Here is a 65,849-nt window from a genome sequence, read left to right as displayed (position 1 = left end):
AATTCAGAGCTTTGTCTGCCTCTGCCTCCTGAACACTGGGATGAAAGACATTCACCACCACACTCAGAAAAAGGTTCAGACTTAGAAAACTGTCTCTCTTGTGTTTCAAGGCAGGGTCTCGTCACTGCCACCTGAGGCTCAGTGGTAGTTTGGCTGGTCGGTGAGCTTAGACAAATCCACTTTTCTCCATATCCCTCACACGGAAATTACATCATGCCAGGCCGTCCACATGGAAGCGGAGGGCGGAGCTCAGGTCCCTGTAATGTATGGCAAGCCCTTTCTTGACTGAGACCTCTCCCCTAGACACCCTCTGCTCCTTAAAAAATGTGTCTACACATGTGTGTGCATATGCCATAGTGTATATGAGGAGCCCAGAGGACAAATGAAAGGCGTTAGGCCTCTCCCAATACCAGGTAGCTCCCAGGGATTAAGGTCAGGTCATTGGTTTGGTGGCAAACAAGGTGACCTTCTGAGCATCTTAGTGGCTGCCTCCCTCTCCTGTTTCCTTTAACACTGAGTCTCACCTTGCACCGCAGGCTGGTCTTGAAATCCCCACAATCTTCCTGCCTCAGCCTCTTTTTTGTTTGGTTTTGTTTTTGAGACAGGGTTTCTCTGTGTAACCTTGACTGTCCTAGACTCACTCTGTAGACCAGGCCAGCCTCAAACTCACAGAGATCCACCTGCCTCTGCCTCCCGAATGCTGGAATTAAAGGCATGCACTGCTGCACCCAGCTCTGCCTCACCCTCTTGAGTTTAAAAGTGTGTACCAACACTCCTGGTTTCTTTTCTTTTTAGATAGCCTTAGTAGCCAGTGCTGCCTCTGAGTATATGATGCCGATATTATTTATGTATGTGCACACTGTGTGCCCCTTCCCATGCATACACAGGGGGCCCCAGCATGCCTATGGAGGTTTGGGGGGACAAATCTGGGAGCATTGGATCTCTCCTTCCACTATGTGGGCCCCAAGGATTGAATTCAGGTTGTTAAGGCTAGCAGCAAGTTTACCTGCTGAGCCATTAAAATGATTCCTTCTGGAGCCCGGGGCTGCAGCACTCGCCTGTAATCCCAGCACTCAGGAGGCAGAGGCAGGTGGATCACTGTGAGTACAAGGCCAACCTATTTTACAAAGTGAGTCCAGGACAGCCAAGGCTATACAGAGAAACCCTGCCTTGAAAAACCAAACCAAACCAAACCAAACCAAACAAAACCTCCCCCCTCCCCCCAAAAAAAGGCACATGCCCTTAATCCCAGCACCAGGTAGACAGAGGCAGGCTGATCACTGTGAGTTGGAAGTCAGCCTGGTCTACAGAGCAAGTTCCAGGACAGCTATAGCTGTTACACAGAGAAACCCTGTCTCGAAAAAGAACAACAACAAACAACAAAAAAACTGAAAAAAAAAAAAAGAAGAAAGAAGAAAGAAAAACTGTAAAACAAAAGACAAAAACAAAGCTGGTGTGACTTACATCAGTGCATCTAAAACTCTTCCATCCTCTTGTTGTATCACACACCAACATCATTTTGTTGTTTTGCTTTTTTCTTCCTTTTTTTTTTTTTTTTTTTTTGCTGCTAGAGATTGAATGTACTGTTTCATACATGCTAAGCATGCACAGAGACTACTTTTTATTTTTTATTTTTTTGGCTTTTTGAGACAGGGTTTCTCTGTGTAGCCTTGGCTGTCCTGGACTCACTTTGTAGACCAGCCTGGCCTCGAACTCACAGCGATCCGCCCGCCTCTGCCTTCCGAGTGCTGGGATTAAAGGCGTGCGCCACCACACCCGGCTTGAGACCACATTTTTAAAAGTTTTGTTTTTGTTGTTGTTCTGGGGTGTGTGTGTGTACGTGCGCGAGTGCCTGGGTGAGTTTATATGTACTATAAGCCCACAGAGCCTGGAAGAGGGCATCGGATTCCCTGGATCTGGAATTTCAGGCAGCACTGAGCTGCCACAGAGGCACTGGAAACTAAACTGGGGTGCTCTGCAAATGCATGCAGTAAGTGCTCTAAACCGCTGAGCCATCATTTCTCCTGCGCCCTGACCCATAGTTTAACATTTAATTAGAAATTTAAGTGGGTATACATTGAAGAAACAGTGTAATTGTCTAACTAATTATTTCTTTTTTTTTTTTTCTGGTGGTGCTGGGGGGTCCAACCCAAAGGCCTGATGTGTGTTAAAAGGTGCTCTAAACTGTATACTCCCAAACCCAGCCTTTTTTTTTTTTTTTTTTTTAGACAGTGTCTATGTAGCCCTGGCTATCCTAGAACTCACTCTGTAGACCAGGCTGGCCTCAACTCAGAGATCTGCCTGCGTTTTAAAGTCATGTGCCACCACTGTCTGGCAAGATAAAGTCTAATTTTCCCAGGGTCCTGATCCAGTGGTACACACTTATGGCAGGCAGATCTTTGTGCATTCAAAACCAGCCTGGTCCACAAAGCAAGTCCAGGACAGCCAACACTACACGGAGAGACTGTATCTCAAAAAACTGAAAACAAAACCAGAAACCTGAACTAGAGAGATGGCTCAGAGCTTAAGAGCACTGGCTGCCCTTCCAAAGGTCCTGAGTTCAATTCCCAGCAACCGCATGGTGACTCACAACCTGATGCCCTCTTCTGGCCTGCAGATGTAGACCACTATATAAATAATAAATAAATCTTAAAAAAAAAACAAAAAACAAAAACAAACCAGAAACCTAAGTTTCCCAGGCTGGCCTCAAACTTCAAGAGCCCAGCTCTCTAAGTATCTGGGCTAGTATACATGGCTCCAGCCCTTTTATTTTCTTAAATTTTATTTACTTCTCTCCCTCTCTCTCTCTCTCTCTCTCTCTCTCTCTCTCTCTCTCTCTCTCTCTCTCGTTATTTCTTCGTTCAAGACGTTTCTTTGTGTGACCTTGGCTGTCCTGGAGCTCATTCCATAAGCCAGGCTGGTCTTCAAACTCAGAAATCTGTTTGCCTCTGCCTCTCGTATGCTGGGATATCTTTTTATTATAGTATATTTAATTTTAATTTATGTGCATTGGTGTGAGGGTGTCAGATCTTGGAGTTACAGACAGTTGTGAGCTGCTATGTGGTTGCTGGGAATTGAACCCAGGTCCTTTGGAAGAGCAGACAGTGCTCTTAACCACTGAGCCATCTCTCCAGCCCCCCAAATGCTGGAATTTAAGACATGCACTACCACTGCCTGGTTTTATTTTATTTTTTTCCTTTTTTTTTTTGAGACAGTATTTATATTTTGAGATAGTATGTGCATTTTTTCTGTGTATATGTCTGTGTACCAATCATTCCTTGTGCCAGAGCAGGCCGGAGAGAGGGTGGATGGATCACTTGGAACTGGAGTTACAGCTGGTTGTGAACCACTACATAGGTACAAGGAACTAAAATCTTGTCTTCTAGGGCTGGAGAGACGGCTCAGAGGTTAAGAGCACCATCTGCTCTTCTGAAGGTCCCGAGTTCAATTCCCAGCAACCACATGGTGGCTTACAACCATCTGTAATGAGATGTCTTCTTGTGGTGGGCAGGCACATGTGTGGGTAGAATACTGTATAAATAATAAATATATCTTTTTTAAAAATTTTATGTTCTAGAAAAGCAGCCAGTGGCCCTAACCACTGAACCATCTCTCCAGCCCTTTAAAAAAATATATTTAATTTTGCTTTTAGTTCTATGGAGGGAAGGGTGGCATGTGTACCCGACTGCAGAGACCTGTGCAAGCTGGAGGTCTGGGGTCTGTCTAGAGCTAGAGTTACAGGCAATTGTGAGATGCGCACAGAATCAGAATTTGGTTCCCAGCACCCACAGTGCTCCACATAGGTTCTGTAAGGTAGCTCAGGCTAGCCTCAAACTCTGGGTCTTCCTGCCCCAGCAATTCACCTTTCAATCTTGTTTCATCGGGCCTTAAATCACTCTTCTTCTTTTTGTTTTTCTAAGTTATTTTTATTTTCTGTGTTCTGTGAGCCACTTGTGTGCCTGTGCCCATAGAGGGCAGAAGATGATGGGGTATTGGATCCCTAGAAGATGGAGTATTGGGTGCCTTGGATCTGGAGTTAGATGGTTGGGAGCCACCATGTGGCTGCTGGGACTCAAACTCATGTCTCTGGAGGAGCAACAAGGGCTCTTAACCACTGAACCATCTCTCCAGCTCCTGTATCACTCTTCTTCTGTCTCTTCTTCTGTCTCTTCTTCTTCCTCTTCTTCTTCTTCCTCCTCTTCTTCACTTTGGGTTTTCAAGGCAGGGTTTCTCTGTGTAGCCCTGGCTGTCCTGGACTCCCTTTGTAGGCCAGGCTGGCCTCGAACTCACAGCTATCTGCCTGCCTCTGCCTCCCGAGTGCTGGGATTAAAGGCGTGCACCCACCTCTTCTCTTTCTTTCTTTCTTTTCTTTTTTTTTTTTTTTTTCCTGTGAAACACAGTGTATTTCTCACTATGTAGCCTTGGCTGGCCTGGAACTCACTACTTAGATCACCTTAACCTTGGCCTAGTAGAAATTTGCCTGCATCTGCCTCCCAGTGCTGGCAGCTGGGATTAAAGACAGGAACCATGAAGCCCAGTCTCTCTGGCCTGTTCCCAATGCCTCCAAAAATGTCAAGGCTGAAAGGCACCTCACTGCTCTAAATGCACACACAGCCCATCTGATGTTAGTGCTCTGGGGACAGCTTAACCAACCTGTGTTTTCCCAGGGCCCGGTGTAAATCACAAACACGATACTTACTCACTGGCCACTGGGAGTCCCTACCGCTGCTGGCCACCTTCTGGCCATAAGACAGCTGAGCTGATAAGACATCACCTGGAGCCACAGTGAGTCAGTCAGCTCTGGGGAGCAGATGTTCAGTCGGCCTCATGGCCTCCCAACGATGGGTTGGCGGGAGAGCGAATGTGTTTGTGTACTCTTTTCTTCAGTTTCTCTCTTTCTAGTTTCTGAGGCAAGGTCTCTTGTATTTCAAGCTAACCTTGAGCCCTTGACCTTCCTGCCTCCACCCAAGGCGTGGGACTACAAGTATCTACCACCCAGGCTGACTATTGAAGCCTGGGGTTTGCTAGAGAAAGCACTACCCACTGAGCTACGTCCGCACCCCCTCTGAAGACTCTCGGTTTAGCTTAGCATGCGTGGATGTGGTATTATTCCTCCATATAGGTATACATTGTTTAAAGTCAAATATACAGGAAGGTGCACGTTGTGAGTTCCGGTACCTGTGAAAGGCTATGAGAGGCTCAGGTGAAAAAAACATGAGCCTGAAGATGATTATTCCCCAGTCCCATTTTCCCATGGTTCCATGTAGGGGTGGATAGAGCCGAAAGGGATGCTGATGGGTACCTCTCCAAGGCCCAGGAAACTAAGGTGACAGTTAATGTAGGGTGATGAGAAAGGGTTGACAAGCCTCAGTGACGGATGAGGAAAAGTGAGGCTTTCCGGATGGTTTCAACAAAGTCAGGCACGGCAAGACCATCTTACTGTATTTTGTTTTAGGTTTTTGGTTCGTGGTTTGTTTTGTTTCTGAGAGACGGTTTCATGGAACACAGGCTGGTCTCGAACTCTCTATAGAGTGAGAAATGATCTGGAATTTCTGATCCTCCTGCCTCTGCTTTCCATGTGCTGGCATCACAGAGATGCAGGATGAAGTCCGGAACACGGCTCATATCGAAGCCTAAGTCGTTCAGATTCCAGAGCCTGCCTTCTGAATTTTGCTAACCAGAAACCTCCCCTGCTCCCACACCCACTTGGACACAGCATAAATGAGCACGTCCTGGTTTGCTCAACCTCAAATGTGTGGCTTTAGGTGGGCCTCCCTGGGGGCTCCCTTTGATCATCTAAAATCAGACGTCAAAGCTGTACGACAGTGTGTGCCCGTTACCTAAGATGCTTAGCAGAAAGACAGATTGAGGACGAGACTTCCAGGCCAGCCTGGGAAACGTGGTGAGACCTCATCTCAAAGAGAAACACATAAATAAATGAAATCAGAGGTTAGGGTCGGTGATTTCAAAGACCGCTGTAGGCAGAAGACTCTGTGCTTAGCCCAACATCCTGCTGGTAGGTGTTGCAGGCTTCTATTATGAGAAGGCACAGCTGTTTGTTTGTTTGTTTGTTTTGGTTTTGGTTTTGTTTTTCCAGACAGAGTTTTGCTGGGTAGCCCTGGCTGTCCTGGACTCACTTTGTAGACCAGGCTGGCCTCGAACTCACAGCGATCCGCCTGCCTCTGCCTCCCGAGTGCTGGGATTACAGGTGTGCGCCACCACGCCCAGCTTTTTACAGCTTCTATTCTTGATACACCTCTGTCCATCAAGAGGAGAGGAGCTGGAGAGATGGCTCAGGTGACAATAGTGCTTGTCACTCTCTCACTGGACTTGAGCTCCGTTTCTAGAGGTCAAGTTCAGTGGCTCAATCTGCTGTCACTTCAGTTCTAGGGATCTCAAATGCCTCCGTGGGCACCTGCACACATGTGAATACACGCACACATGGAGGGACGGACAAATATAAATAAAGATAAAGGCCGAGTGTGGTGGCGCACGCCTTTAATCCCAGCACTCGGGAGGCAGAGGCAGGCGGATCGCTGTGAGTTTGAGGCCAGCTTGGTCTACAAAGTGAGTCCAGGATGGCCAAGGCTACACAGAGAAACCTTGTCTCGAAAAACCAAAAAAAAAAAAAAAAAAAAAAAAAAAAAAGGAGAAATAAAGATAAAACATTTTTAAAGGAGGGGGGTGATGAGAGAAGCATTAACACTGACATATAGATCATAAGAAAGACACACAGTGCCTGACCCAACAATTGTGGCCTGAGTAAAACACTGTAGGAGCCTGAGAGGCTTGGAGCATGATGTGACCTGTGAGTGAAAACTCTCGCAGGTGGAGTTCGAGTTTAGCAAGTGGATATAAGAGAGTCACAAACACAGGGGAGGTAAAATGGCGCCTCCAAGGAAGGGGCCTGCCACCAAGCCTGACAATCTGAGTCCATCCCCCGAGACGCACACTGTGGAAGGAGAGAACCTTTTCCTGAAAATTGTCCTCTTACCTCCATACCCTAACTGGGACAGAGTCATAAACACAAAGGTATGGTCTACGGAAAATAATGGTGGGTCTTTGGAAAAGGCAAAATAGCTCAGAGTACAATGTGCAGGTAGGGGTGTGTGTGTGTGTGTGTGTGTGTGTGTGTGTGTGTGTGTGTGTGTGTGTGTGTGTGCGCGCGCGCACAATAGGTTAAATGACTGAGAAATAGAGTAGGTCTTTCTTGACATCAAACTGGGCCAAATAAATAAATAATAGTGTATGGCTTTATTAATCCTAGCACTCAGAGGCAGGCAGATCTCTGCAAGTTCAAGTTTGAGGCCAGCCTGGTCTACATAGTGATTTTTCAGGCCTCAAGGCCATCCAAGGGCTACAACATAGTAAGACTTTATCTAAAAGGAGAGAAAAAATGTTTTTAAATCGTCTCCTCATGGTAAACCATGCTTTGAGACTAGTGCTTTCTACGCAGTTCTGAGGAACAGCATCAGGGAAGGCGGTACCCAGGGAGTCCAGAGGCTTCAGAGGGAGCCCCCCACCCCCATTCCCACCCCCACCCCACGCTGACTTGGTTAGAGTGGCTGTGCTTGCTGTATCAATGGGGGGGTTCCGCTTGACTTCATTTGACAAAAAGTTTCCACCACTAAAAGAAGAAACAGCCAACAGGGCCGCCGGAGGGTGCCTTTCTGCCAGTAAGAAGCAAAAAAAAAAAACCGTGTTAGAAGAAACCCTCTGAAGGAGGCTGTGGTGTGAGTGGGGGTGCTGGGCTCGGGCAGAGGCTGAAGGTTGACTCTGAGGAACAGGGACCCCTCAGCTTCACTAGCTAGGCAGGGGCGTTGTAACTAGACGGGACACGCACTGTCCGTCCGTGGTGACGAAGGATGGAAGGAAGACCTAGGTTCCCCCCCCTCCCCCCAGGGGCTTGGCAAAGCGTGTAGTGTGATATCTCCCAGGTACTCCCCCAAAGTAGAAGAGTATAGCATGGCTGAGGAGGCAGGAAGTGGGTAAAATAGACTAACAAAGGCGCCTGTGGCGGTTTGCCCATCCCAGGTGGGAGGGTGGGGACTAGCCTTGGGGCTCGGGGCCTGTGGGCTTCTTTGTCGCTTGAGGGCTCAGAAGGAATCCAGTCAGGAGCTAGAATCCCACATTTCAGCTCTCCGGCGGCGTACCTCAGGGGCCAATGGAGGGCCCCGAGCTGACTGTCTCAGGTACTTTTTGTAAATTCCAGGGCAGTATTCCGGGATGTCTGATGTTGGGGAGGCCAGGGCGGGGGGCGGGGGGGGGGGCGGGCGGGAGGGGAACCGGCCTGGAAGGGGCTCCTTCAGGCCTCTCTCTACATTCCTTTAGGGATCATGGGCTGTGGCTGCAGCTCGAACCCTGAGGATGACTGGATCGAGAACATTGATGTGTGTGAAAACTGCCATTACCCCATAGTCCCGCTGGACAGCAAGACTACAGTAAGAGGAAGATGGCATTGGGATGGGAGGAGCTAGGACTGGTGAAGGGTTGGGGTGTGAGGGAAGGCTGTGTACCTGGGGGGGGGGGGTGGAATATTAATATATCACTAAAGGCCCTGGAAATAACAGCACATCCATGCTCCCCGGAGTACAGCAGGGCCCAGAGATGAACAGACTTTTCTAAGGTCAAGTCCACACAAGGCTGGTGGATTCAGAGATGTGGTCCAGCCAGGCTGGAGCCATGGAGAGAGTGCCGAAGGGAGGGGAGCCAGGATCAGATCCAGTCCTTTTCTTCTGATCCCCAGCGTCATTTCCTACCCCACAGCTGCCCATGCGGAATGGCTCTGAAATTCGGGACCCGCTGGTCACCTATGAGGGCTCTCTCCCTCCAGCCTCTCCACTGCAAGGTGTGAATCGTGAGGCCTGTGCATGCTTGGCTGTTGGTGTCCACACCCTCTCCGCCTACCATCCACCTTGTCTGCAGCCTGTGCATCTAGAGCCTCATCGTCCCTGTCAGCCCCAGGCTGGCTCTTCTTGACTCTTGCTATCTTTACAGACAACCTGGTTATCGCCCTGCACAGCTATGAGCCCTCCCACGACGGAGACCTCGGCTTTGAGAAGGGTGAACAGCTCCGGATCCTGGAACAGTTGAGGAACCCTCTAACCCACCTTGCCTGCCCCGTGCGTGCGTGCGTGCGTGCGTGCGTGCGTGCGTGCGTGTGTGTGTGTCAATCCTCAGCCCTCCTGCACTCCTGACAGGGGTGTGTGTGTGTGTGTGTGTGTGTGTGTGTGTGAATCCTCAGCCCTCCTGTGTGTGTGTGTGTGTGTGTGTGTGTGTGTGTGCACTCCTGACAGGGGTGTGTGTGTGTGTGTGTGTGTGTGTGTGTGTGAATCCTCAGCCCTCCTGTGTGTGTGTGTGTGTGTGTGTGTGTGTGCACTCCTGACAGGGGTGTGTGTGTGTGTGTGTGTGTGTGTGTGTGTGTGTGAATCCTCAGCCCTCCTACACTCCTGAAAGGCTCTGGCCTCAGGTGAAGGGCTTTGGAATCAGGTGGAAAGCTCTGGAGTATTTGAACCAGGGGATGCAATGGCGTGGCCTAACTGGGGACTCTGAGGGGTGTCCAGCGGCTATGGAGGCCGTACTAATGCTTTCTGCGGCACAGGAGCGGTGAGTGGTGGAAGGCTCAGTCCCTGACCACCGGCCAAGAAGGCTTCATACCCTTCAACTTCGTGGCCAAAGCAAACAGCCTGGAGCCTGAACCGTGAGCAGGGGACCTCTGTGGCTTTGGGCGAGCACATCCGGGGATCTCAGAGTAGGGCATGGTCCTGGGAGTGGGGAATGTTTGACCACGATGGAGGAAGAATTAGCCAAAGGTGGCCCAAAGGAGGCAGGAACAGGCAGACCTCTGAGTTCAGAGGCCACCCTGGTCATAGAGCGAGTTGGAGTTCCCGGACAGCCAGGGCAACCCAGGGGCGGAGGAAAAAAAGACTCGACCAACAGCCGATAGTCTTGCGTCTGCTTCGCGTAGCTGGTTCTTCAAGAATCTGAGCCGCAAGGACGCAGAGCGGCAGCTTTTGGCTCCGGGGAACACCCACGGATCCTTCCTGATTCGGGAAAGCGAAAGCACAGCAGGTAAACAGGGCCTAGTGGGCGGGGCCTCGGCGTGTGGGCGGGGCTGCGAAGTGAGTGCTGGCGCCTCCCAGTGAGGAGGGGCGGGGGTTGGGGAGCTGTAGAAAGTGGGTGCCCTGGCCTCCTGGTTTACTCAAGGCATTCCCTCTCTTTTGCCTTTTTCTCTTCAACTTGTCCTCTTCTCTTCCCTCCTCCCCTCTCCAATCTTCCCTCAGGATCCTTCTCACTGTCGGTCAGAGACTTCGACCAGAACCAGGGAGAAGTGGTGAAACATTATAAGATCCGTAACCTAGACAACGGTGGCTTCTACATCTCCCCTCGTATCACTTTTCCCGGACTACACGAACTGGTCCGCCATTACACCAGTGAGCTCCAGCAGAACGCTTTCACTGTGTCCATTCTAGAAGCTGTCTCCCCCTCAGTCGGCCTTAGGGACCCCCTTGCGTGGAATGCGGAGAGAGGTAGTGGCCGGAGGTTAGCACCCAAGGTCTCCCGTAATGATTGCCTTATCCCCCCCTTTGTCCTTGCAGAAGCGTCTGATGGGTTATGCACGAAGCTGAGCCGCCCTTGCCAGACCCAGAAACCCCAGAAACCTTGGTGGGAGGATGAATGGGAGGTTCCCAGGGAGACGCTGAAGTTGGTTGAGCGCCTGGGAGCTGGCCAGTTCGGGGAAGTGTGGATGGGTGAGTGTGGTCCTCAGGACCGATGGGAGAGAGGGGAGATGTCTCTGAGTTTGTGAGCATCCTTTCACCCGGCTTATTCAGGGCAGGCTGCGTAGGTCAGGATCATGACCTCTGCAGCTGGTCCACCCGCACCCCACCGACAGGGTACTACAACGGGCACACGAAGGTGGCAGTGAAGAGCCTGAAGCAAGGGAGCATGTCCCCAGATGCCTTCCTGGCTGAAGCTAACCTCATGAAGCAGCTGCAGCACCCGCGGCTGGTCCGGCTCTACGCCGTGGTCACTCAGGAGCCCATCTACATCATCACGGAGTACATGGAGAACGGTGGGTGGCCCTGCTGTGTCTGCGGGATCGAGACTGCTATCCGTTGTGCCCCTGGTAGGAATGTGCTTTTTCCTCCCGCCTACTACTGAGGGTTTCCAAGGACGCTTCCCTGGGCCCCTACGGAACACAGGCTTTGGATGAGCACGCATTCTGAGAGTCCCCGATCTGCAAGGTTTTTTTTTTTTTTTAAGATTTATTTATTTATGTATATAAGCACTCTATTACATGTATGCCTGCATGACAGAAGAGAGCATCAGATAGAAGAGGGCACCAGATCTCATTATAGATGGTTGTGAGGCACCATGTGGTTGCTGGGATTTGAACTCAGGACCTTTGGAAGAGCAGGCAGTGCTCTTAAACTCTGAGCCATCTCTCCAGCGCTCTGCAAGGGTTTTTTTTTTTTTTTTGGTTTTGTTGTGTTTGCCTTCTTCCAGTGTTCACCTAGTCGGGCGTGGTGGCACACGCCTCTAATCCCAGCACTCGAGAGGCAGAGACAGGAGGATTGCTGTGAGTTTGAGGCCAGCCTGGTCTACAAAGTGAGTCCAGGACAGCCAAGGCTACACAGAGAAACCCTGTCTCAAAAAAAAAAAAAAAAAACCAAACACACAAAAAGCCAATGCCCACCAAGATCTCAGAATGCTTGATCCAAGAAATAGAAGAGAGTGTGGGATACCCTGGAACTTGAGTTACAGACACTTTGTTTTTGTTTTTCGAGACAGGGTTTCTCTATGCAGCCTTGGCTGTCCTGGACTCACTTTGTAGACCAGGCTGGCCTTGAACTCACAGCGATCCGCCTGCCTCTGCCTCCCAAGTGCTGGGATTAAAGGCGTGCGCCACCACGCCCGGCTTCCATTATATTTATAAAGGACCCGAGAGGCTACTGCCTGGATAGAGTTGTGGCTTTGTAACTGTATAGCACTGGGCTCATCACATCACTTATTTCTGCTCCAAGCAGCTCTTTTTGATCTGTACAATAGTGGTTTTAGGACCACCAGGAGTTCGATCTCTGCCATCCACATGGAAAAGGTAAAGAGCTGACTCCTACAATTGTCCTCTGGTCTCCATACATGTACAATGGCACATGCATGCAACACCCCCTTTGAATAAATACAGGTAATTTAAAAAGAGTGGCACTCAGATTGTATCATCCATCACTGCTTCCCTCAGATTTGATGGGGCCCTGAATGTTGACCTCCCAGAATTCTAGGCCAACCTGGTGCCCTACCCTCGCATCTACTTCCCTCTGGCCACATATACCCCCTGTCATCTCAGCTGAGAAAGCCTACCATGAGCAGCTTTCTGTAGCCGAGATCACCAGCGCCTGCTTTGAGCCAGCCAACCAGATGGTGAAATGTGACCCTCGCCATGGTAAATACATGGCTTGCTGCCTGCTGTACCGAGGTGATATGGTTCCCAAAGATATCAATGCTGCCATTGCTACCATGAAGACCAAGCATACCATCCAGTTTGTGGACTGGTGCCCCACTGGCTTCAAGGTTGGCATTAATTACCAGCACCCCCCTCTGTGGTGCCTGGTGGAGACCTGACCAAGGTCCAGAGAGCTGTGTGCATGCTGAGCAACACCACGGCCATTGCTGAGGCCTGGGCTCGCCTAGATCACAAGTTTGATCTGATGTATGCCAGGTGTGCCTTTGTGCACTGGTATGTGGGTGAGGGCATGGAGGAGGGAGAGTTCTCTGAGGCCTGTGAGGACATGGCTGCCCTAGAGAAGGATTATGAGGAGGTTGGCGTGGATTCTGCTGAAGAGGGGGAGGAGGAAGGAGAGGAATACTAATCTATTTTTTTAAAAGGATTTATTTATTTTTTATTTATACAGTATCCTGCCCGCATGCGTGCCTGCATACCAGAAGAGGGCACCAGATCTCATTGAAGATGGTTTTGAGCCACCTTGTGGTTGCTGGGAATTGAACTCAGGACCTTTGGATGAACAGACAATGCTCTTAAGCTTTGAGCCATCTCTCCAGCCCCCAGGAATACTAATCTATTCTTAGAGCCCCCGTATCATGTCAAACTCCCAGGACTTCAGCTTCAACGTGAAGCTGACAGGCATTGATGCTAGTAGTTGTGCTATTTCATCCTATGATCGTGTTTTCCCCATGTGTGCCTGTAAGGGTTTTCCCATTATATCTCAAAGCAAAAGCTTTACAGGGGGCAGCGGGGGTGGGGGGGTGGGGGGAAGGTGGGGGGTGGAGCAGGGGGCTGGGTGGGGGGATAGTGGAACTGATGAGAGAGCAACTTCCCCATATGGTCTCTGTGAGGTTGGAAGAGAACAGTACCTGTCCTGCCTTGGTTTTCTGTGGTTCCGGTTGTTTGGAGCGTGAAATCTGTTCATCTTTCAGGAAGGGAAAGAAACTATTCATTGGCTAATGAGTTATGGAAATGGGAAGTAGGCTTCTTTTTCCTTTTCTTCTTCTTCCTCCTCCTCCTCTTCCTCCTTCCCCTTCTTCTTCTCCTTGAAACAGGGTTTCTATTCTGGACTTGCTGCATAGACCAGGTTGGCCTCAAACTCACAGAGATCCGCCTGCCTCTGCCTCCCCCAGTGCTGGGATTACAGGTGTGTGCCAGTGCTCCCAGTGGCTTGTTTTATATTTATTTATTTTTGTTTTGTCTTGCTTTTGTGGGTTTTTTGTTTTGTTTTTGTTTTTGTTTTTCGAGACAGGGTTTCTCTGTGTAGTCTTCGCTGTCCTGGAACTCACATTGTAGACCAGGCTGTCCTCAACCTCAGCTCCCCGCCTGCCTTTGCCTTCCAAGTGCTAGGATTAAGGGTGTACACCACTAATGCCAGTCAGTAGTTTCCTTTTTTATATGTGTGTGTGTGTGTGTGTGTGTGTGTGTGTGTGTGTGTGTGTGTGTGTATTCAGGTACCTAAGGAGGCCTGAAGAGAGCATAACAGACCCTGGCACTGTAGTTACAAGTGGTAACAGTAGCTACCTGAAATGGGTTCTGGGAACTCGACTTGTATCCTCTATAAAAACAAGTGCTCTTAAGACCATGAACCAACTCTCCAGGGCCAAGATTGTCATTCTTGGTTTTTGTTTTTTTTTTATGTTTTTTTGAGACAGGGTTTCTCTGTGTAGCCTTGGCTGTCCTGGACTCATTTTGTAGACCAGGCTGGCCTCGAACTCACAGCGATCCACCTGCCTCTGCCTCCCAAGTGCTGGGATTAAAGGTGTGCACCATCACTGCCTGACCACATGGTTTTATTTTTATTAATACACTTTTTGGTCAGTTTGCCTTTTTATTTTTATTTATTTATTTATTTATTTGGCATTGAGCTCGGTTCATTTTTAGCCTTGAAGTTTGTCAAAAACAGCTTGTGGGATTTTTTGTTTTCTTTTCTTTTGTTTTTGAGACAGGGTTTCTCTGTGTAGCCCTGACTGGCTATCCTGGTCTGGAACTCAGAAAATACCTGCCTCTGCCTCCCAAGTGCTAGGATCAAAATCATGTGCCACAGACTGGAGAGATGGCTCAGAGGTTAAGAGCACTAATGGGTCTTCCCAGAGGTCCTGAGTTCACTTCCCAGAAACCACATGGTGACTCACAGTGATCTGTCATGAGAGCTGGGGCCCTCTTCTGGTATGCAGGCGTACATGGAGGCAGAACACTGTAATAAATAAGTAAATAAGCAGACAGACAGATAGATAGATAAAATCGTGTGCCACAACTGCCCTGCTAATGGTGAAGGTATTACGATAACCCGGTAGAAAGAATCTAGAAGAATGATCCAGCTGGACTGGAAAAGAAAAAGAGAAACTTGGGCAGGAAAACTAGATGACTCAGCAGTTAAGAGCAGCGACTGCTTCTCCAAAGGACGCGGGTTCAATTCCCAGCACCCACATGGCAGCTCACAACTGTCCGTAACTCCAAGATCTGACACCCTCACACAGACATACATGCAGACAAAACCCCAATGCACATACAATTAAAAATAAATAAATAGGCCGGGTGGCGGTGGCGCACGCCTTTAGTCCCAGCACTTGGGAGGCAGAGGCAGGTGGATCGCTGTGAGTTTGAGGCCAGCCTGGTCTACAAAGCGAGTCCAGGACAGCCAAGGCTAACACAGAGAAACCCTGTCTCGAAAGACCAAAATAAATAAATAAAGAAGTAAAGAAAGAAAGAACCTGGGCGGCGGTGGCAGGCAGATTACTGAGTTCGAGGCCAGCCTGGTCTACAAAGTGAGTCCAGAACAGCCAGAGCTACACAGAGAAACCCTGTCTCGAAAAGCAAACAAACAAACAAAAAAATAAAATAAAAGAGAGAGAGAGAGAGAAACTTTTTAGGAGATAGATGAAGAGAAAAGACTTTGAAAGGAGAGTCGAGCTATCTATGGGACGACTCTAAGAACTGTGTGTGACAGAGTGAAAAAGACAGGTCTGTGGGGAGAAGATGCACCCTCACCCTCAAGCACACGTACGTTTTTCTCAATCCTCATTCTTCCTTGCTACTGCCAGGCACTGCTTCCAGGTTCCGATGGGGCAGAAGGGTCTAGGAGCAGTTTAGGCCAACAATTCTCGCTTTTACACACAGGGAGCCTAGTAGATTTCCTGAAGACACCCTCGGGCATCAAGTTGAACGTCAACAAACTTTTGGACATGGCAGCCCAGGTAAGGAGGAGACTGTTAAAGGGCCGGGTAAGGCCAAGGGTCAGGGTGGTAAAGACTCATGACCTGCCCCTGGCCTGCAGATTGCCGAGGGCATGGCATTCATCGAAGACCAGAATTACATCCATCGTGACTTGCGGGCTGCCAACATCCTGGTGTCTGACACGCTGAGCTGCAAGATTGCAGACTTTGGCCTGGCGCGCCTCATTGAGGACAATGAGTATACAGCCAGGGAGGGTAGGTGTGGGCTAGAGAGGAGGTTCGGGGCCTGCCCTGCAGCCAGCACACACCAGTAAACTGACTTCGCTTCCCTCTAGGGGCCAAATTTCCCATTAAGTGGACGGCTCCAGAAGCCATTAACTATGGGACCTTCACCATCAAGTCCGATGTGTGGTCTTTTGGGATCCTGCTGACAGAGATTGTCACCCACGGTCGCATCCCTTACCCAGGTGAGGACCAAGGGAAGTGACTCCAAAGGGCTACAGGGAAGGGCAGCGAATCCACGGCTTCCCGCTCACCTCTTCTCCTCCCTCCACTTGGGCTCGTGACTCCAATGTCCTCTAGCAGATGCTTTGTTTCCCTGCTGGCTTCCATCTCTGTCTCTGAGTCCCCTCCTCCCCGGTGCTTGCTTACTTCTGACAAGGGCCGCTTAGTATGGCAGAGGTGGGTCTGGCACACGTAGTAAAACCTTCCTTTTTGCCGGGCGTGGTGATGCATGCCTTTAATCCCAGCCCTTGGGAGGCAGAGGCAGGTGGATCGCTGTGAGTTCGAGTCTAGGACAGCCAAAGCTACACAGAGAAACCCTGTCTCACAAAACAAAAACAAAAACAAAAACCTTCCTTTTTGTGTGAGTGCGGTTTTTCATAGACTGGGCTGGCTTCGAATTCAGAGATGCACCTACCTCTGCCTACTGAATGCCAGGATTAAAAGTGTGTGCCACCCCCTCCCCACACACACACCCTCCTCTGTTTCTTTTTCTTTTTCTTTTTTTTTAATTTATTCTTATTTTATTCATTTTATGTATATGCATGTACACCTGAATGCCAGAAGAGGGCACTAGAGGGTATAGATGGTTGAGGGTTTTTTGTTGTTGTTTTGTGGTTTGGTTTTGTTTTTTTTTTTTTGAGACAGGGTATAGATGGTTGTGAGCCACCATGTGGTTGCTGGGAATTGAACTCAGGACCTCTGGAAGAGCAGGCAGTGCTCTTAACCGCTGAGCCACCTCTCCAGCCCCGGCCCTCTGTTTCTTAAGTGTGAGGTCGTACTTGGCCATCCTAGGACATTACTAATCATCACACCAGGTAAGTTATGCCATTCTTCTCAGCCTCAGTTTCCTGATATGTAGAATAAGAGACTTTGAGAAATACTCTGACCCCGGGAGCTGCTCACCAAGCACTGGTCCTTTGTTATTCAAACTTCACAGCTAACTACAGGAGAAAAAAATAGCAGGGCACGGTGGTGCATGCCTGTACTCCCAGCACTCAGGGAGGCAGAGATGGGCAGATCTCTGTGAGTTCGAGGCCAGCCTGGTCTACAAAATGAGTCCAGGACAGCCAGGGCTACACAGAGAAACCTGTCTCGGAAAACCAAAAACCAGAGTCTCACAAAAATAAATATATTAATTAATTAATTAATTAAAAAGACACACACACACACACACACACACACACACACACACACACAGAAAGAGAGAGAAAGACAGAGAGAGAGAGAATAAAAACATGTAGACACACCCTCCTTCTAGAAAAGGCCCTTACCCTATATTCAGCCATGATGGGTGGGATTTTATCAAAAGGTTTTTTGGTTTTTTTGAGACAGGGTTTCTCTGTGTAGCCTTGGTTGTCCTAGACTCACACTGTAGACCAGGCTGGCCTTGAACTCACAGCTGCCCGCCTGCCTCTGCCTCCCAAGTGCTGGGATTAAAGGCGTGTGCCACCACACCTGGCTCAAAAGTTATTTTTAAGTCATTAGTTTGTTTTTGTTTTGAGACAATGTCTCATGTAGTCCAGCATGACCCCTAACTCTCTATGAGTCTGAAGATGCCCCTGAGCTCCTGACATTCCTGCTGCTACCTCACTGCGGGTTGCTGGGGTTACCTAAGGGCCTGGTTTTGGAGGGCCTGGGGATTAAACCCAGGTCCTGTGCATGCAAAGCCAGGGCACTGCCACTGAGTTCTACTTCTAGGCCTAGGGGTGGAATTTTTCTAGAAGGAATTTGACAACATCTGGGGAAAAAAAATAGCACAGAAAAGAGTAGGGAGGTTAGGAGCACATAGGCCGGATTAGCAGAAACTTCTCACAGGCCCAGGGCTGGGGGAGCTGAAATTTGACCCCAGGAATGTAGACCACTGTGAGCCCTCTAAACATTAGAGGCTAAAAGATCTCCCAGCTCTGGGCTTGTGCTATGTCAGCCCAGTATCTGTCTCCTGTGCCTAGTTCCAAAGCTAGAGATACCTCCACACTGCCCTGGCTGTGGGCTCTCATCCTGTCCTGAGCCCTGACTACCACACTCTTGCCACCAAATAACAATCCCAGCACTCGGGAGGCAGAGGCAGGCGGATCTCTATGAGTTCGAGGCCAGCCTGGACTACAAAGTGAGTCCAGGACAGCCAAGGCTGCAGAGAGAAACCCTGTCTCGAAAAACAACTATAAATAAATAAAAAGAACGCCTCCTAGACAGGCACTGTGTTGTCTTGTATGCACTGAATCGAATCGTTCAGGCCTCATTATAACTCAGAGAGGAGACAATGTTCTCTGTGTTCTAGCAGAGGGAGCTGAGGTGCAAGGTGGCTCAGTGGTCCTGCAGCTAACTTGTATGTTGCTGAGTGGTTAACTGAGTCAGCACCATCAGCGTTGGAACTGACAGTTACATTCAGCAGCAACTTCTAGTGTGCTCTACCACAGGGAAAGCTAGCACTACGTTGGATTGGTAGTTATGTATTCTGAACATCACCTGTGTTGGGCAGCTTCCTCTTACTGAAAACAAAAAACATCAAAAGACTCCCGAGATCGTCAGCTTTAGAGAGAAGAGAATTGAGGTGCAGTGAGATGGCTCAGAGGGTGAAAGCATGTGCTGAGAAAGCCTGGTAGCCTGAGTCCAGTCCCCAGAACTCATGTAAAGGTAGAAGAGAGCCCACTTTCTTTTTGTTTGTTTTGTTCTGTTTTTTTTTTTTTTTTGACAGATTTTCTCTGTGTTATAACACTTAGCTGTCTTGGAACTCACATTGTAGACCAGGCTGGCCTGGAACTCATAGAGGTCTGCCTGCCTCTTCCTCCCGAGTGCCAGGAATTAAAGGTATGGATCACCATACCCAGCTGAGAACCCACTCTTTTTTTTTCCTTTTCTTTTCTTTTCTTTTTCTTTTTTCTTTTCTTTCTTTCTTTCTTTCTTTCTTTTTTTTTTTTTTTTGAGACAGGGTTTCTCTGTGTAGCCCTGGCTGTCCTGGACTCACTTTATAGACCAGGCTGGCCTGGAACTCACAGTGATCTGCCTGCCTCTGCCTCCCACACCCAGCTTTAAACCCCAGTTCTTTGGTTTTTTTCAAGACAGGGTTTCTCTGTGTAGCCTTAGCTGTCCTGGACTCCCTTTGTAGACCAGGCTGGCTTCGAACTCACAGCAATCCGCCTGCCTCTGCCTCCCGAGTGCTGGGATTAAAGGCGTGCGCCACCACGCCCGGCTAAACCCCAGTTCTTAAAGGTTCTATCATCATCTCTCTAGTGCCACGTGTTGGGGACCAGACTTTCTAACTCACGGGAGACATTCAACATCCAAACTATAAGATTGTAGCTCAGCTCAATAGGTCCTGTATTCAATTCCATGTATCACAAACATAGAAACATAGATGGGTAGATGAGAGAGAGAGAGAGAGAGAGAGAGAGAGAGAGAGAGAGAGAGAGAGAGAGAGAGCTGGGCATGGTAGTGCCCTCCCAGCACTCAGGAGGCAGAGGCAGGTGGATTGCTGTGAGTCCGAGGCCAGCCTGGTCTACAAAGTGAGTCCAGGACAGGCAAGGGTAGCACAGAGAAACCCTGTCTCAAAAAAGCAAAAATCAGGCTGGAAAGATGGCTCAGTGATTAAGGGCACTGACTGCTCCTCCAGAGGTCATGAACTCAATTCCCAGCAACCACATGGTGCCTCACAACCATCCACAATAAGATCAGGGGCCCTCTTCTGGCCTGCAGGTGTACGTGCAGGCATAATACTGTATACATAATAAATAAATATTTTTTTAAAAGCAAAAATAAATAAATAAATAAAATTTTTAAAAAAGGAAGAAAGAAAAAAGGATAGATAGATGGCTAGGAAAGAAGGAGAGAAATCCAACTAAGCATCAGCCTTGCTCTGAGGTTTCCATAGCTTCAAGGCCTGAAGTTCTATCTTCCCCAACCCTTCCAGGGATGACCAACCCCGAAGTGATTCAGAACCTGGAGCGAGGCTACCGCATGGTCCGGCCTGACAACTGTCCAGAGGAGCTGTACGACCTCATGATGCTGTGCTGGAAGGAGCGGCCAGAGGAGCGGCCCACGTTTGACTACCTGCGAAGTGTCCTGGATGACTTCTTCACTGCCACAGAGGGCCAGTACCAGCCGCAGCCCTGACAGGCCTCGAGGTCCCCTGACCCTTTCCCATCCCGTTGTCCTGGCTGGGGCAGGTGAGGTCCTTGTGCCATATCCATGTGGCCTGTGCACACATGGACTCTCACTCTGCATGTGAAGCCTGTGCTTGTGCCACACGTAATACAGTTTTGGTCTTGTACACACATCTGCAGTTGTGTGGGCTCTAGACATGTGTCTTATTCCCATGGAACATGGGAGTCTACGTCTTGGATACCACCTGAGGTATTTTCCCCGGGACCCTTCCATTTCCTGAAACCACAGAGGGAGAGGCCCCGTGATTGATTGTGTCTGTCTGTCTACCACTTCCGCTCCTGACGGCCTCCAGTCTAAGGTCTCTGTGCGTTCTGCCTTGGTGCCGAGCACACACCAAGCGCTCAATAAATGTCTGTTGATTAAAGGTTGTACATTTTTCTAATCAACACTTCATTTCTTTATGGGAGATGGGGGTGGGGGAGAGTCAGATGAAGGGAACTGGGGAAGAGCCATTATCGTGTGGAGTGTCAACCCCCCTGGGAGACTCGATCTGCTTAAAAACTCTAGCTCTGGGCTGGGGAGTGGTGGCGGCGGCGGCGCAACCCCTTTAATTCCAGCGCTCTGGAGGCAGAGGTGGGAGGATCTCTGGGCACTCCAGGCAGAGAAACTGTCTCAGAAACCAAACCAAACCAACAAACAACCAAACAAGCAAACCCAGACACAAGAAGTTGTGGACTGGGCTGGAGAGATGGCTCAGAGGTTAAGAGCACCATCTGCTCCTCCAGAGGGTCCTGAGTTCAATTCCCAGCAACCACATGGTGACTCACAACCATCTGTAATGTGATCTGGCGCCCTCTTCTGGTGTGCAGGTGTACATGCAGGTAAAATGCTGTATACATAATAATAAATAAATTTAAAAAAATAAAAAGAATCTAGGGCAGCAAAGGCTCCACAGAGAAACCCTGACTCGGGGAGGAAAAAAAAAAAGCTAGAAGGAGGTTAGATTACAGATGGCTTCCTGTGGTGTGGATCAGCTTATATCCTATCTAGAACTTTCCCTAAACTGCTCCTAGCACGTAGCAGCCCCAAGGTAAAATGGTAAACAGGATTTGCTTGTTTCCTAGATTATGGCCTTTGATCCTACCCAGCTTCTGCTACTGTCTGAGGTAAGAGACCCCCCTGGGCCAGGCGTGGTGGTGCACGCCTTTAATCCCAGCACTCGGGAGGCAGAGGCAGGCGGATCGCTGTGAGTTCAAGGCCAGCCTGGTCTACAAAGTGAGTCCAGGACAGTCAAGATATCAAGATAACATAGAAAGACCCTGTCTCGAAAAACCAAAAAAAAAAAAAAAAAAAAAAAAAAAAAGAAGAGACCCCTCTCTTCCAGACCAAGGCATCTGTCACCTTTAAAGCCTCTAAGTAAGAGGAGTCTCCTTTCATCTGTTGGTTGCTGGAAGATCTCTTATCCTAATTTCCCTGAGGCAGGAGTGGCCAGTATTCCTAAGGTGTATTTCATCTGAGAAACAAACAAAACAAGATGAAAACTGGGTCACCCTGTTTTGGGGTCAGAGTTGGGATAAGTGGACGTCTGACATTTTTCCAACCATGGTGATGCGGGGGGGGGGGGGGGGGAGGGGGGGAGGAAGAGTTCTGGAGACCGCTTCAAATGGAGGTGTTAGCTTTGTGACCTCTCCCCCCCCCTCTGAAATAAGTTATTATATAACCCTAGCTAGCTGGCCCTTTAACTCACAGAGATCTGACTACATCCTGAATGCTTAATGTATGTGCCCCTGTGCCTGGCATCTGATACTTTTTTGTTTTGTTTTGGGTTTCTCTGTGTAGCCTTGGCTGTCCTGGACTCCTTTTGTAGACCAGGCTGGCCTCGAACTCACATCACAGTGATGTACCTGCCTCTGCCTCCGGAGTGTTGGGATTAAAGGCGTGTGCCATGACGCCCGGTGGCATCTGTTACATTAAAAAAAACAAACAACCTTTGTGTGTGTGTGTGTACGTACATACATGTGTAGATGTGACTGTCATGATGCATCTGTGGAGACAGAGGGCAACCTTAGGAGTTGGTTCTCCCTACCATGTGGGACTCGGGGCAGCCGACTCAGGTCCTCAGGTATAGTGGGAAATGTAGTAAGGCTGTTATATATCTGGCAGAAACATCAGAATGAAGTAAATTTTCCACTATCCTCAGGTTTAGCAACAAGTATCTCTGCCCCTGACTCTCTGGCCTGGGCCAGCATTCCTCACCTGTCTAAGGCCTCTGTACTTGATGCCTCCCAAGAGGCAAGTGTGAGTGTGTTATAGCCCATCCTCCCTTTTATATAAGGCCGACAGTCTTTTTCCTTTTTTACAGCTACTCGTTTGAAGGGCCATATTTAATCAGGGTGTGGTGGCTCCTGCCTGTAATCCCAGCATTCCAAGGGTAAGGCTGGAAGATCAACATGAGTCTGAGGTCATGCTGGGCCACATAGTGAATTCCAGGATATAGAGTAAGATTCTGTTTCAAAACCAAAACTAAGTAAAAGGCTATGTTTGTCTTCAGATATACATTCCTCCCACCCCCCACTCCCCCTCCCAGTTTTTCCAGACGGTTTCTCTGTGTAATAGCCCTGGCTGTCCTGGACTCATCTTGTAGAGCAGGCTGAACTCCAACTCACAGAGATCTGCCTGCCTCTGCCCCCAGAGTGCTGGGATTACCGGTGTGCACCACCACACGCAGAAACTTTTATTTTTTTCATGATAGGGTTTATCTGTATAGTCCTGGGTGTCCTGGAAGTTCACTCTGAAGACCAGCTTCGCCTCGAATACACAGATATCTGCTTGCTTCTGCCTCCCTCCTAAGTGCAGGAATTAAAGGTGGGCACCACCATCACCAGTAGACCAGACTGGCTTTAAACACATAAAGATCCACCTATCCACCTGCCTCTGCCTCCCTACTGCTGGGATTAAAGGCTTGAGTCACCACAAGAGATATATATATATATGTGTGTGTGTGTGTGTGTGTGTGTGTGTGTGTGTGTGTGTGTATATGTATGTGTGTATATATATGTTATTTGTTGTTTGGTTGCTTGTTCTTTTGAGACAGAGTCTCTCTGTGTAGCCTGGGCTGGCCTTAGATAGGCTTTAATTAACCTCCAAGATATTTGCAGGTACTGGAAATGTTCATTTAATAAGTAATTATTGGTATTTACTGTTCCCGGCATGTTTCTAGCCATCCCTAGATTTTATGATAGATAAATTCTACACAGAAGCCAAGTGGGCTGGCAAGCCTGTGATCCCATGTGGTAGCACACCATAATCTATTGGGGAGTAGAAGCCAGATGGTCATCCTCAGTTACAAAGTGAATTATGGACTACGAGACCCATCTAAAGTCTCAACACACACACACACACACACACACACACACACACACACACACACACACACAGCCTTTCACATCTTATAGTGCTTAATTTTTCAAATTTTATTTTATTTTATTTTATTTTTGAGACAGAGTTTCTCTGTGTAGCCTTGGCTGTCCTGGACTCACTTTGTAGACCAGGCTGGCCTTGAACTCACAGAGATCTACCTGCCTCTGCCTCTGGAGTGCTGGGATTAAAGGCGTGCACCACCACGCCCGGCTAAAGTGCTTAATTTTAATAAGAGAATATATAAAAAGATATAGTATAATCGGTGTATATTAGGAGAACAATGAGAGATGGTCGTATTTGGGGCAGAGTTACAAATTCTTCACATTTTAAATTACATTTTATATATTTATTAGTGTGTGTGCCACAGCCCTCAGGAGTTGCTTTTGTCTCTTTCCTACCTGGGCCCTGAGGATCAAATGTAGGTCATCTAGCTTAGCAATAGGCAAGTCTTTGCTTAGTAATCCATCACACTGGCTTGAGAGTTATAATTTTATTTTATTTTACTTTTTTGAGACTGTATGGCCTTAGCTGTCCTGGACTCAATCTCTGTCTTTTCAAGACAGGGTTTCTCTGCCTCCATAGTGCTGGGATTAAAGGCATGTGCCACCACACCCGTCGAAGTTTTATTTTCTTTAAAGATTTACTTATTTATTATTTATACAGCGTTCTGTACACATGTGTGTCTGCAAGCCAGAAGTGGGTACCAGATCTCATTATAGATGGTTGTGAGCTGCCATGTGGTTGGTGGGAATTGAACTCAGGACCTTTGGAAGAACAGACAGTGCTCTTAACCTCTGAAGCATCTCTCCAGCCCCTGGAGTTTAAGTTTTAAAATTCTGACTTTGAGCTGGAGAGATGGCTCAGAGGTTAAGAGCACTGACTGTTCTCCCAAAGGCCCTGAGTTCAATTCCCAGCAACCACATGGTGGCTCACAACCATCTATAATGAGATCTGGTGCCCTCTTCTGGTGTGCAGGCAGAATACTGTATACATAATAAATAAATAAATAAATAATAATAATAAAATAATAAATGTTTAAAAAATAAAATAAAATTCTGACTTTAAGCTGGGCGGTGGTGGCAGGGCACGCCTTTAATCCCAGCACTTGAGAGGCAGAGGCAGGTGGATCACTGTGAGTTCGAGGCCAGCCTGGTCTACAAAGTGAGTCCAGGACAGCTAAGGCTACACAGAGAAACCCTGTCTTGAAAAACAAAAACAAAATAAACCAACCAAACAAACAAAACCCAATAACCCAAACTTCCTGAGCTGGAGAGATGGCTCAGTAGTTAAGAATACTGGCTGTTCTTCCACATGAGATCTAGTGCCCTCTTCTGGTGAACAAGCACACATGCAGGCAGAATACTGTATTAATAAATAAATGTTTAGTAAGAATTTATAAATCAATAATAAATCATAAATAGTTTATAAATAAAAATATTCACTTATTTTTTTTTTTTTTTTTTTTGGTTTTTCAAGAAAGAGTTTCTCTGTGTAGCCTTCCTTGTCTGTCCTGGACTCAGTCTCTAGACCAGGCTGGCCTTGAACTCACATTGATCCACCTGCCTCTGCTTCCCCAGTGCTGTCATTAAAGGCATGTGCCACTATGCTTTTATCTCTTAGAGACCGGACTGTCTCTCAAGCAATGAGATTAAAGGCACGCACCCTCACACCAGGCCCATCCCAGCTCTTGAAAGGATCCCTGGTGCCTACAGGGCTTCAGATTCCCTGGAACTAGGGTTAGAAATAGTTGTAAGTGAGCGTGTGAGCCAGGCTCATGCCTGTAATCCCAGGACTCGGGAGGCAGAGGCAGGGGGATCGCTGTCAGTCATTTAGAGGCCAGCTTGGTCGACAAAGCAAGTCTAGGACAGCCAAGGCTACACAGAGAGACTCTGTCTCGGAAAAAACCAAAACCAAAAACCAAAAAAAGCCACCATATTGGTGGTGGGACTTGAACTTGGATCCTCCAAGAAAGTACTCAGGGCTCTGTTTTTTTTAATTTTAAATTTAATTAATTAATTAATTATATATTTGGTTTTTCGAGACAGGGTTTCTCTGTGTAACCTTGGCTGTCCTGGACCTGCTTTATAAACCAGGCTGGCCTCGAACTCACAGCGATCTACCTGCCTCTACCTCCCAAGTGCTGGGATTAAAGGCATGCGCCACCAGGCCCGGCTTTGTTTTTTTAAAAAGATTTATTTATTTATTGCTAGGTATACAGTGCTCTGTCTGCAAGTACACCTGCATGCCAGAAGAGGGCATTGGATCACATTGTAGATGGTTGTGAGCCACCATGTGGTTCCTGGGAATTGAACTCCTGACCTTTGGAGGAGCAGTCAGTGCTCTTGACCTCTGAGCCATCTCTCCAGCCCCTTTTTCCCCCCCTTTCATGACAGATGGGTAGTGTGCCCACGTGGTAACAAGGTTCAATGGGCGGCACATATCACACAAAGGCATGAGTACCCAATCATCACACTTATGAACCAAAATAGATCTACCCAGGGCTCTTAACCAACGAGCCGTCATCATCACACCAGCCTTTTTGGCACTTATCTTTAACACATTGGTAGACTGCATCTTACACATCCAGAAGGAAAATTTTGGGACTAAACTAGGTCCAAAGCAAGGTCCAAACTTCAAAGAAACCCAACAGAAGAAAACAAAAAAACAAACAAAAAATGTGTTTTATTGACTGTAGGCATACAGAAGAGTAGCAAACTCATTATAGTATTGGCTTTCAGAAGGCACTCAGCAAAATACTTTTTCTCTTTCTGTTTCTTTTATTTTCCCCCAGGAGAGGATCTCATTGTGTAGCTCTGGCTGTCCTGGAACTCACTATATAGACTAGGCTAGCTTTGATGAAGAGAGATCTACCCCCAGTGCTGGGATTAAAGGCAAAGGCATGTGCCACTATGCCTAGCTATTGTGGTTTAAAAAAAAAAAAAGTAGGACGTGGTGGCACAAGCCTTTAATGCCAGCATTTGAGACTGGGAGACAGGCAAACCCCTGTGAGGCCAGTCCAGACTACAAAGAAAGTTCCAAGAAAGCCAGGGCTATCACACAGAGACCCTGTCTTAAGAAAAAACAAAAACAAACCAACCAAACCAAATCAAAACAAACAAAGGCCAGCACAGAGCCTTTTAGTAGATCAGTAATTGACGATTGATGGATTCAAGATCTGGTGTAGTGGTTCTGTAGGAGCTTGGGAGATGATTACATCCCTCATCTGGATACTTCAAGACAATATTGGGGCTGGGCAGTGAGGCAGAGAGGCAGGCAGATCTCTGTGGGTTCGAGGCCAGCCTGGTCTACAAAGCAAGTCCAGGGCAGGCAGGGCTACACAGAGAAACTCTGTCTGGAAAAAAAAATAGTAAATTTAAAACAAAGAGAATTTTGGGTGTCACAGTAGGGGTGTGTGTGTGTGTGTGTTGTGTGTGTGTATGTGTGTGTATGTGTGTTGCTAGTGGCATCTAAGGAGGCCAAGCGCGGCAACCAACGTCTATACAACCAACGTCTATAATGCATAGGGCAGCCCCCATAACAAAGAATTTTGTTTCAAACCGTTAGTAGTATCCAGGTTAAATTTTTTTTTTTTTTTTTTTTTTTTTGCTGTCTTGGCCTGGGTAGGGGTAGTGAGGGGTAGTGAATGCCTTTGAATCCAGCACTAAGGAAAAGACAAAAACAGCCGGGTATGGTGGTGCATGCCTTTAATCCCAGCACTTGGAAGGCAGAGGCAGGTGGATCTCTGTTAATTTGAAGCCAGCCTGGTCTACATAGGGAGTCCAGGACAGCCAAGGATACACAGAGAAACCCTGTGTCAAAACAAAACAAAACAAAAAACAAAAACAAAACCAAAAACAAAAAAAGCTGGGTGTGGTGGTGTACATCTTTAATCTCAGCACTTGGGAGGCAGAGACAGGTGGATCTCTGTGAGTTCAAGGCCAGCCTGGGCTACAGAGTGAGTCCAGGACAGCCAAGGCTACACAGAGAAACCCTGTCTTGAAAAACCAAAAAAACCAAACCAACCAAACAACAACAACAAAACAAACCAAAAAAAGAAAGAAAAGAAAAAAAACAAAAACAAAAAAACCTAGCACTCAGAAAAAACAAAACAAAAACAAAAAACCCAGCTCTCAGGAAGTAGAGGCAGCAGCTGTGAGTTGGAGGCCAGGCTGGTGGTCTACAGTGAGTTCCAGGGCTGGGCTATGCAGAGAAACCCTGTCTCTAAAAACAAACAAACAAACAAACAAAAAACCAACCACCCAAACAAACAAACAAACACAAAAACAAAAAAGAAAGAGAAGGACAACGTGCTGTCCTAAGGACAGGATAATTTCATTCCCCCATCTAGGCTCCCCACTTATCCTGGGTGACTGCGTAGGGTGGGGCGAGCTTTGAGTTTAGAAAAATTAAGTTCTGGGAAGGTGAGATGGTTTAGAGCATAAAAGTGTTTGCCATCATTCCTGATGCCATGAGTTCAATCCCGTGGTCTTAAAGTAGTGGAAGGAGAGAACCAGAGAACCAACTTCTGACTCTTGCAGGATGTCCCCTGATCTCCCTCCCCCGTCGCCCCCCCTACCGCCCCTCTCCCCCCCCCCTCCGTGCTATAGCAAGAGAGTACTCCGTCCAATACATTAAATACCAAAACAAGTTCTGCTACTTTGTCACAGTGCTCGTGCACGTAGGGTTGTTTGTTTTTAATATGCATTAATTGGAAATGGAATTTAATGTGTAGCGTTGAGTAACTCACAAAGACTTCAGAAGCTCTTCAGCATTACCTGTAAAATGGCGGGAGTTTTATTTATTTATTTATTTGTTTGTTTGTTTATTTATTAATTTATTTTGAGGCAGTGTTTCTCTATGCAGTGCAGGCTGGCCTCAGTTCACAGAGATCTGCCTGACTCTGCCTCCTGAGAGCTGGGATTAACGACATGGGCAACCACGCCCAAGTAAGATGGAGTTTTAACATTAGGAGTCCATCGGAGCTCCTGAACCGTAGGCCTCTGGCTATTTTCTATCTGTTCCTTGTCACTTCTTTCTCTCTCCAGACCAAACCTATTCTTTTAGCTGAGTGACCTTATGCAAGTCTCTTTCCCTGGGAAGCCTCCGCGTATTCTCCGTAAAACGAGCAAGTTCGCCTCAGACCTCTGCACCACTGTGACCCGTGACCCCGGGCTGTGGAGTTTCGGGGCCGCCGTCTCCCTCCCCCGGGACTTGATGGTACGTCCCCCGGACTCCCCCACCCCTCCGCCCCGGACTTTGGTACAGGCCCAGGGGGCCCGCGGCGGCTTCTCTAGGCTGCCCTTGTCCCCCGCCGAGTTCCGGGCCCGGCCCCGCGTAAGCTGATTGGTTAGAGTGCATCCCGGGCTGTGCGGCTATAGGTTAAAACCGTGCGGGGAGGGCGGGGCTACGAGGCTGGCCCCTCCCCCGGGTCGGACGCCTTGAGGAGCCGCGGGCGGGCGGGCGGACAGACTGACGGGAGGGCCGGGCGGCGAGCAAGATGGCGCAGACTCAGGGCACCAAGAGAAAAGTCTGTTACTACTACGACGGTGAGCGGCGGCCTGGCGTCGGTGGCCGGGCGTTGGGGGAAAGGATGCGGGTGGAGGCTGGAAAGAGGTCGAGGCTGAGGGTGGAGCCTGGGAGGAGGTCGAGGCTGAAGGGGGAGGCTGAGGGGAAAGTCGAGGCTGAGGGAGGAGGTTGAGGAGAGGAAGTCGAGGCTGAGGCCGAGATGGGGGGGGGATCTCGGAGGCGGGGGTGGGGTGGGTAGCCTGGGGTAATCGCGTTGGTGGAGAGTCTCAGGGAATCCGACGTGAAGTTGGACTGGGACTCCTGGTGGGATAGCTAAGCCTTGGTGGTGCCGGGGAATAATAATATGATCTAGGCGGTTGGCCAGGGCATCTTTTTTCTGCTGAGAATACAAAGATCTTTTCCTATCCCCCCCCCCACCCGTGTCCTGTTTTTGTTTTGTTTTGTTTTTTTGTAAGTTCTGCAGGACTAGCCATGCACGTCCCCTCCCCCACCCCCTCCCCCAGGTCTTTGAGTAGGACCTGCAGTTGCTAGTTGGGAAATGGGGCTCCCTGGGGGATGCAGGGAGAAAGATGCAACTTGTTAAACAGTCTTTTCATTGACCCAGTGTGGGGCAGTTTTTCCCGTCCTAGGTAGTGTTTCTGTTGGGGCTGGAGGGCTCATCGGGTCACATTTCCTGCCTTGAGTTCCCGTCTGAAGGGGGAGCCAAAGTCACGAGTTCCTTTCGGTGGTACTGTTGGATTAAGGGGGACGTTCACCTTTGGAGAACACAGAGATGGGCTTTCAGCCCATTCTGAGAGAGCAGATGTGTGTCAGTGTTTAGGGCCCCAAAACTGGAGTTACTACTCACCAGGCCCAGAAGAGTTGTGCTGTCCTTGCTGTTAGCGCAACTCTTCTGAATAGCACCTTTATTTGAGATAGAGTATCACTGTGTAGCTCAGACTGGTCTGGAATTAGGAATCTTCTTCCTCCTCATCTTCCTGGGTGCAGTACTTTGTCCAGGATTTGTTTTCTTGCTTTAGGAATAACTGTTGGAGCTGGGCGTAGTGGCGCTCACCTTTAATCCCAGCACTTGGGAGGCGGAGGCAGGCGTATTGCTGTGAGTTCTAGGCCAGCCTGGTCTACATAGTGAGTCCAGGACAGCCAAGGCTACACAGAGAAACCCTGTCTCAAAAAACAAACAACAACAAAAAAACCAAAAAGGAGTTACTGTTCGATTGTTTAAGGGACATCTAGCTAGCCACCCAGTAGGCGGTGGGTTTCGGTCTGAAATTTAGAAGACAGATAATTTTGGTAATTGTCAACAAAAAATAATCCAGATAACACTTTTAGTTAGCTTAGAAAAGGATGTGATAAGCCAGGAGTGATGGAACACGCCTGCAACCCCAGTACTCAGGGAGGCAGAGGCAGGCAAATCTCTGTGAGTCAAGGCTGGCCTGATCTACCAAAAACCAGAAAGAAAGGAAGGAAGAAAGAAAGAAAGAAAAGGATGTGATAACTCAAGTTGTAGAGGGTGGAGAAGATCTATTTTCAAATTACTATTTTTTTTATTTTTGGAAACAGTCTCTGTGCAACTGTGGCTGTCCTGGAACTCACCTTGTAAAGCAGACTTGCCTCCCACTCAGAGATCCCTTCTTTTCTGCCTCCTGAGTGCTGGGATTAGAGGCTTGCACCATCACCCCAGCCTGTTTTAAGTTACTTATTTTTATTTTATGTACATTGGTGTTTTGCCTGCATGTGTGAGGGGTCAGATCCTCTGGAACAGGAGTGGTGAGCTGTTATGTGGGTGTTGGGATTTGAACCCAGGTCTTCTGGACTGCTGAGCCACCTCTCCAGCTTCCCCCTGCTCTTTTGTTTGTTTGTTTTTTCGAGACAGGGTTTCTCTGTGTAGCCTTGGCTGAGCTGGACTAGATTTGTAGACCAGGCTGCACTTGAACGCACAGCGATCTGCTTGCCTCTGCCTCCCAAGTGCTGGGATTAAAGGCGTGTACCACGCCACCAGGCTTGAGTTTATTTGTGTTTTTTTTTTTTTCTCGAGACAGAGTTTCTCTATGTAGCCTTGGGTGTTCTGGACTCACTCTGTAGAACAGGTTGGCCTTGGCACAGAGACCCTCCTGTCTCTGCTTCCCCATTGCTGGGGGGATGCGCTACAACACTTGGAGCCTCATTTTTTTGTTTGTTTAGTTATTTTTTTCCTTCTTATAGAGAATGCTTTTCTGTTGTCTCATTTTTTTATATAATAGAACTATATAATTTCCCCTCCTTCTTTCCTTTTTTCCCCCAGATAGGTTTTTGTTTGTTGGTTGGTTTTTTTGTTTTTCTAGACAGGGTTTCTCTGTGTAACAGCCTTGGCTGTCCTGGACTCATTTTGTAGACCAGGTTGGCCTCAAACTCAGAGAACCGCCTGCCTCTGCCTCCCTAGTGCTGGGATTAAAGGCGTGCGCCATCACGCCCGGCTCAGCTAGGGCCTCTTTATATCCCTGGTAGTCCTGGAACCAGCTCTGTAGTCCAGGCTGGTCTTGAACTCAATCTTCTTGCCTCTGCCTCCTGAGTGCTGGGATTAAAGGCATGGATCACTTTTCCCTTCCTTTTTTTTTTTTTTTTTTTTTTTTTTTTTTTGGTTTTTCCAGACAGGGTTTCTCTGTGTAGCCTTGGCTGTCCTGGACTCACTTTGTAGTCCAGGCTGGCCTCGAACTCACAGCGATCCGCCTGCCTCTGCCTCCCGAGTGCTGGGATTAAAGGCGTGTGCCACCATGCCCGGCTCCCTTCCTTTTTTTATTTTATTTTTAAAAATATTTCTTTTTTTCTTTTTAAGATTTATATTATTATGTATACAGTGCTTTGCCTGCATGTTCACCCGTAGGCCAGAAGAGGGCACCAAATCTCATAGACCAGGCTGGCCTCGAACTCACAGGGATCTACCTGCCTCTGCCACCCAAATGCTGGGATTAAAGGTGTGTGCTACCACTGCCCAGCTAGATTTCTTCTATCCAAAAACTAACCAGGCCTGCTTAACTTCTGAAAAGTTCAATCACTTGGACCGGGAAGCGTTTGGAGCCTTAGCTGGTCTTTGTAGCATATAGTTCAGCAGGAGAAACGATACCAAGCTGGGTGTGGTAGCATAAACCCCTTATCCAGTCAGGAAGCTGAGATAGGATGTTTTTAACCAGCCTGGATTACAATGTGAGGTCCTGACTCAAAAAACATTTTACGGGCTGGAGAGATGGCTCAGAGGTTAAGAGTGCCGCCTGCTCTTCCAAAGATCCTGAGCTCAATTCCCAGCAACCACATGGTGGCTCACAATCATCTATAATGAGATCTAGTGCTCTCTTCTGACATGCAGGCAGAACACTGTATACATAATAAATAAATCTTAAAAAAAAAAAAAATTAAAAACCAAGTAGAAGTGCTTGCCACAAAAAGCTGATGGCCTGAGTTTGATTTCCAGAACCTGTGGGAAAGAGGAAAGAACGGACTCCTAAAAGTCGTCGCCTGACCTCCATGTGTTCTTGGCACGCACACATTTCAGTCACATACATGTACTACTAATAATAGGTTTTCTAAAAATTAAAGAGAAGCTGGGCGTGGTGGCACACGCCTTTAATCCCTTCACTGGGGAAGCAGGCAGATCTCTGAGAGTTCGAGGCCAGCCTGGTTTACAAAGCGAGTCCAGGACAGCCAGGGCTACACAGAGAAACATCCCTCTCCCCCCACCAAAAAAATAAATAAAATATAAAATAAAAATTAAAGGGAAAACTAACCCAGGTTTAAAAGTATCCTTAGTTTGCCTTATTGTCTGCTAAGGTGGCCTGGAAGCTTCTAGCGTCCGTACAATCTAATCTAGGCCTAGAATGTTTTCAGCCTATGAGACTTACTACTAAATAAGTTTACTCTTTCTAGTTCTTTCTGAAGTCAGGCTTGTAAACTGAACTTTCGTACACCTGAAGTAATTGTTGGTCTGGGAGGCTTACTGCCTTTGTCTGCTGTTCTAGGTGTAGTCCTGGACGCTTAGAAAATGGCTGCCCTGGCAAGAGATCACACCCAAAGACCTTGGTCTGAGTGATCTGGCTAGAATACAGACATACCTTTAAGCCAGGAGAGGGCAGCAAGCAGATCTAAGTTCAAGGCCTGCCTGGTATAGGGCAAGTTTTAGGTAGAGAAAAGCTTAGGTCCAGACATGTTGGTACACGCCTTTAATCCCAAACACTGAAAATTAAGTTAGCTTGTAGATGGAAGCACTCATGGTTGAAAGTTACGGCTAGTTGAGCGGCAGAAAAGGTGACAAATCAGGAAGATTTGACGTAGTAGGATACTCCCAACTTTCCTGAGAACAGAGAGGAAAGGGAAGCTACTTAAGGGAGCGACACAATGGGGAGGGGTCCCGGGGAGGCAGAGGAGCAGGGGGCAGTTTTTCCAGGATAGTAATAGACAGGTTGCAGAGAGAGAGAAAACAAGCTAGACTCAGGTGAAGACCAAATGAGCCAGTGAATAAGAAGGATCCAGAAGATGAGAGCAGATTGCTGGAGTTTGTTTGAGGTCAAACAGAGCAATTCAGGGGCAGAGAGAGAAGACAGATAGAATATGTCAGCCGGGAGAGGCGTTTGAGCCAGAACAGCTGAGTTGAACCAGCCAGCCCAGAGCTCAGAAAGAACAAGTAAGGGTGAGCTACTAAGCAGTAAGTCTCAGAGGCTGAGAACGTTCTACACCTAGGTTACATTGGTTTTTTTCTTGTTTGTTTGTTTTGGTTTATCGAGACAGGGTTTCCCTGTGTAGCCTTGGCTGTCTTGGACTCTCATTGTAGACCAGGCTGGCCTCGAACTCACAGCGATCCATCTGCCTCTGCCTCCTGAGAGCTGGGATTAAAGGTGTGCGCACCATCACTGACCAGCTCCTAGGTTAGATTGTACGGAGGCTAGAGGCTTCCAGGACTAGGATAGGTTAGCAGAAGGAGGCAGTTAGCCTCCCAGACAACAACTGAAGCAGAGGAATAGACGTTCTCTTTACCCTGGCGGTTTGTTCAACTCAGCTGTTCTGGCTCAAACTCCTCTCCAAGCTGACTGATTCAATCTGGCTTCTCTGTTTCTCACTGAGTTGCTCGGCTGGCCTCATACTAATTTAGGCAATCTGTTCTAATCTTCTGGCTCCTTCTCATTCTCTGGTTTTGTCTTTATCTGTGTCTGACTTGTTCTTTTCTTCAACCAGTCTCTGTAAAATCTGGTAAAACTGCTTCTGGCCAGGCGTGGTGGCGCATTCCTTTAATCCTAACACTTGGGAGGCAGAGGCAGATGGATCTCTGTGAGTTTGAGGCCAGCCTGGTCTACAAAGTGAATCCAGGACAGCCAGGGCTACACAGAGAAACCCTGTCTCGGGGGGAAAAAAACAGAAACAAAACTGCCTCTGAATTTACACACAAACTGAACTGCCTGAACAGCACTGATTGGCACTCAGATTTGCCTGCCTCTGTCTCCTGAGTGCTGGGATTAAAGGCATGTACCACCAACCACACTTGGACATAAGCTTTTCTTTACCTGAAACTTGCTTTATACCAGGCTGGTCTTGAACTCAGACATCTGCTTGCTTCTGTCTCCTAGGATTAAAGGCTTATCTGTTTTTTAAAAAATATTTTATTTATTTATTTTATGTATGAGTGTTCTATCTATATATACACCTGCATGAGGTCAGAAGAGGGCATTAGATTCCAGTATTGATGGTTGTAAGCTACCATGTAGTTGCTGGGAATTGAACTCAGGACCTCTGGAAGAGCAGACAGTACTCTTATCCACTGAGCCATCTCTCCAGCCCTAAAGGCTTATCTGTATTCCAGCCAGAGTAGCCTTGTTGCTGGTTTAAAATTCCTCTACACCCAGGCTTGAAGAGCAGTTCAAACTGAGGATTTGTTGTATCCAGGCAAATACCATATATGTGATGCTGATAATCTGTGTGTTTATAGTGCACTTTCTGTGAAGGACCAGGTATTAAGTATTTGGGTTAGGGTTTGGTTTTTGTTTTTGATATAGGGTATAGCCCTGGCTTGCCTGTAACTTTCTATGTAGACCATGTTGGCCTCAAATTCAGAGATTTGTCTGCTGTGTCTCCTGAGTGCTGCTGCTGTTTTTGAGACAGTATCTCACCATGTATCCCAGGCTAGGCCTCTTAGCTTCCCACCTCAGCCTCCTGGGTGCAAGGATTACAGCTGTAGATTACCATACCTGGTTTAATTTGGGCATTATCTTGCTATATAATAAACGGGTCTCTAGCGGTTCCTTAGCTACTCAGCTCTGTGGTTATATGAAAACAGTCACAGGTGCTGTATGAACTAATGGTCAAGGCTGTTTCCAAAAGAAAATAGATAGCCAGGGTGATGGTTGGTGGGCAGCCACAGATGAAGCGGGAGGGGCAATTCCTTATTTATGGTTTCTGTTGCTGTGACTAAACACCATGACCAAAAACCAAGTTGGAGAGAAAGGGGTGTGTTGAGGCCACACTTTCACACGTATCCCATCACTGAAGGAAGTCAGGACAGGAACTCACATGGCTAGAACCCGGAGGCAGGAGCTGATGCAGAGGCCATGGAGTGGTGCTGCTCACTGCCTTGCTCCCCACAGCCTGCTATGGGCTGGGCCCTCCTCCATCAGTCACTAAGAAAATGCTATTCAGGCTGGCCCACAGCCCAGTCTTGTTATGGAGGCATTTTTTGAGTTGAGATTTCCTCCACTCACACTATAGTTTATGTCAAATTAATATAAATCTAGGCAGCATAAGCCAGATTGAGCAAATCTTGACTTTCCACCTGTAGGCAGGAGTAGCCATTCAAAAATTTTTTAGCAAGTGGGGGATGTCATGAGCTGTGCATTGGTGATAACATGGCAGGCAGTTTGTATAAAAGACCAACAGCCAGTTAGAAGCAGTTTCTATACATGAACCAGGCAACGACATTTGGTTTATCTCTAGGCTTTGGTTGTTATTCCAACTGTAGCGAGTGGGCTTTGTTGTGGGAGGGAATTCCTTAGAGGTACAGTGAGATGAGTCACCTCACTGCTCTTTCCCAGGAGATTTACCCAGTGTTTTAGGGTAAAAGTGGCCTAGATTCACTTTTAAGTGCTAAGTTATGTAGGGTCTCCAGGAATCACTCTTATTCAAGGTGGAAAAGAATCATGGAAACTAGAAATGAACATTAGTATTCTGGGAGTTTGCTGGGTTCTCCTGGGAGAGTGTTTACCTGTGTCACTAAACTCTCTTCTTTAAGGGCTGGAGACGTTGTTCAACAATTAGGAGCACTGGCTGCTTGTCCAGAGGACTGGGGTTCAGTTATCGGCACCCAGATCAGGCTGTTCATAGGAGATTGACTGTTTCCAAAGACACCTGCATTGGCATGTCTGTGTAACTGAAAATAAAATCTTAGGCAGGAAGCCAGGTGTGGTAGCCCACGCCTGTAATCCCAGCATTCAGGAGACAGAGTAGGCAGATTGCTGTGAGTTTGGGGCTAGCCTGGTCTACAAAGCGAGTCCAGGATAGCTAAGGCTACACAGAGAAACCCTGTCTCGGAAAAAAAAAAAAACAACCAAAAACCAAACAACAACAAAATATAGGTTGGGCATGTGTGGTGGCACATGCCTTTAATCCCAGCACAGGGGAGACAGTGTCAAGTGGATCTCTGTGAGTTCAAGGTCAGCCTGGTCTACAAAGTGAGTCTAGGGCTCTGTTACACAGAGAAAAGCCCAGAAAAGGAAAAAAAAAATCTTAAAGTGGAGAGGTAGTCTCCAGTGCCTTTAATCCCAGCACTTTGGGAGGCAGAGTCAGGCGGATCTCTGATTGAAGCCACTTTGGTTTACAGGACAGCCAGGGGTACACAGAGAAACTCTTTCTCAGAAAACCGAAATAATAAAATAAAACATCTTCTCTTCTTCAGGTGATGTTGGAAACTACTATTATGGACAAGGCCACCCAATGAAGCCTCACCGAATCCGCATGACTCATAATTTGCTGCTCAACTATGGTCTCTACCGAAAAATGGAAATCTATGTGAGTTCCTGGAGTGCTGCCCTGCAGCTCTTGTTTCCTGTGTGCATTCTTTGTTTTCCTTTCTTGGCTGTTCATTGATTCAGTGGCTATTATTTGGCAGGTAGATGAAGTTGGTTGTGTTTGTTTTGTTTTTTGAGACAGGGTTTCTCTGTGCAGCCTTGGCTGTCCGTAGACCAGGCTGGCCTCGAACTCAACAGTGATCCACTTGCCTCTGCTTCCCAAGTGCTGGGATTAAAGGCGTGTGCCACTACCGTCTGACTAAAGATTCTATTTTTAAGAACTTTAGTGTCAATACACACTTGTAAACAAGCAAGGCTTACTATGAGGTCTCTGTGTGTGTGGTAATTATTTTATTATTTATTTATACAGTATTCTTCCTGCATGTACACCTGCAGGCCAGAAGAGGGTACCAGATTTCATTATAGATGGTTATGAGCTGCCATGTGGTTGCTGGGAATTGAACTCAGGACCTCTGGAAGAGCAGCCAGTGTTTTTAACCTCTGAGCCATCTTTCCAGCCCTTTGTGTGTAGTAATTAATGAATGTTAATGGTAGATAGGTGAGGAATGAAGGAAGAAGGAGCCATGAAATGTTTCTCAGGAGGCTTAAGGCTCAGAAGGCTGAATAGAAGCTGGGTGTCGTGGCATCCAGCTTTAATGTTAATCCCAGCTCTTGGGAGGCAGAGGCAGGCGGATCTCTGTGAGTTGGAGCCAGCCTGGTCTACAAAGTGAGTCCAGGATAGACAAGGCTGCACAGAGAAACCCTGTCGCAAAAAAAAAAAAAAAAGAAAGAAAGATAAACATGGTGATTTGAAAGTCTGTAATTCTAGAGCTTTGGGGGGTGGAGGTGGGATTGTGATTTCAAGACCAGTCTCAGCAGTAGAGTCAATTCAAAGCCAGCCCAGGCACATGAGACCTTGCCTCCACAAAAAGAATGGAAATGACTAAAAATTAGTCCAGCATTCACAAAGAGACTGGTGTCCCAGGTCAAGGGTTGAACCTAGGCGGAAGTGAGGATGACATGGTGTTGGGAGATAATAAAAGTCTTCAGTGAGTGCACAGCTAAGCGTGGCAGCATTGACTTGTAGTCCTGTCACTTGGGGTGCTGAGGCAGATGATTGCTGAGAAGTCAAGGCTGGCCTGGGCTACAGTCTTGAATGAGTTCCAGGCAGAGTTGGGCTAGAATAAAATCCTGTCTCATTAAAAACAAAAAATAAAAGAACATACTAGGCAGAGGTGGAGCATGCTTTTAATCCCAGCTCTTGGGAGGCAGAGGCAGTCAGATTTCTGAGTTGAGGCCAGCCTGGTCTACACATTGAGTTCCTGGATAACCAAAGCTACACAGAGAAACTCAAAAAACAAAAAAATTAAACAAACAAAACACAAACAAAAAAAAAATAAGCAAATGAAGAGAAAAAAAAGCAAAGAGGGCTGGAGAGATGGCTCAGGTTAAAGAGCACTGCCTGCTCTCCCAAAGGTCCTGAGTTCAACTCCTAGCAACCACAACCATATATAATGAGATCGGGTGCCCTCTTCTGGAGTACAGATGTACATGCAGTGAAAGCATTGTATAATAAGTAAATAAATAAATGTACACTAAATGAATGAATCAATAAATGAATGAATAAATAAAAAAATTTTAAAAAGGAGAGAGTAGTCAGGGTCTCGTGTATCTCAGGCCTGCCTCCGTCTAGCTTCATAGCTGAAGATGACCTTTGAACTTTTGATCCTCTGGCCTCCCTTTCCCATGTGCTAGAGTTACAAGTTTACAGGCATGTGCACTGTGTCTATTTTTGCGCAGCTGAGGGGCCTGAACACAGGTCTTTGTCTTCAGGTGCTAAACTTGCAGCTAAGCTGCGTCTCCAGCCTCTGTAAATTCGTGTCTTCGTTTCCAGATACAGCTCTAACTAATTTTGTCTGAACTTCCAATTTTAAAAGAAAAATTGGATTATATAATACCTTCTAAGTTTAAAATGTTGGCCCGAGGATTTTGTCTTTGTTTTTATTCTTGTTAGTGAAGCTTAAGAGCCTTACTCATAGGCTGTGATCCCTAGAACTGTCTTTATTTTTTAGCATGTATGGAATGTAATCAAAACACCAGTGTATCTGTAGGCTAAATCTGCCCCGATTCTTAGTTTAATCTCTTCCAGAGACAGTGAGAAACAAATGCAATGCAGAGGATTTTCTTTTTTCTTTTGGTTTTGTTGTGTATGTAACCCCAACTGGCCCCACACTTAGGCAGTCTTATTGTCTCCCTTCTGACCTCCTGCCTCCACCTCCCAAGGCTAGAGTTACAGGTGTGTACTAGTGTGTCCAGGTCATTCAGTGCTGGAGCCAGAGCCCAGGATGTCACGCACACTGAGTACTCTGCCAGCTTTGCAGTGGCAGACCCCGTCAGCTGGACATGCGGATGGACGCTTTTAATCCCAGCACTTGGGCGGTAGAGACAGCCAGATCTCTTGACTTTGGGTCATTTTATTATCTTCTAGCCATCCCCTGGCCTTAATGGCCTTTTGTGATTTGATCCTTTGAGCTATATATAGCAACACCCAAACAAATTAGTAGTTTCCAAAAGCAAGTGTCACTATCCCTGGTTCTGTATATCATGTTTAGTTGCTGGGTGGTTTTGTTGTGCCTGTAGGTATGTCTATGCACCATGTACATGCAGTGCCCATTTTGGTGAGAAGGGCTCGTCAGACCTTTTATTTTTTTTATTTTATTTTTTTTATTTTATTTTTTATTTTTTATTTTTTGGTTTTTCGAGACAGAGTCTCTCTGTGTAGCCTTGGCTGTCCTGGACTCACTTTGTAGACCAGGCTGGCCTCGAACTCACAGCGATCCGCCTGCCTAAAGGCGTGCGCCACCACGCCCGGCCCCGTCAGACCTTTTAGAACTGGAGTTACAGACATTTGTGAGCGCATTGTAGGTGCAGCAGTCTCTCTGTTGGGCCCCTTCCCCCTTTTTCTTGAAAGAAGGTCTTGCTAATTAGTCCAGGTTACCCTGAATTCACTATGTAACATAGACTGGCCTTCAACATGATCCTCCCGCCTTTGCCTTTGAGTATATACCACCTCTCCTAAAGGGGCATGTGTGTGCATATATGCATCCAGAGTTTAAATGGCACACACATCCACTGAGTGCATATGGCTTCATTAGCAGACATGGTAGAAGAGAAATTCTGCAGCACTCAGGGAGTCAGGGACAGGCAGATCTCTGAGTTCAAGGCCAGCCTGATCTACAGAAGTACAGTACAGCCAAGCCAAGGCTACAAAAAGAAATCTTGTCTCAAGAAACCAAAAAGAAAAAAAAAAAAAAGATAAAAATTCTGAAAGCAAAGTTGAATTTGAGTGCTGTTGGACACACAACAAGAAACTGTTTAGTCTGATTTAAAGTGCTTCTAACCAGGTGTGGTGGTGCATGCTTTTAATCCCAGCACTTGGGAGGCAGAGGCAGAGGCAGGCGGATGGATCACTGTGAGTTCGAAGCCAGCTTGGTCTACAAAGTGAGTCCAGGACAGCCAGGGCTACACAGAGAAACCCTGTCTTAACAAACAAACAAACAAACAAACAAAAAAGTGGTTTATGGACCCCTGATGAGATGGGGTCTTTGGGTAAGAGCACTTGTTCCTGAGCCTAGGACATCAGTTCAACACCCAGAACCCACACAGCGGAAGGACACAACCAAATCCAGCAAATTGTTCTCTGAGCTCCACTCACACACTGTGGCATTCACACGCCTGTACACACATGCCAAAACCCAAATATATAAAACAAAACCAAACCCGTAGTAATTTTTGGTTTTGAGACACAGTTTCTCTGTGTAGCCCTGTTGTCCTGGTACTCAGTCTGTAGACCATGTTGGCCTTGAACTTACAGAGATATGCCTGCCTCTGCCTCCCAAGTGCTGGGATTGAAGGCCTGGCTATCTTTGTTTTTGAGAAATGATACTACTCTGCAACTTCCATTGACCTGGAACTTGCTCTGTAACCCTCACTAGCCTTGAGCTCCCTCTACTGCCCCAGCCTCCTGAGTCCTGTGATTCCAGATATGAGTTCCTCTAGCTGGACTCTGGGTGGTTTTGGTGAAACCTAAAATGTTTATTTCTCCTTACATTAAGGGTTAACTCAGGTCCAAGATAGTGTTTATAGTTGGCTACATTGGTTTCCAGGCAAGCATATCGTGAGGCTAACTTTTTCTTCTATAATTTGCAAGATTCTGCAAAGGAAAGCAACAGTACTATGCACTTTAACTGCTACGCACATGAGTGACAAGAATAAAGACTCAGTAAATGAAAGTTGTATGAACTGTAGAGAAGAGGGGCATCTTTCAAAGTGATCCATCTCTAAGGGATAGGGAGAAGGGAGTCTGCTCCCTCTGTAGCCCTAGCTGGCCGGCAACTCCTCCATAGACCTCAACGCTGATCTGCCTGTCTCTGTCTGAGGGCTTTTGTTTGTTTTTGAGACAGTTTTATACCCTAGGCTGGGCTTGAACTGCGTGTGGTCCTGATCTCTAGTCTTCCTCTGCCTCCTGAGTGCTGTAGCAGAGGTTTACGTCACTGCTCAGTTGAGACATTTTGAAAAGAAGGAAGGAGAATTGGTGGTGATGGAGCACTCAGACTTCGGTTAGGCATGTGGGTTTGGGGTCAACTTGGATGGCCCAGTGGGGTTGGGTGTAGAGAGACGGACGACCCAGCAGTTAAGAGCCCTGGCTGTTGTTCTTCCAAGGACCTAGGTTTGATTCCTAGCACCCACATGGTAGCTTACAACCGCCTAACTCCAGTTATAATCTAATGCCCTTTCTGGCTTCCATGGGCACTGTTTATACTTGGTACATGTACATGCAAGCAAAACACGAATACACATGCATAAAATAGATAATATTGTGAAGAGATATGTTGGGATCATCAGGAAAGGTCTAACATGTCAAGGAAATTTTAGTGGGAAGGACTTGACCAGAATTCTTGGAACAGTGACTTATAAAAGAGTTCTCAGCCAGGCCTGGTACAGTCAGGTGTGGTGGTACACGCCTTTAATCCTAGCAGAGGCAGAGGCAGGCAGATAGCTGTGAATCCCAGTTGGACATGGTAGTACGCACCCTAAACCCCATCACTCAGGGAGACCAAGGCAGAGACAGGCAGATCTCAGAATTCAAGGCCAGCCTGGTCTACAGAGCCAGTTCCTGGATAAACAAGGCTACACAAAGAAAGTATCTCCAACCACTGCCACCGCCTCCCCCGCCCCGCCCCCCGCCCCCCCAATTATCCCAGCATGGTGTTTTGGCTTTTATTTTGTTTGTTTGTTTTCAAGACAGGGTTTCTCTGTGTAGTCTTGGCTGTCCTAGACTTGCTTTGTAGACCAGGCTGGCCTCGAACTCTCAGTGATGTGCCTGCCTTTGCCCGAGTGTTGGGGTTAAAGGTGTACGCCACCATGTCCAGCTTTGGCTTATTTTTTTCTAAAGATTTATTTGTTTGTTTGTTTGTTTGTTTGTTTATTATATGCACAGTGCCTCTGCCTGCATGTACATCTGCAGGCCAGAAGAGGGGTCCAGATCTCATTATAGATGGTTGTGAGCCACTATGTTGTTGTTGGGAATTTGACTCAAGACCTCTGGAAGAGCAGACAGTGCTCTTAACTTGAGCCAGCTCTCCAGCCTGGCTTACATCTTTTATCTTTTATCTTAGCATCCAGGAGGTAGAAGTGGATAGATCTCAAGGCCTACCTGGTCTACATTGTGAGTGCCAGGGCACCCAGGGTTTATGAGACCCTGCCTCAAAAGAATAAAAATAACAAAATTCCCATCCATTTTCTTTTCTTTTTTTTTAGTTAAATATTTAAAATTTTTACACACACATTTATATTATTACACATATACAATAAGCTACCTACAGCAAGAAAAACCATGTTACAATCAGAAATTATATAAATGTTACATTAGTGTTTTGGCTATTTGTATTTGGCAGCCTTGAAGGAAACATCTTGGTGCATCTAAAATTCTGAACGTAAATCAGTATCTATCATATCTTGTCATTATCAGCTTAAAACATCTATCTGTACCTAAAAATATCTTTACCCCTAAACAACTAAGCTTAATTGTAAAACTAAAGTATCTAATCATCAGAGACTTGAGAAGGAATAAAATTGATTACCTGAGTATACTGAAGTGCAGGTTAGCAGCTTCCTAAGTGAGAAGATGACAAGAGACAGTTTGCTACCTGAGCAGTCACCCAAAACTCCCTTTAATGTTGGAGCATCATCTTCAGCCTTCTGACCCAATATATCTGACAGACATATCTGTGAGGCAGGAACTATTGAGGACTGTGTTGGCAGAGTTTGGCCATTGACTCTGCCTGCATCCAAGCTTGCCCTTTTTAAGGCAGAATTCTGTCTGTGGTAGGAATGAGGACATTTTGCTGAGTGGCTTGTTTGCCACATTTGAAGCCATCTGCATAAGGAGGTTCTTTGATGCTCATCGTCCTCTTGGAAGTTGGCTGGGTGTTCCCATCTATTTTAACCATCTTTATTTAGTCAACCTTCCTTCGAACTCTTTGAGCTTTTGGCCCATGACTGTGTGTTATTGAATAATAACAATTTAAAAGGCCCTGTGTAGTCCCATCTGTAGCTGTAACTAACGGGCAAGGTGCTGTGCTAAGAAGCAGACAGAAGAGCTGAAAGAAAATACAAGTGTTTGAACCAGGAGAGTGAGTGCTGACACAGACACACCCTGTCTCCTTTTACCCTCTAGCGTCCTCACAAAGCCAATGCTGAGGAGATGACCAAGTACCACAGTGATGACTACATTAAATTTTTGCGTTCCATTCGCCCAGATAACATGTCTGAGTACAGCAAGCAGATGCAGAGATGTAAGTATGCTCCATTCCCACCCAACTCCAAAGCTCCCTGTTGAATTTATTTTTCCGTGGGAGGCCCACTCTTTGGCCTCCAATAGTTGACAACTTTGCGTCCCAAAGGTGCCAACATATTTTCTCATCTCATCTGGTTTTTCTTGTTGTCTCTTGATTGTAAATAATAGAGTTGGACTTTGTCCAGTTAGGGTTATAGTGCTGTCCAAGGTGTGCTGTAACTGTAATGCGAAAGGCCCTGGGCTGAGAAGCAGACAGTAGACACCGGACCTGCTCTCACCTCACTGGCCAAGGTACTTGCCCTAAGATTTTTTTTTTCTCCTATAAAATGGGGTGAGCTGTGTGGCTTCTGATTCCTGTCCAGGTATAATTGTCTAAGTTTGCGTTTAGAATTTAGAGGCCACAACAGACAGAATCGATGCTGTAATCTTTGAGGTGAGGTGATGCTGCCCCTGCCCATGGGGACCTGACACTGCAGGGTGCATCTCATCTGAGAAGCCGTACTTTGTCGGAATTGAGATTGCTCTAGCTGTGGGAAAGCCACATAGTCATACGTGAATTCTGTGTAGTGCTTGACAAGATCTTGCTGACTTCACAGAGATGAGTTTATCCCTTTCCTGCAGAAGGCTTTGGGGTTTCCATGAAACACTGGCACTGAGGAGTGAGCTCAGGTGTCAACAAAACAGGCTCTCATTAGAGGCAGCCGGGTGTCACAGCAAGAAAATGAGCTTCCTTTCTTTTTAAAGCATTTCTTTTCTGTGTGTTTGTCTCTGTGCACATGTGGAGGTCAGAGGAACAGCTTTTTCCATGTTGTGTCTGGGGATCAAAAGCAGGCCTTCAGGCTCGCTGCTGGCAAGCACCTCTGGCTGAGCTTTCTTGGTGGTCCTTATATTTCATATCTTGGTTTGAATGCTTGGCTTCCCCTAGTGTGTGTGTGTGTGTGTGTGTGTGTGTGTGTGTGTGTGTGTGTGTGGTGAGTGTAGCTTTCTGAACCAGAATTCCAAGATTGCTGGGTAAGTGCTGGCCTACTGAGCTGCTCATCTCTCCCTTCCTGTTTCTTTGAGGGGGGTGTGTCATGTGACAGTGGCCAGAGGACAGCTTTAGATAGTAGGTTCTCTCCTGTTGTGGCTTCCAGGGATTGAATTTAGGCCGTAGGCTTTTATTGCCAGCACTTTTACCCAGTGAACCATCTCTCCTGCTCAGCTATGTGTTTTGACCAAGTCTTTGAGTCTTTTATAGAGAGCCTTCCCTCTCTATAAGAAAGACGGTAGGGGGCTGGGGAGATGGCCCCAAGGTTAAGAGCACTGACTGTTCTTCCAAAGGTCATGAATTCAGCTGGGCATGGTGGTGCACGCCTTTAATCCCAGCACTTGGGAGGCCGAGGCAGGTGGATCACTGTGAGTTTGAGGCCAGCCTGGTCTACAAAGTGAGTCCAGGGCAGCCAAAGCTAACACCGAGAGACCCTGTCTTGGAAAACAAACAAAACAAAACAAAGGTCCTGAGTTCAAGTCTCAGAAACCACATGGTGGCTCACAACCATCTATAATGAGATCTAGTGCCCTTTTTGGCCTGCAGGAGTTACGTGCAGGTAGAACACTGTATACATAATTAATTAAATTTAAAAAATAGACAATAGTGCCTACCTTATGTTTGAGGCTAATCCATCATAGGACCTACCTTCAAGGAGCAGTAGCCTTTTGGTCTGATGTGATGTATCTGTTATTCACAAATCTGTCCAGGTAGACAGAAAACAAGGCCCTCGGAATGTGCAGGTTCTAGTTTTTCAGAAACTAGGACTGTAAAGTTGTGTATTAAAATATTAGGTTCAGGACTGGAGAAATGGCTCAGAGGTTAAGGGCACTGACTGCTCCTTCAGAGGTCCAGAGTTCAATTCCCAGCAGCCACACGGTGGCTCACAACCATCTATAATGTAATCTGGTGCGCTCTTCTGGCTTACAGGTGTACATGCAGGCAGAGCACTGTATAAATAATAATAAATAAATAAATCTTTAAAAAATATATTAGGTTTAAGCTGGGTGTGGTGGTGCACACCTGTAATCCTAGCACTGGGGAGGCAGAGGCAGGTGCATCTCTGTGAGTTTGAAACCAGCCTGGTATGCAAAGCAAGTTCAGGATAGCTAAGACTACAAGAGAAACCCTGTCTCGAAAAACCAAAAAACTTTTTAAAAAAATATTTATTTATTTATTATTATGTATACAGTGCTCTGCCAGAAGAGGGCATCAGATCAAATTGTAGATGGTTGTGAGCCACCATGTGGTTGCTGGGAATTGAACTCCTGACTTCTGGAAGAACAGTCAGTGCTCTTAACTGCTGAGCCATCTCTCCAGCGTGCCCCCCGCCCCCAAATTTCTTAAGTTGGGTGTGATAGCTCACGCCTTTAATCCCAGCATTCTTGAGGCAGAGGCAGGTGGATCGCTGTGAGTTCAAGGCCAGCCTGGCCTACAAAATGAGTCCAGGACAGCCAAGGCTACATAGAGAAACCCTGTCTTGGGGTGGGAAATATTAGGCTCATAGTTTTCCTATTGAAAATAAAGGTTGACGTGGGGCTGGACAGATGGCTGAGTAGTTAGAGCACTGGCTGGGTTTGCAGAGAACCCAGGTTAGAGTCCCAGTGCCTTCATGGTGGGCTCGTGGCCACCTGCTCCAGATGATCCGATAGTCTCTTCTGACCTCTGTGGACACTGCACATACATGGTGCACATTCATATGTGGAGACAAAACATCCACAACCATAAAATCAAAATTAATCTTAAAAAAGAAGGTGGACAGGATGAGAGTCTCAAGCTAATGAACCCTTGCACACATGATTCTTAATTACAGGAGTCAGAGCAGCCAGGACTTAAACTGTCACTTAGTGGAGTGCTAGCTGAAACGTCAGCGTGGCAGCAAGCAAAGCCTACCAGCTCTTTAGTAAAGCTTATAGTAGCTAACCTAGGGTGTGACCCTGACTTACACCAACTCTGTGTGTGTTCTTCATTCACAGAAAAGCTTGCCTGGAGACTTTGACAGCCCTGATCAAATGCTCTGCTGATATTTATTAACTCAGAATGGGCACCTAGAGAAATGTAATTTCTGGAGCACACAGTCAGAATGTGGAGCACACGGTGAAAACACGATGGGGCTGTGGTGGCGCACACCTTTAATCCTAGCATTCAGGAGGCAGAGGCAGGCAGACCTGTGAGTTCCAGGACAGTCAGGCCTACACAAAGAAACCCTATCTTGAAAAGCCAAAAAGAAAAAAAGAAAGAAGGGTTAGGGAGAGATGGCTCAGTAGTTAAGAGCACTGACTGCTCTTCGAGAGGTCCTGAGTTCAATTCCCAGCAACCACATGGTGGCTCACAGCCATCTACAATGTGATCTGATGCCCTCTTATGGCCTGAAAGTGTACATGCAGCCAGAGCAGAGTATACATAATGAATAAATAAATAGATAGATAGATAGATAGATAGATAGATAAATAAAAATTAAAAAAAAAAGAAAGAAGGAAGAAAAAAAAGAAAGGATGAGAAGGATTGAGGAGGTGGAGTGGTAAGGTAGCTATAGACTGATCCTAGAGGTGGCCACATGGTCAGCTGGAAGTCTAGAGAAGAGCACTCCAGACCCCTGATCTGGAGCGCCTTCCGTAGCTGTAGTTCTCCTGCCCAGTCTTAAGAAAGCCTTCACAGCCAGGCGTTGTCATCCTAGCACTTGGAGGACTGAGGCAGGAAGATGAGTCTTCAAGGCCATCTTGAATCTAGATTAGACCTTGTCTCAAAACAGAGAGTGCCTTTGTACTCGCCTTTGGGGTCGCTCCCTATGCTGTATACCATAACAACCATCCTGCCTCACAGAACCACAAACCCACAGAAGGAAGTGGGCTTTGGTGAGCCATGCCTGTAATCCTAACGTTAAGGACTCAGGTAAGAGGACTGCCTCCAGCTGAAGATCAGCCAATGAGTGAGTGAGTGAGCTACAGTGTGAGCCATGTCTCAAAAGTAATCATAAAAAATAACGAACCTCGTGTTTCCTCACAGCCCGAGAAAGAAACCATGATGAGTACAGTTGACGCCACCCAAGCACAGCTTGTTTCTATGCTATGTTCCCCCCCCCCCCCCATTCTGTGACCTTATTGCTGAGGTGTAACTTGTAGCCTAAAGTTAGTGTTTAATTCTATATCATTTCCTTCAGTGCTGCCATATGCTGTTGTTACTTGAGACAGGGCCTAATACTATTTAGACCTGCTTGGCACTTGCTTTGTGAGCAGGCTAGTCTCAACTCACAGAGCCCCTCCTGAGTGATGACACCACAGCCATGACCTCCAGGCTTGCTGTTTCCAAAGACAGGCTGGTCTCCCAGGCGCTGAGGTTATAGTGGGATCTACTGTGCTTGGCACCACAACTCCTTGAACTGAAGATCAGTGGCCTGACTGAGCTGTGTGTTGATTGGGCCCTGAAGGTTCATCTTTTTCTCATGTCTAAATACCCATTCCTTCCCATGGGGATATCATGTCCCACAAGGTGTATAAACCAATCTATGGAGACTCAGGTACCGAGACCTGAGGGAAACAGCCAGAGCGGGGGATTACTGCCCTTGACAAACAGCTTGACCCCAGGGAGCAAAGTTCTTATGACATAGCCTCTTCCAGTGTTTTCCAGGAAAGTGAGGAAATGTCACCTACTGCCCACTCCCTAAGTGAGCACCAGCTTTGGGGAGCTGTTTGGGTTAGCTCTTTAAAAAGGAAAAAGAAAACTTTGATGTGTGCATGTGTGGTGGAGCAGCCATCATGTTACAGTGTCTGGGTGGAGCTGACATGAGGAGCTGGCTCCTTCCACCTCTCTGTGTGGTATGAGACTGAACTCAAGTCATCAGGCTTCCACAGCACGCGCCTTTACCTACGGAGCCAGCCCATTGGCCCAGAGGTGATCATTTTGGAGGTTATTGCAGATACAGCTGTGTTTTGGGATGTTACCACAGTCCAAGATGGCCCTTCCCAGGCTCTTCAGCCTCTTCCTCTGTGCTCCGCATTGAGAGCCCCTCCTGATAGCAGACTGGGCAAGAGCATAAGGATACAGTCCCACTCCTGCCCTGGCCTCAGCAGTTTCCTTCTTGTGTGAGTGGAGCTGGCCTGGGGTTCCTCTGACACCTCACCTTCCAGGTGTGCTTCCTCTGTTTCATTTGCATTAGTGTTTGCATGTGTTTCTACATCTTGCCCTACTTTGTACTTTTACCTCATGGGCTTGAAATAACTCCAGCTGTCACTTGGGTGTAGTAGAAAGCACTGGAGTGTGGGAGTCAACACACCCAGGTCCTGTTCTCATTCTGATAGTACCTGGTTATCTAGCCTTAGCCAGCCACTTACCGTCTTTGCATGCATGCCTTTTTCCAGTGCACAGTGGTTCTGTCTTGCCCAACCCTTGGAGTTGTGCGATTCAAATGAGTGTATATGTGAAAGCACTTTGGAAAAGACCAGGGTACATTTTCTTAAGCTTTTAGGACAGGGAGCAAATTGTGAGGCCTCCAGTATTTATTAGTTGTTTACCTCTCTGAGCCCATTTCCCCATTTATAGATTGGACCAAACTCCACCTCAGAAGATTGTGTGAGGATAAATGCACCAGGTATTTAAAGTGCTTAGAAGTGATGGCATGCCGAAAACCTCACCAAATGAGAATTACGTGCGTTTCTCTTTAATGTCATTTTAAGTTGCCAAATCCTGGAGCTGGAGAGATGGCTCAATGGTTAAGAGCACTGCCTGCTCTTCCAAAGGACCCGGGTTCAATTCCCAGCACCCACATGGCAGCTCACAGCTGTCTGTAACTCCAAGACCTCACACCCTCACATCAGCGCACATAGATTTAAAAATTAAATGAATAAAAACTTAAAAAAAAAAAGTTGCCAAATGCTTTTCCCTATAAGACTTTTCTAATGCTGTGTGTGCAATAGTCCTCACTGCTCAGAAGGCTGAGACAGCAGGATGGCTTCAGCCAGGAGGTAAGGACCAGTTTGAGGACCACAGTGAGACCATGTCTCCAGAATGGCAGGGGAGGGGTCTCTTTAATTTTCTCACTGGCTGGTTGAAGTGAGTTTCATTATTGCTTATTACAGTTAATAGACTAAATCTCCAAGAAGTTAAACTTGGCCAGAACCCAAGCCTTCTGAATCTAAATTGTTCTGCTTTTCTTCTCATCAGCTCCTGAATACCTAAATAGAACCGATGGAAACTGGAAACTTAACCTTCTGCTTTTCTCTTTCAAGTCAACGTTGGTGAGGACTGTCCAGTATTTGATGGCTTGTTTGAATTCTGTCAGTTGTCTACTGGTGGCTCTGTGGGTAAGGAAACAAAAGCTGCTCCTTGGGGCTGGGTTGGGCTGGGCTAGTGCAGTGAGATCTGCCTTTTAGATGAGGCCCTGACCTATGCCCACTAGGATGGTCCTGTGAGGTTTTACTTAGATCTTTGACACAGTACTGACAGGTGTTCTTAACCCTCCTCTCCTGCCCAGACAGCGTATCTACAGGGCCCCTGCAGCCTTTAAGGAGGTGCTGAGATACTGTTTGTAGCAACACTTTGTAAGATGAAGGATCAACATCTGTGTCGTATGAAAAAGGAAAGTCATTAACTTGTGATGCCTTAAGGACAGTTCCACTGCAGCTTCTGAGTTACCTTAGCGTCGCCCTAAACCCTAGCAGATGCAGCCATGCATGGCTTTAGGATGGGGACACATTTTGAGAAATGTGGTGTTAAACAGTTTTGTTGTATAAATATTATAGTATAGACAAATTTAGATGGTATAGCTAACCTCTTGGATATCTAGGCCGTGTGCTTTACATATAGTATGGCGTATTATTTCCCAGGACCTTTATGAATAGAATAATGTGAGATGAAATCAAATACCAGAAAAAAAAGTAGGGGCAGGAGCACAATGGCCCAGCATTTGAAAACACTTACTGCTCTTGCACAGGGGTTTGGTTCCCAGCTAACAGCTAAAACTCCAGTTCCAAGACATCTGATGCCCTCTTCTCACTTGGCGCACTTAACATACATGCAGACTCATACAGCAGTAAACACCGTATGCATGTGTGCCGCAACATTTCTGTTTTAGTTTAGTTTGTTTGGTTTGGTTTTGGTTTAAGACAGGGTCACTGTATATCCCTGACTTACCTGGAACTAAACCCACTAAGTAGACCAGGCTGGCCTCGAACTTGGAGATGCGCCTGCCTCTGCCTCCAGAGTGCTGGGATTAAAGGCGTGTGCCACCATACCTAGCAGCAAATTTTTTTTAAAGTTTTTATTTTTGCTTTTTTTAGACAGGGCCTCTTGTACTCTTTAAAATACTAATGTATGAACCAGGTGTGGTGACAATATGCCTGATTCCATCACTAGTCTGTGGTAGGAGCTTTTAACTGTCTTATTCCACCAGCCTCTTTCCTTTTTTTTTTTTTTTTTTTCAAATCCCATTCTATAGCCCAGGCTGGCATTGTGCTCTAATCGTGTGCCCCTACACTTTAACTTTAAACCGTGTGTAGTATTCTACATATGTTTCTGGTGGCTGCATGGTGATTGCATGCTATGCACACTTTAATAAAATTGGTCCCTTTTGTTGGATCATGCATCACTGTTGCTTTGAATGCTGCTAAAATTAATATTGCTGTCGCTACACATAGGTGTGCATTTGTCTCATCTTCGTGGACCTCTTTGTACTTTGAATCAGTGCTATCCTTCCTTTTTTTTTTTTTTTTAACTGAACCACAGTAATTAATACTTTAACAAATGCATTCAAGGATACTCCAGTGTGTATGCAATACATATAAGTATGCACACTTACTCATTCACTGTGACAGTAAAGATACTCAAAGAATAGTCACCTATACTATTACTGATTGGGTTTTGTTGTGTTTTTTTTTTTCTTCGTGTATGTGGTTTTTTGTTGTTGTTGTTGTTGTTTTTTAAACACTACATAAAATATATATGACCTACCCAATCAGTTTTAGGATATAAATGGGTTATCATCCTTGATTTGAAAACTTCAGCGGTCAGGTTTAGGTTTATTTCCTAATAAAATGAGAAGTGGGTGAGTATTGAATTTTATAGTCTACACTGTATAATAAACTACCTCTCACTGGGTTCTTGGGAGGAAAAGGAATGGTTAATAAGAGGCTTGTGTTCTCTTTCCATGCCCAGCAAGTGCTGTGAAACTTAATAAGCAGCAGACGGACATTGCTGTGAACTGGGCTGGGGGCCTGCATCATGCGAAGAAGTCTGAAGCATCTGGCTTCTGTTACGTCAATGACATCGTCTTGGCCATCCTGGAGCTGCTAAAGTATGCCTGCCTGGCCTTGTGTCTTGGAGGACCACTTAGGCCAGGTTCCCCCTTCCCTTTCCCTCTGGGCTTGCTTCCCTAGTTCCCTTTTCTTGTGGTGTGCTGGCTAGGATGTGTTCCATGAGTGTCTCTGGCCATCCTCTCCCTGACGGGGTCTTGGTTTGATCTGAGCCCACGGCAAGATCTGGGGCAGGCGCTGCTCAGACCCTGCCTCCAGAGAGCCGTTGTGTGACTGGAGTTGACCCTGGCTGTAGAGTAGGAAGATCGGACATGGTCGGCTTGGTCAGGCCTCTGGAGACACCCGGCCGCTCTTCCACCTTCCTTCAGCCAGTTTCCACGTCTCTGGTGCTTAGAGATACCTGAGGGAGGCAGCTGGCCCGGTAAGCTGGGACCTGGCGCCCTTGGCGCGTCCCATCCCCAGAGAGCCCCAGGCCGCTAACTGCCTTCTGCCCTAGGTACCACCAGAGGGTGCTGTACATTGACATTGACATTCACCACGGCGACGGCGTGGAAGAGGCCTTCTACACCACGGACCGGGTCATGACCGTGTCCTTCCATAAATATGGAGAGTACTTCCCAGGAACTGGGGACCTACGGGTGAGAACTCCCTTTCGGGACCAACCAACTCACCGTCAGCTCTAACTCTCCTACCCTGTGCCACTGAAAACCACTTCTTGCCTCATTGCCACTCAGCATATCAGCAGTTGTCTGGGGCACCTTTACCATCTCTCCTTCTTTACTCTGGAAGAGCGATATTAGGGCACAAGGGGTCAAAAGAACCCAGGTTTTCTAGTTCATTGTCGCTGCCTCCTGATCACAGCTGGGCCCCCTCACACTGTTAAAGTCCCTTAAGCTTGAATTTGGAGTGAGATGACTCTTGGGTGGCATCTCAAAAGGTCCTTTATTCTAGGTCACCTTCCCCTTTAGCAGTATGACTGAAAGCAATGGACTCTCCCCAAAACACACGGAAGCCTGAATTTTACATAGAACAGTTCATGGACTCGTGCCGTTCCTGAGGCTGCTCCATCTGTTTCTGTTAGCATGAATATAGTGAGATCTGTTTCCCCTGCCAGTTGCCCTTAGGTGGAAAATGCTACTAATTAAGTTGTTTGATACAGTGAACATTCAAATAAGTAGCTTTTACTGTTTTGAAGTTAAGTGGAAGAAGCTTTCTTCTCTGCCTATTGTCCTCCACAGCTTCCTAGAAAAGGCCAGAATAAAGGTAGAGGAGAGTACATACAGTAAAACCCTGGCCAGAGTTGTGGGAGGAAGGCTCGCTCTTGGCTAGAGGCAGGGACCCTGTGCTGTGGGGCAGGCTGTTAAGTCTAGCTCGGGAGTACGGGCGGTGTGAGCTGGCCTTGCTAAAATCTCATGCTCTCAGCTTGTCTCTCATAGAACCACTACCCCTCTCTTAGCCTTCCAACCCCATCTTTGAGGCCCCTTCTGTTTTTGTCTTTCAATTTTATTTTAATGTCCCTTTTGATTAGGATATTGGGGCTGGCAAAGGCAAGTACTATGCTGTTAACTACCCGCTCCGCGATGGGATCGATGATGAGTCTTACGAAGCCATTTTCAAACCAGTAAGTGCCTTGGTTCACCCCGTGGGCTGCTCTTGGGATTGCTCTAGGGGAAGATGGCAAAGCACCCGAGGCAGCTCAGGTTGCTCCTCACAGTGGCTCCATGGGAAAGGAGAAGTATTTCCAATTTTGACTGTCATGTGGTGATGGGAAACAAACTATGCAATTTGCTTCTGCCTTCTGTGAGTGTGGCCATTTGCTCAATACAATACTATGTAAGGTACAATCTTTGTGAGAGGTAAACAATATTTACCCAACAGCCTGTGGTCGGTTGTTGTGTGACAGAGAACCCACAACAGACTGGAATCTGGCTTAGTGAAGCATGCAGTTGTATTGGGATTACTGACGGGAGTGTTGGTTAATAGAGTACCCTTAGGAAGTGACTGAAAGACAGTTGTGTCACCAAGGCCTACCCCAGCATGCAGGACAGCTCACAAAGCTGGGCACCTGGAGCATACTGCCCAGCCTGCAGGCAGCTCAACAGGTTGGAGAGCATCCTTTCCAGGTGCTTGAGTTGGTCTCAACCTTTTCCAGGCAGTTAGCTGGTCTGATCTGAGAATCTTTTACTATTTACTGTGGCAGGGAGCAGCCCTAGGGAGTTTGTTCAAGTTTCAGGAACTTCCTGAAGCTATTTTAATTCTGTTTGTTCAAGACAGGATTTCTTTGCTTCCCAGACTACTGGGATGACAGGCATACGCCACCACACCTGGCTTGAAGAATTTCATTTTTATTTATTTATTTATTTATTTATTTATTTATTTATTGCTTTTTTAGAGACAAGGTTTCTTTGTTTAGCCTTGGCTGTCCTGGACTCGCAGTGTAGACCGGGCTGGCCTCTCACTCACAACGATCCACCTGCCCCTGCCTCCCAAGTGCTGGGATTAAGGGCATACACCACCACACCCAGCATAGAATTTAAATTCTTTTAAAGATTTGTTAATTTATTATTATGCATATAGCGCTCTGCCTGCATGTGCACCTGCATGCCAGAAGAGGGCATCAGGTCACATTATAGGTGGCTGTGAGCCACCATGTGGTTTCTGGGAATTGAACTCAGGACCCCTGGAAGAGCAGCCAGTGCCCTTAACCTCTAAGCCATCTCTCCAGCCCCAGAAGAGTTTAACTTTTATTAACAGAAACTGTTAGTAAACTATTTAATGTAAGTCATGTGGTCATTCAGAAAGCGCCCACTATGTGCTCACTAGTAAAGATGACAGAAGTGCCAGGCGTGGTAGCATACTCCTTTAATCCCAGCACTTGGGAGGCAGAGGCAGGCAGGTCACTGTGAGTTCAAGGCTAGCCTGGTCTACAAAGGGAGTCCAGGACAGCCAAGGCTACACAGAGAAACCCTGTCTCAGAAAAAAGAAAGATGACAGAAGCTTCAGGTACAGGTTCCTGAGTAGCATTATGTGCTTAGGTTTAAGAATAAAATATGTGTTAAGTGGTGGTGGCACATGCCTGTAATCCCAGCACTCTGGAGGCATGTGGGTCACTGTGAGTTCCAGGCCAGCCTGGTCTACAAAGTGAGTCCGGGACAGCACAGCCAGGGCTACGTAGAGAAACCCTGTCCCGAACCCCCCCCCAAAAAGAATAAAATATGCAAAAATAAAGTAGCTGTATGTGGTTTAAGTCTGTAGAGAGAAGTGAGTAGAGCAGATGCAGCTAGAGGTTGGGAAGCTTCTGAAAGGAAGCAGCTTGGGAGCTTGGCAGTTAAAAAAGGAAAAGTCTTGTCTACCACACAGTATCGGGGAGATGAAAAGGAAGAAAATGCTATACCAGTCCTTTCCACCTCTGAACCTCACACACTCTTTTTGAGATTGATGATAACCAAGGTCTATCTCTTTAGGTCATGTCCAAAGTAATGGAGATGTTCCAGCCTAGTGCAGTGGTCTTACAGTGTGGCTCAGATTCCCTGTCTGGGGATCGGTTAGGTTGCTTCAATCTGACCATCAAAGGTGAGACCGGGTAGCACTCACACAGGTGGGCAGGGTCTGCTGGGTACCCCTGTAAACCAACACCTCTTTTCCTTCCTAAGGGCATGCCAAGTGTGTGGAGTTCGTCAAGAGTTTCAACTTGCCTATGCTAATGCTGGGAGGAGGTGGCTATACCATCCGTAATGTCGCTCGGTGCTGGACTTATGAAACAGCCGTGGCCCTGGACACAGAGATCCCTAATGGTATTAGCTGCAGGGCCAAGCTGGGCCGGGTGGGAGCTGGACCTCATGTCCCTTCGTTTACAACTTCTTTTCCATTTGGTCATAAGGCCTCTCTTGCTCACACTGAGGCTCCCGCCTGTTCTCTCTAGGCACCCTGTAACCATCAGTTTCCCCTAGTCTTGTCTTCTCTCCTGCTTGTTTTTGCTCTGGACATTATCAACTGTTTACATGTTTGGGGTTTCCACTGCATAGGCTAGTAAGCAGGTGGCTCCTCCTAGTGACACATACTCCACTGATATTGATTCTAGAGAATAAAGATTAAAATTCTGCACTGGGCATGGTAGCACACAGCCTGTATGTAATCCCAGTACTCTGGGAGGCAGAACCAGGCAGATCTCTGGGTTCGAGGCCAGCCTGGTCTACAGAGTAAGTCCAGGACTGCCATGGTTACACAGAGAAACCCTGTCTGGAAAAACCAAAAGGGAAAAAAAAAAGGCAGGGTGTGGTGGTGCATGCCTTTAATCCCAGCACTCAGAAGGCAGAGGCGCAGGACAGTCAAGGCTACATAGAGAAACTGTCTCAAAAAACCAAGAAAGAAAGAAAAAAGATGAAAATTCTGACCAGGCACAGTGGGTCCTAAGTAATCCCAGCCTGGCCACAGAAAGACCCTGTCTCAAAAAAAAAAGGAGCAGAAGACACATTGGCTGTGTCCTGACTGTCCTCTCCTGTGCTCCCCCAGAGCTACCCTACAATGACTACTTTGAATACTTTGGACCAGATTTCAAGCTTCACATCAGCCCTTCCAATATGACTAACCAGAACACTAACGAGTACCTGGAGAAGATCAAGTGAGTGTGTTGTCAAGTTACCTTCAGTTCCAGTAGGCCAGGCCCTGGATGGTTTCTAACCATCTGCCCTCTCTGTAGGCAGCGGCTCTTTGAGAACTTGAGGATGTTGCCCCATGCCCCTGGGGTCCAAATGCAGGCAATACCTGAGGATGCCATCCCAGAGGAGAGCGGTGATGAGGACGAAGAAGACCCTGACAAACGCATCTCCAGTAAGACCTAGATCTGGGGCCTGTACCTTGCTCAGTAGGCGGCTCTAGACTTCCCTTCGTTTCTCATCTCCAAGCAGCCCAGCTGTTAAGAAACCTTAGCTTTGAGACCCCTTCCCCCCACCTGTCTTGGTATCTTTGATGGGAGGCGCTGGCATCTTTTGAAGGATACTTGGGAAGGCATTGGGCATAGATCCTGAAATGGCCCCTTGCTTTTATACTAATGCTTCTTTACTGCCTCCCAGTCTGCTCTTCTGACAAACGAATTGCCTGTGAGGAAGAATTCTCCGATTCAGATGAGGAGGGAGAAGGTGGTCGCAAGAATTCATCTAACTTCAAAAAAGCCAAAAGAGTCAAAACAGAGGATGAAAAAGAGAAAGATCCAGAAGAGAAAAAAGGTGGGTCTGGATTGGACCAGAATTTAGGTCTATGTAGGGCTCAGGAAGAAGCTGACCCAGACCCAGCCAGCTCCTTTGGAGCTTTTATTGGGTTTGAGCCTTTCAGTGGTTTCTAGAAATGACAAGACCCACAAAACAATGACACCCTTGGTGTCTGCTGGCTGGTTGAGCCTGCCTCTCACATACCACCCAAGCTCTTTTCCCAGCACTTTGCCCTGTTTCCCAGGGGGCTGCTTCTGCCTGTGTTCTGGCTGAAACAGGCCTGGAAACCGGTTTAACCAGTTTGTTTTCAAGGCCTGGGATGGGCTTTTCATTTTTATATAACCAGTGAAGTGTAGTATTGAAGTAGGGGTTTCAGAATGGTGTCCCACCGCTTGGCCTGGGTCTCTTCAGATGAGGCCTTTAACCATACCTTTGCTCTTATGTTCTAGAAGTCACAGAAGAGGAAAAAACCAAGGAGGAGAAGCCAGAAGTCAAAGGGTGAGGAGTGAGCTGTTGATCACCCTTTTGTGTCCTACCACTGAGAGAGAGAAGGGAAGAAACCGGGACAGCTGGTCCAGCTTACAAAGGCCTCTTTCAGGGTCCAGTCTGTATGTCTCTGCATAACTAGGAAGCTCCTTACCCCAGCCGTCACCTGGGCAGCCGGGGTCTATAGCCATTCTTGTGTGGTACGTGTTCTCACGCATGTCTCTTCTCTCCACAGGGTCAAAGAAGAGGCTAAGTTGGCCTGAGCAAGATCTACAGCTCTGACCTCTCTCCCAATCTCTCAGATTTTATATTTTCTATTCCTCTGTGTATTTATATAAAATATATTAAATATAATGTCCCCAGGGACTGAGTAGGGACCAGAGCCCAGGGCAGTGGTGCTGGGAGAACTCTTCCCAAAGCTACATGGTCCATCTGCCCCAGGTTTTTAAGTTTTGAACAATGTAGGGTCTGAAAACAACTGCAAGACAAGATCCTGAACTGCCAAGTGCCTGCTTAGGAGCTCTGTTAAGATGCCCTTATTAAGTTTTCTAGATGGGGTGACCAGGTCTTCTGGAACCCCTTATTCAGGCTTAGATACCATCAGCCATCTTTAGGTTGGTTCTGTTTATACTTTCCCACTGGTCTCAGGCAAGCAGAAAAACTTATCTTCCCCCAATTCTGCAGGTGGAGGTTGTTAGCCTAGCTTTCTTTTTGAGATATTTTCATTTTGTGAGACTCTTTGTAATAAAACAGCACATTTCTGTACCCTCCTGCGCTTGTGTCAGCAGTGTCCCTGGTTGGCTTCACTTCCTTGGCTTACCTGTTTGCTCACCCTATGCCCCAGAAGACCACTCAGGAAAGCACCAACGGGACAACATTTATTCCTTTTCCAAATGTTACAGTAAATCCAGGTGGCAGAGAACGGTTTTAGCAGTTAGAAAAAAAAAAGGTACAAATCCAGGGTTTGACCATTAGAAGTTATTTACAACGATGGGAGAGGGGGAAGACAACAAGAAGTTGGTTCACATTACAGACCTCCCTCCCGCCCAGAGCCTAATACTTGCTTACCAAGTCAGAGACATGGTTGATTCACAAGCTGGAGGTTTGAACTTGAGTAAGACATTTATAAAAACCCAGGCAGGGGCAGTGTCCTCCCCAGGTGCCACTAGGCACAGCACAAGAGACTGAAAACTCAACAAGGGAAAAGGCTGGACATTCAGGGTTTGGGACGTGGGATAAACAAAACGTACTTGGAAAAGAATTGGGAGGAAAGCCAGCAATTGCCTTCTGCAGGGGTGGGGCCTGGGAAGAAGGTAGGGACAGGAGCATCTCACATCACTAACCTAACTCAGGGCAACAGGGAAACTGTAAGGGACCATCTTCAACTGGCCTTAAGAGTAAGACCAAATGGCTGATGGGAGAATCCACAGGAGGGAGAAAGGGAACGTGGCTGGGGAGGGGGCAACAAACCCCTTCCTTTCTGGGCACAGGAAGGCAGCCAGGGCACCGGGTCCAGGCAGTGACCTCACAAGGACAGCACAGTTTTTGCAGCTTAGAGATCACCCACCTGCCCCCACCCAGCTACTCCTGCTGCTCAGCACTGGCAGATGCAGGGCCACTCTCGGGCCCTGAGGGAGTGGATGGCTCTGCAGCCTGGGGCCCTGCCTCCTCTTCCGTGTCTCCTCCCTTGGAGGCATCGCTAGCCTCTGCCCCCTTGGCCTGGGGCTCTTGGCTTTCAGGGGTGGCAGCTGCCTTCCCTTCTTGGGCAGTGCCCTCGTCGCTGCAGGCGCTGATTTCCCCCTGCTCCTGCTCTTCCTCTGTGGGTGAGGAGGCCGAGGAGTCGCCCCCGCCCTCCTTCCGATTTCTCTTGAAGGACAGGCCGCTCAATTTGAAAGGCTTCTTGAAAGAGAATTTCTTCTTCTTCTTGGGGGTCTCCTTGGGGGCGACCTCCCCCTTGGCCTCAGCTTCCTGGCTAGGGGGCGCTGGCTCGATGGCATCACCAGTAGCCCCAGCTGCCTCATCTGTTCCGTTCAAGGGTGGTGACTCCCCTTCACCCTTGGGGGTTAAGTCTCCATTGCTTTTCACGTGGCCATTCTCCTGCGGGGCAGAGGAGACAGCAGTCAGGGCCGGGGCCCTTCTCCCCTCCCCCAGCCTACTTCTGGCCCTTCGAAGGCTACGGAATCCCACTGCCTGCCGGGGTCTGCACCAACCATGTCTGGCTTTGGCCTCGCTCCCGTGCAACATCGTCCTCGCCCCTCACGGGCGCGCGGGGACGGGCGCAGCCAGCAGGAGGCGCTGGGGGACGGGCCCCCACCCCCCTCCCCCGGGGCGCGCTCTCTATTTTCCGCGCGGAACCTCACCGGGCCAGGGATCCTGGGCTGGCGGGCAAGCCTTGCCGGGCGCTATTGGGCGGGAAGCAGTCCCCGGGGCGCTGCCTCCCTGCACCTGGACGGCCTATTTTCCCAGGCTCGCGCTTTGTGTGAACAGCCCCCACCCACCCCAGAGTCTCGCCACATCTCTGCTCCCTCCCCGCCGCTTCAAAAACCACCGCGGCCCGCCGAGATCCGGGCTGTAGATGGGGCGCCCTGGGCGCCGAGCACCAGTCCCGGGGCCCCAGACGCCCCCTTGGCGCGGCCTAGCAGCGCCTTTGTTCCCGCGCGGCCTTCGGGGCGGCCTGGGGGCAGCGCCCGCGGTCCGGGCGCGAACAAAGAAGGCGAGGAGCCCGGCCGGCGCCCCCTCCTGCCCCTCCCCTCGTTCGCCCGCGGGGGCTGCGGCGCCGAGAACAAAGGGACCGGGCGGGGGAGGGGGCGCCGCGTGTCCCGGGCCGGACAAAGCGCGCGGCCCCGGCCCTGGGCCCCAGAGGGGGCGAGGCGCGCGGGCAGGGGGCCGGGGCCCACCGCGCCGAGCGCACCCACCTGTCCGTTGGCCTTCGTGGGGGAAGCGCCCGCTGCCTCCTCGGCGGTCACGTCGCCCCGGGGAGCCTTAGAGCTCTGGCTGCCCATGATGGGGGTCTGCTGGGGGCGCCCGGAGCCGCCCCGCGCTGGCGCCGCAGGGGATAGTTCGGTTGGGATGGCCCGGTGGGCCGAGGGGTGGAGCTGCGTCGAGGGGGAGGGGTACGGGGGGGCAAAGCTCGCTGCACCCCCGCTCCGCAGCCGACCCGCTAGCTGCGCCCGCCGCTGCTGCGCTCCGCGCCAGAATGCCGCCCGTCGCCCGCCGAGCTGCCTATATGTACGCGCCCGGGGCTCGGGGCGGGGCCGGACATTTAAATGAGCACCCAATCGGGGGCGGAGGCGGGGTCGGGCCTGAGCCCGGGCCCCTCTCGTGCAGTGGGCAACGCCAGCCGTCTGGTTCCCCCAACACACCACACTACCAGGGGAGGTAGGGTTCCGTGTGGGAAGGAGAGGTTCCTGATCCCGCCGGGAGATGGACTAGGAGGAGGCCGTCGATGAAGAATCATCCAGTCATCCCCTGCTCACACCGCCCCACTTTCAGCTTGACTCCTGCTCCACAGTGGAGAGGTCCCCCATTCACTGCTTCTAAACTGGCTCCTTGAACTCTTGGAAGGGCTCACGTGTCCAGACTCGTCCAGACGCCTGGCGCTGAGTTATGCTCTAGAAATTTGTCCAAAACTCCCGCAGCACCCCCCCCCCCATCCTCTGAGTTAGGCAACCCCTCCGGCCAGAAGTCAATTCCCACCCACGTCCCTGCGGGTCTACTGCAGCCAACCTGGGGGGCTGTGCTAACACTGGGTCACTCGGGTCAGAATGGTGAGATCCAAGAGTCAGTCCGTTAGTGGCCAGTTCTTACCTCGAAGTCTGGATCCATTACCAAGTCCACGGCTTGTGTGTGTGTGTGTGTGTGTGTGTGTGTGTGTGTGTGTGTGTGTGTGGTGCGCGCGTCCATGGCAGGGGAAGGGGTGGTGTGTGTGTCTGTGTGTGTGTGTGTATGCCCTTGACCAAAAGTCATTGCATCTTCATCCCCCTTTGTAAGCAAAAGAGCCTGGGGCTCAGAGATGCTGACTTGGATCTGACCTGGGCCTGCTTTCCCCTCCCCTCAGGCCTGTGCCCGTAGTCTGAGGCTTCCCCAGTGACACTCAACAGACTTCTTCAGACACCAGTTCCTGAAAGTGACTGAAGACTTTCCTCCACACCTGAGGCACACCATTAGGGCTAACCTCCCCCCCAACCCCCCCCCCCAACCTACCCTGTTTGAAGACTTTGGTGCTTTTCCATTTCCTTCTTTGGACCAGGTAGGCCAGTGAGAACCCCAGTGTCTTTAGTTGGGCCCGGATAGATGTTTGGGCACGCACTGCTGCTTCCTCTTGTCCCCCAGTAGAAAAGGGATGGGGGATAGAGGCAGCCAAGTGTTTCGAAAGAAAGGCTGCATCCTGAATGGCTCAATATGTCCCTCCCTCCGAGGGGAGGCCTCCTGGGAGGCCAGAGGCTGTGAGGTATGGACTGTTTCCGGGGCCTGAGAAATCAGGGAGCTGACCACAGAGGGATTTAGTGGTTTCTACGCTCTCTTTACTCCTCTGTCCCTCGTTCCCACCCTGACTCTGACACTCCAGGACTAGCCTCTTTTTCATCTTACCCCTGGTTCAGAATAGGAAAGTGCCATGCCCAGCTGCTATCTGTAGCTGAGTGGGGGAAAAAAAAAAACCCCTGCAGGAATTTCCTGTTGAGACATGGGGCTGTCCAATGAGGGTGAGGGGCAAGAATTACTTGGAGATAGGGAAGGGCACCGTGTCCCCACTGCAGGCCCCTCATAGCCCAGGACCTCTATCTGACCTGCTCTCTGTCACAGCTACACTAGGAGACCCACAGTGCTGCCAGCCGCTGCCTGTACTGACTAGCAGGATTCAGAGGGCGTGGGTGTGAGTCCTGGAAGGGGTGAGGTCAGAGGTTAGGTAGGACTAGATCTCAAGGCTTCTGTTCTCCAGGCACCGCCTGGTGGGGACAGAGACAAGTGTCTGGGAAGATCCCCAGGAGGGAAGGCCATCAGGGCTAAAAGACCCCCAACTGCCCAGAGCCCCCTAAGAGCCTGGTTGACAGTGGAGGCTCTGCATCTTTCACCAGGAGGCTGAGGAAGGGGTGCCAGGCCCCCGCATATCTAGGTCCCAGCAGAATCTGACTCATGGAAAAGGAAAGAGGCCGGGGCTGTGGAGGCCGCGTACAGCAGCCCCCATGGCCTCCTGTCCACACTGTGGCTCCTTTCTCCCCAGCTGCTGCCAACGCGGACAATGCTCCCATTGTTCTAGGAGTCCAGGGCCTATGAGCAACTGTGTCTGCTTGCTGTGTGTGGCTCCGTATGGCTTTGTGATTGTGTGTGTGTGTGTGTGTGTGTGTGTGTGTGTGTGTGTGTGTTGTGTGTATGTGTGTGTGTGTGTGTGAGAGAGAGAGAGACAGACAGACAGACAGACAGACCCTAGGTGGGTACGTTTGTTATTGTACAAATGTTGGTTCTGCATCTTTGTTTGGTTCAGTATATTTAAGAGTTAGAGAGCTTTGGTGACAGCCGGTGCCTCTTTGAGACTTTCTGGTTGGAGTCTTGGACTTCCTCGAGGCAGAGGCAGAGGCAGGGGGATTGCTGTGAGTTCCAGGCCAGCCTGGTCTACAGAGAGAAACCCTGTCTCAAACACACACACAGAGAGAGAGAGAGAGAGAGAGAGAGAGAGAGAGAGAGAGAGAGAGTGTGCAAAATAAAGAAAATGGCATTTGTGAAGGATGCCCTTGGGATCGGAGGAGACTTCCAAGGGCGTTTGGTTCTCTCCAGGCTCCAGGGAATGCTGCTTGGCGTAGCCTGGATCCCAGCTGCAGGATCCACATCCCCCGAAACATCTTCCTGACCAGAAACCCCAGATCTAGCCTGGGCCAGCATCTCGCTTGGCTCCATAGCTGGTGTTCTCTCTTCTTTGGCCTCAGTTTACTGACCTGTACAGTGAGTGAGCTCCTTATCCATGCTCATGAAGACATACTGGGAGCCAGGCGTGGTGGCGCGCGCCTTTAATCCCAGCACTCGGGAGGCAGAGGCAGGCGGATTGCTGTGAGTTCGAGGCCAGCCTGGACTACAAAGTGAGTCCAGGACAGCCAAGGCTACACAGAGAAACCCTGTTTCAAAAAACCAAAAAAAAAAAAAAAGACATACTGGGATCTCCTCCTCACACTACGGGTCTGTGTTGACACACTACAGAGTTGTGTGGTCACGGGGAGTTTTCTATCCAGGAGGAGAGACAATGCAGTGATTTGAGGAAGAGCCTGATTCCAGGTTGGATGAGGGGCCCTTGGGCCTTGTGGTGGAAGAGCTTAGATTAGGGGTACACGGTGGAAGCAGTGAATTTCCTGTGCAGGTAGGGGTTGAAGGAAGAGCCTAGCCTGGGACAAGTCTGGGAGATACGACCTTAGGATACAGAGACTGAGTGTAGAGACAACGGGGAGAGGGGGATGCCGCCCCTCCCTTCCTGTTTTGGATGACAGCCAGTGGCTGAGGCTGGGCATCCTAAAGGAGTTTGGAGAGTTGCTGAATCTTGTTTGAGGAGGTCCAAGGGAGGTCCAGGAGATCATCAAGTGACATGCACATATTTCCTGAGCCAAAGGCCAGAGCCTACAGTGCAGCTAGTGACCTCAGAGGGACAACGGGCCAGTTTGAACGCACAACTAACGGTGGGGGTGGGGGTGGGGGTGGGGGGAGTCAAGGGCCTCTGATTTCTGCTGTGTGAGGTCATCCAGGAAGTACCCAGGCTTCGGGAGCACTGCCTGGGTGGGGCAGGCCTCAAGGGAGGGCCTGAGAAGAAACCAGCTGACTGAGACAAGAACTTCCAGAACGGAGATTGAAGGAGATCCCTGAGCACAGGAGAGATCTTCAGACAGATGGCAATGGTGTTGACTGAATACATTGTCCTAGCATCCGGGAGGTACAACCCTCACAGTTCCCATTGTCACAGAAAGCTGAAGCCTAGCACAGGAGCTTCTGTGGGGAGTAGGCTGAAAACAAGAAGCCAGCACCAGAAAGAAAACAACAACAACAACAAAGAACAACAAAAAACTGTTTTCCTGATACTCAGAAACAAAGGGACCAAGCATTGGGCTCAGCAGGAGGCATCCAGAAAAACACTTTTTAGGTGATGAGAGCGGTAAGGGACTTGGTGTAGAGAGAAGCCCAGCAAGGACAGGACCCTCAAATCCTGACTTCTGGGCCCAGGGTTCCCTCTCATGGTCCTGGCATCTCTGGGGTCCAGCTCAGTTATCAGCAGATATCGGCTCTGTAATCTCCCGGTCCGTTCTGAGCCTTGAGAGACTGAGTGGATTCTGGACTGCTTCGGGGGAGTTCTGAAAATTCCCTTTCGCAATCTTAGACTGTCCTGAACTTTTGTTTTTCGCTTTATTTTGTTTTGTTTTTCCTTCCCCTTCCTTTCCTTTCAAGTGTATATGTAGGGGTTGGAGGTGCTACTGGTGCCAGGGCAGGGTGGATGGCACATATGCCGATTGGATGGCACATTCTCTGCCCGGTTCAGTTCTGCGGGGCTTGGTTGCCCTGATAGCAGAGCCTCGTGCTCCTGGCTCAATTTCCCAAGCTTTATGAGGTCACCAGAAATTCAACCCAGTTATCTGGGTTGTGTGGTGCCGGCCCTTGCCCCAACTCCCTCCCTCCTTCGTGACTTTTAATTTCTTTTCAACTCTTGGGCACCTTTGAGGAAAGACTATCCGGGACAGTGGAATCCGGATTGCTTATAACTTTCCAGCCAAAATCCCCCACGAAGGGGAAGTCCCTCTGACAGGG

General features: G+C 48.2%; 3 protein-coding genes and 1 pseudogene across 6 annotated transcripts in view; 3 read left to right on the top strand and 1 right to left on the bottom strand.

Moving 5' to 3' along the window:
- LCK (LCK proto-oncogene, Src family tyrosine kinase) overlaps window positions 1-20,711 on the top strand; it is a 35,799-nt gene extending 15,088 nt beyond the window's left edge. For 2 of the 3 annotated variants that reach the window (XM_084787175.1, XM_084787174.1), the window contains exons 2-13: window positions 8,332-8,441; window positions 8,767-8,848; window positions 8,998-9,088; window positions 9,602-9,700; window positions 9,968-10,071; window positions 10,284-10,433; window positions 10,599-10,751; window positions 10,895-11,074; window positions 15,623-15,699; window positions 15,780-15,933; window positions 16,014-16,145; window positions 20,090-20,711. In XM_084787175.1, the coding sequence (XP_084643301.1) occupies window positions 8,337-8,441; window positions 8,767-8,848; window positions 8,998-9,088; window positions 9,602-9,700; window positions 9,968-10,071; window positions 10,284-10,433; window positions 10,599-10,751; window positions 10,895-11,074; window positions 15,623-15,699; window positions 15,780-15,933; window positions 16,014-16,145; window positions 20,090-20,292 (1,530 nt within the window). In that variant the 5' untranslated portion in view covers window positions 8,332-8,336 and the 3' untranslated portion in view covers window positions 20,293-20,711. Of the gene's footprint in view, window positions 1-8,137; window positions 8,193-8,331; window positions 8,442-8,766; window positions 8,849-8,997; window positions 9,089-9,601; window positions 9,701-9,967; window positions 10,072-10,283; window positions 10,434-10,598; window positions 10,752-10,894; window positions 11,075-15,622; window positions 15,700-15,779; window positions 15,934-16,013; window positions 16,146-20,089 lie in introns of all 3 variants that reach the window. The other variant, XM_084787173.1, reaches the window with a different exon arrangement.
- On the top strand, window positions 12,092-13,213 carry LOC311599078 (tubulin alpha-1A chain-like; annotated as a pseudogene). Its single transcript has 2 exons — window positions 12,092-12,100; window positions 12,201-13,213. The product of its transcript is annotated as a tubulin alpha-1A chain-like (transcript).
- Window positions 20,712-29,096: 8,385 nt separating the features above from the next.
- On the top strand, window positions 29,097-58,838 carry HDAC1 (histone deacetylase 1). Its single transcript, XM_084787869.1, has 14 exons — window positions 29,097-29,249; window positions 37,136-37,248; window positions 43,987-44,104; window positions 50,359-50,433; window positions 52,283-52,421; window positions 52,877-53,018; window positions 53,909-54,001; window positions 55,845-55,953; window positions 56,034-56,174; window positions 56,893-57,001; window positions 57,080-57,210; window positions 57,453-57,605; window positions 58,037-58,085; window positions 58,309-58,838. The coding sequence occupies exons 1-14, from the start codon at window positions 29,201-29,203 to the stop codon at window positions 58,334-58,336; spliced, it is 1,449 nt and encodes a 482-aa protein (XP_084643995.1). The 5' UTR covers window positions 29,097-29,200; the 3' UTR covers window positions 58,337-58,838.
- A 92-nt stretch (window positions 58,839-58,930) lies between these two features.
- Window positions 58,931-61,290, bottom strand: MARCKSL1 (MARCKS like 1). The gene is made up of 2 exons (XM_084787888.1): window positions 60,989-61,290; window positions 58,931-60,170 (listed from the first exon to the last, which is right to left on the bottom strand). The coding sequence occupies exons 1-2, from the start codon at window positions 61,073-61,075 to the stop codon at window positions 59,655-59,657; spliced, it is 603 nt and encodes a 200-aa protein (XP_084644014.1). The 5' UTR covers window positions 61,076-61,290; the 3' UTR covers window positions 58,931-59,654.
- Between the last annotated feature and the right edge of the window lie 4,559 nt (window positions 61,291-65,849).

Source organism: Acomys minous (assembly GCF_964271855.1).
Source record: "Acomys minous genome assembly, chromosome: 6".
Classification (NCBI taxonomy): Eukaryota; Metazoa; Chordata; class Mammalia; order Rodentia; family Muridae; genus Acomys; species Acomys minous.
This window is presented reverse-complemented; position numbering and strand designations above follow the sequence as displayed.

What these genes read in the sequence shown, in the direction of transcription:
- HDAC1 (XM_084787869.1), top strand. Translation starts at nt 29,201, where the DNA reads ATGGCGCAGACTCAGGGCACCAAGAGAAAAGTCTGTTACTACTACGAC. An exon ending in CTTCAATCTGACCATCAAAG is followed by an intron (nt 55,954 to 56,033) that starts GTGAGACCGGGT and finishes TTCCTTCCTAAG; the next exon opens with GGCATGCCAAGTGTGTGGAG. An exon ending in AGATCCAGAAGAGAAAAAAG is followed by an intron (nt 57,606 to 58,036) that starts GTGGGTCTGGAT and finishes CTTATGTTCTAG; the next exon opens with AAGTCACAGAAGAGGAAAAA.
- MARCKSL1 (XM_084787888.1), bottom strand. Translation starts at nt 61,075, where the DNA reads ATGGGCAGCCAGAGCTCTAAGGCTCCCCGGGGCGACGTGACCGCCGAG. An exon ending in CCACGAAGGCCAACGGACAG is followed by an intron (nt 60,171 to 60,988) that starts GTGGGTGCGCTC and finishes TCTGCCCCGCAG; the next exon opens with GAGAATGGCCACGTGAAAAG.